Source organism: Glycine soja, chromosome 4 (genome assembly GCF_004193775.1).
Source record: "Glycine soja cultivar W05 chromosome 4, ASM419377v2, whole genome shotgun sequence".
NCBI lineage: Eukaryota > Viridiplantae > Streptophyta > Magnoliopsida > Fabales > Fabaceae > Glycine > Glycine soja.
This window is the reverse complement of record NC_041005.1, coordinates 38,542,604-38,614,692: the sequence shown is the minus strand read 5'-3', so window position 1 is coordinate 38,614,692 and position 72,089 is coordinate 38,542,604. Positions and strand designations below refer to the sequence as shown.

At 33.9% G+C, this 72,089-nt stretch overlaps 3 protein-coding genes across 6 annotated transcripts; 1 reads left to right on the top strand and 2 right to left on the bottom strand.

The window, feature by feature from the left end:
* The first annotated feature begins 22,565 nt into the window (after positions 1-22,565).
* On the top strand, positions 22,566-33,999 carry LOC114409649 (truncated transcription factor CAULIFLOWER A-like). 4 transcript variants are annotated; one of them, XM_028373174.1, is made up of 10 exons: positions 22,566-23,071; positions 27,472-27,550; positions 27,887-27,951; positions 28,021-28,141; positions 28,227-28,268; positions 31,240-31,281; positions 31,765-31,880; positions 32,191-32,242; positions 32,339-32,415; positions 32,535-32,627. In XM_028373174.1, exons 1-9 carry the CDS (start codon positions 22,887-22,889, stop codon positions 32,378-32,380), a joined length of 744 nt encoding a protein of 247 aa, XP_028228975.1. In that variant the 5' UTR covers positions 22,566-22,886; the 3' UTR covers positions 32,381-32,415; positions 32,535-32,627. The 4 variants fall into 4 exon arrangements, with proteins under 4 accessions (XP_028228975.1, XP_028228977.1, XP_028228974.1 ...); XM_028373176.1 differs by lacking the exon at positions 32,339-32,415 and having other exon boundaries at positions 22,567-23,071; positions 32,535-33,999; XM_028373173.1 differs by lacking the exons at positions 32,191-32,242; positions 32,339-32,415 and having other exon boundaries at positions 22,576-23,071; positions 32,535-33,075.
* A 24,763-nt stretch (positions 34,000-58,762) lies between these two features.
* LOC114410786 lies at positions 58,763-59,883 on the bottom strand. The gene is made up of 2 exons (XM_028374715.1): positions 58,965-59,883; positions 58,763-58,773 (listed from the first exon to the last, which is right to left on the bottom strand). Exons 1-2 carry the CDS (start codon positions 59,881-59,883, stop codon positions 58,763-58,765), a joined length of 930 nt encoding a protein of 309 aa, XP_028230516.1.
* A 7,805-nt stretch (positions 59,884-67,688) lies between these two features.
* On the bottom strand, positions 67,689-68,189 carry LOC114410785 (uncharacterized mitochondrial protein AtMg00860-like). The gene has a single exon (XM_028374714.1). The coding sequence runs from the start codon at positions 68,187-68,189 to the stop codon at positions 67,689-67,691; it is 501 nt and encodes a 166-aa protein (XP_028230515.1).
* Positions 68,190-72,089: the final 3,900 nt, after the last annotated feature.

The window sequence follows — 72,089 nt, the reverse complement described above, 5'->3', positions numbered from 1 at the left end:
AGTCAGAAACGATGCAAAGACAAGCTGAAACTAAAAAGAAACAACGTAGAACCATGGTTACCTCGAAGGAAAACGAAAGGTCAGACTAGGATTTCGTTCTCTACCGAAACCGTGAGCCAAGTTGGAAGATTCCACTTCGGTTGAAGGGTTCCTCTCGGTGTGGGGTTTCAATGGAGAACAACGATGGTTTGTGGTGGCTAATGGTGGCTGTGGGTGATGGAGAAATTGCTTGGGACTTTAGAAATGGCTTTGGAAGAAAGAAAGGAGAAGAAATTGCATTTTTCCTAAGCTACACGAAAGCAAAGGCTGAAGTGCTTAAATAAGAAATGCTCTCGGGAATGGAAGCTTTGAGCACACTCCAGACATCTTCTCAAAGATCACAACGGTCAGATCATGGACAAGTGTCTTGTGAAGCTGCAGACCACATTTAGAGAAGATCCAACGGTTAACGAAGGCTGGGTAGCATTTTTACCGAGGCAGCTTCATGTAGCTTCCTCAAGAAGCTTCATTAAGAGGCTTCTTCAAGAAGCTTCCCCGTGGCTTCTTTGAGAAGCTTTCTCAAGAGGCTTCTTTGAGAAGCTAGATTCTTATCTACCCACACCCTTCTATTAACTAAATTAACCTCCTTGAAAATAATTACGGATAAAAATAACACAACAAATAATCAAACATCAAACATAATTACTAATAATATATAGAGATATATATATCAGGGTGTTACACAAACACTGGTCATCCACTAAAAATAAACAGACCAAAAAGGACAGAGTGGTCGTCCAATGACAAATAAGAGTTTCTTAAAACAATCTTTCAAATAAGCACTTAGTGTAAAGTGATGTTAAAAAAAAGTAATAATAACACTTAACAAAACAATATGGAGAGAAGCAGAAACACTTGATTTATACTGGTTCGCTCAACTTGAACTACGTTTAGTTCTCCTTTACTCACTAATAAGGGATTCCACTAATCAATGAATAATTACAAACAAGTATTCTAACATTTCACTCCTAGCTTTACAAGTATTCATAACACCACTTCTGGTATCTTCTTAGACTCCCTCTGAATCTAAGAACCTAAGTATTTTTTAACACTAAGCCACTCATAGCTTTCACAAACAAATGTTTGATTGAATACAATTATTTTTAACACTCAGAGAGTGAATATACAATTAAGCACAAATACAAAATTCTTAGCTTTTTAAAGAATAAGAATGGTGTAGAACATGTAGTGTTTATATCAGAGTTTTGCCTCTTGCACTCTTGTTCTTTCTTTTTCTTGTTTTTTAGTCCCTTGCTGCATTGAGGGATACATCCTTTTATAACTTCAATGAGATATCCATTGTGAGATTTGTGTCGTTATCTAGAAAGGATCATTGTCACAAATAAAAGAATTGGTCGACGTGTCAAGCTCTGAATAGTGAGGATTTATATGAATTACAGACAACATCATGTGCTTTTTGACCTTTGTGAAAGTGACCTTCCATGGAATATTCCTTGGAGGTCTTCTAGTCTCTTCCATGTTGTCCTTTTCTTGAATGAAATAGTATGTATGCACTTCCCTTTTTCGTGATACTCAACCCTTGAGACTGGATGCACAAATTTACCTTACGACAGCATGTTATGTTGTTATGCACAAGAGTGGACCCTGATTGAATACAACATTTTGGACGCTAGGTTGAAATAGAGCATACTCTCTATAGTTATGGACAATATTCCTTTAACATAATAATTCCATCCACTTGTCAAAAACTCATTAGAATATAAAAAATTTATATGTATATTATACATCAAAATCTAGGATAGATGAGATGCATGGTTGTCCAGACCTAACAACTATCACATACATTTTTCTCCACATGCATCATGTTTATACAATGTATTACATCTAGAATGGACCAATATGGAAGATCAATGAATGTCGACCTGTTCTTCCAAATGTTTTTCTCAGTTGTATTCTTCTTTTAGGTCTTACCATAGATAGTTAGGATGTCCTTCACCTACTCATAAACTTCGTTTCCAGCTAAGGATTTCGGTGCACTTTCATGCTCATGTATTCCATTAAAAGCATTTTTTCAATCATTGATACGGGTGATAGGGTTTAAGAAATCTCTTATGCCTAGTGTAGACTATCTTCTTTCCATGCTTCAGTTGGACGTAGCTTGTCTCTTTTTCACAGATAAGGCATGCATAATGTTATTTAATGCTATATCCACTCAAATTCCTATATGCTAGAAAGTCATTAATGGTATAAAATACCGTTCCACACAACTTGAAGGTCTCTTGTCGATTCCCATCAAACACATCAACCTTGTCTACCCATAACCTTCTCAAGACTTCAATAAAGAGACTAATTTAGACATCAATGTCATTTCTTGGTTTTCTTGGACCCTCTATCACCAGAGACAACATAATGTATTGTCACTTCATGCACAACCAAGGAGGCTGGTTGTAAATCATTAGCAAAACAGGCCACAAACTATGGTTAGTGCTTAAGTTACCAAAAGGATTTATTCCATCTCAAGCAAGTCCAAGCCTAAGGTTTCTTGTCTCCTTCCCGAAATTTGGAAACAAATGATCAATTATCTTCCACTGGAGAGAATCAACTGGATGCTAGAGCAATTCATCACCTTTTCTTCCATTTGCATGCTACATATGGTCTTTTATGTTGTCTCCATTAGCAAAGAATCACTTAAGCATTGGAATTATTGGAAGATAGCAACACACCTTTGTTGGATGGTTTTTTTGTGTGCTTTCATCATTACTGTAGTCATCATCCTTCACTTTGTATCACGATACCCCACATGTAGGGCACTTATGCATTTCTGCAAACTCATTTTTTGGTATCCAATCATTAAGGCATGCATGTATTTTCTGGTACTCCATACTAATAGGACATAGTATTTTCTTCACCTCATAGTGAATATTCAACAACTTGTTATCTTTAGGGATCATCTTCTTCAACAACACAAGCAATTCAGTGAAAATTTTATCACTCCTCCCATATCTTGCCTTCAAATTGACCAAATCTAACACCACTATCAATCATGTGAAGCTTGTGCACCTTGGATATAAAGACTTCTTCGAATCACTTTGTAACTTATGATACAAAGATGCATGTGCTTGTCGAAAAGACTCTTGTCCAAGATTGCATATCATGTCCTCTATATGATCTTCAATGTCTACATCAACATGCTTAGTGTGGGATGTTGTTGGCATGTCTGGAAATTCACCATGCCATATCCATTTTGTATAACTCGGAATAATCCCCTCATAGATGAGATGTGACCTTATTTCATTCACTATGTGTCGTCTCCCATTCCTACATTTAACACATGAACAAAAATATTTTCCACCCATAACTAATGCATTTTGTTAGCAAATTCCATTATTGTTCAACCCCATTACTCATCATTAATGTGTGATTCTTTCATCCAACTTCAATCCATGTTTTCTCTTGTCATACTCGCAAGGTTATCCCATATGCATGAAGATCTTACCTTTTTTCATAAAAGGTGTGGCTCTATCTCATTTAGAAAAACATTTTTTTATACTTGATTCTTATGTAAAGGTTAAGTCTCTTTTGTTAAATTTGACAAAATTTCGACAACATTTCACATTGATTTCCAAAGTGGTGACACTGATTCCACCACAATCAAATATGCACCCAGAGAACAATACGAAATGCACTATACCAAAATTTCATCAAATCTAACAAAAGAGACTTAACCTTGATGTAACAATCAAGTATAAAAAAATGACTCTTCCCAAACTACCCAAATGGACAATTCAAATTGAATATGTTGGACAAGTGGCCTCAGAAATTTTAAGAAGGGGGGTTGAATTAAGATTTCGTTGACTATTTCTAATTAAAAATTTCTCTTACTTAGATATTCCCTAGATTTAATTATTTCTTTAATTATAAGTTACTCGAATAATAAATAAGGAGAAGTAACTTTAAATAAATAAAACACAACAGAAAGTAAAAGAGATTAAGGGAAGAGAGAATGCAAAACCGGATTTATACTAGTTCGGACACAACCCGTGCCTACGTCCAATCCCCAAGCAACCCGCTTGAGATTTCCACTATCCTTATAAAATCCTCTACAAGCAATGAACCACAAAGGACTTCCCTCCTCTGTGTTCAGTGATTACAATCAAGAAGTTATTCCCACTTCTTGCAATGAACCCCAAGGAACGTTGGTCCCTTGTGTCCAATGATAACAACCAAGAAGTTATACCCACTTCTTGCAATGAACCCAAAAGACGTTTGTCTTTTGTGTCCAGTGATCAACCAAGAAGCAAGTCCTGCTTCTTGCAATGAACCCAAGGAGCGTTGGTCCCTTGTGTTCAGTGTTTGTAACCAAGAAGACCTTCTCTTGAAAACAGTCACCAAGAATAGGTCTTTTGAAAAGCTTTTTGTAAGAATGGAGGAGAGGAAGAAAAATAGAATAACACAAGTTTTTGCCCAATGAACTTTTCTTGACAAAGCAAGTGTTGAACAAAAACTCTTAAAAGTTGTGACTTTTGGGAATTTCTTCAAAACCAGTCACTTTAAAAAGTTGTGACTCTTGGCAATTTCTTCAAAAACCAGTCACTTTAAAAGTTGTGACTCTTGGCAATTTTTTCAAAACTAGTCACTTTAAAAGTTGTAACTCTTGGCAATTTTTCAAAACCAGTCACTGGTAATCGATTACCATTATGGTGTAATCGATTACACAGTTTATTTTATCAAAGGTTGTGACTCTTCATGTTGAAGTTTGAAATCCAACGTTCAGAACCACTGGTAATCGATTACAAATATTGTGTAATCGATTACACTATTTTGAAAATATTTTGTCACAAGGTGTGACTCTTGAGATTTGAAGTTCAATGTTCAAAAATATTGGTAATTGATTACATGCCCATGGTAATCGATTACTACTTTGTAAAATAGTTATAAAACTATTTTGGGCTTTTGGTAATCGATTATTGCCTTATGGTAATCGATTACCAGAGAGTAAAAACTCTGGTAAAAGATTTTCCTTTGAAAAATTATTTTGGACAAATTGTGCTATTTAATCTTTTCTTTAAAAAATTCTTTTTATACTTATCTTGATGCTTTTCTTAAGGCTCTTGCATATCTTGAGTCTTCTCTTGAATCTTCACTTGAATCTTCTTGATTCTTTAATCTTGTTTGAATGAATCTTTAATAATCTTTGGCATCATCAAAATACTCTTGGAAGCTTTGCTTCTACAAAATATAATGATTAATCAAAACTATCTGTATTAATCCTTGTATTCAATCTCAAACAGAGAACTAAGGTTCACCCATAATGCACATAACTTTAATATAAAACATTAATCATTAACCACATAAACAAGTTATAAAGCATTAGCAAGTTATAAAACAATACACTATATATGATTACATGATAAAAACAAAAAGTTTATCAAAATTAAACTTACAAGAATCCTATTCTAAGGGAGAATCTGTCTAGCTTGTCTCTAGCATTGAACATTATTTTAGAATCCTCCAAGACAAATTGTCAATATCCATCTAAAAGTTTATCCCACACCAATAATCATATCCATGAGTAATAGACACAACTAACATACAAAATTGTTAAAGATTATACTATTTGGTGCCTTTTTGTTTTGTCTCCTACCAGCAATATGTTAGCAAAAGAAGTAAGAAAATGTTCATAGTTGAAGTCTACTCATAATAGGAAGCAGATTGGACAACAAAGTAAAATCTTGTTTATATAATATTTCACTGGATGCTCGTAACACATTATTCAGGGCATAGAGTTTCCTCTGAATTTCAAGCAAGAAAAAGGGCAGCAGTAGCAATCAACTTTGGTAGAGCATAATCAAAAATAATTAAATTACAGTTTGACTATAGAGGAGCATCTCAAGAAAAACAAATAAGAATATCACATGCCACCACTCCTTTTTCTGGCAAAAAATGAAGCATTACAATTTACAAGCATTAGTTTAGATCAATAGTAATCATGCATGCTAATTTTCAGAATTAATGTTCAACAATTACAGTGAAAAGATCAAATTGATTTTATTCTAAAATGCTACAAGTCAAATGAGTTCTGAGATTAGGCCTAGTGATAGAATCAAAGTTTCTCTAATCTTCTGACATTCATCTTTCAGTTTATCCAAGCAAAGCTTTTGATGTAGTTTTAATGCATATATTTGAAGGGCTACAGATTAAAGTATCATGAGATTTATTTTCTTACACTTATATCTTACAACGTAGTTCAATATACTTGTATAATATGCTAAAAACTTACAAGGGATACTTTACTCCATGAAACACTTGATTCCCATAGGCTTCTGCGTATGCTGGAATCAAGAGGAAAGGGCCCATTATTGTTCCATACATCAACAATAAAAGATATATAATGGGAATACCAAATTAAATAGATTTAATTTTAATTACTGGTTGAAAATTTTATTTTAATGGTGCAAACGAGAAAAGTACAAGAACCTGTAGATTAAGTCATATGAAAGTGTTAATAGTTTCTTTCAGCCTATTTATTCACTCACTGGTTGAACATTTTATCCACGCATTAAATAAATAAAGTCAACATTTTAGCCACGCATTAAATAAATAAAGTCAACAGTGAAACGTCTAATATCTCACAATAGAATTTTTTCCTTCCTCGTCCCTAGAATTTTTTCCTTCCTCTTCCCTATTCCTAACATCAAAATATGAAGAATAGAGATCAAAATAGATTCCTAACATCAAATGTCCGATAGTGACAGGGGGCCTTCTTAAAGCCTACTATAAGGCTATCCAGTAACAGTCCTAAATTAATTTAAGCATTTAACCATAAAAAGAACAAGAGCAACAAGGATTGAACTCCTAAACATGTGGCCATTGAAGCTTTGATATGTCTACAAACAAGGGGACTATTATTATGGATGTCTACAAACAACCTAGTTACAATAAAATGCAATCACAATAAACTCAAGTGCAAATCATTCAAAGCAATGACAAGGACACAAAACAGTCGTTAAATGCCTTGATTTTACAAAGTAAACTATAAATCTTTAGAATTTATCTTACCTTGGTAATTTCAACAAGTTGATCTACTCCACTCTCACCAGGGAATAGAGGCTAACAACAACAGAAATTTATTATTAATTATTGCATAAATATGAATTTTAAATATAGCAGAATCAAACATATTTAAAAGCAAGATACCTGGCCAAGCAATAGTTCACCAAGTACACAACCAGCTAACCAGATATCAATGGTCGTGGTGTACTCAGTTGCACCAAATATAAGCTCAGGTGCTCTATATACCTAGAACAGATATAAGATATGTTTGGTTCCCCTTTGACCTGTAAAATAAGTGTAAAAATTATTCATGATAGCACATCAGAGTTTAGATAGAAAGTTAAAAATAGACAATAAAAATGCCGGGTTGAGAAATTTGGATATAGGAAATTTTCTATACACGTTTCCTTTGACTCCAATATGGCTTACCCTTCAAGAATTTAAAGAAAAATTCTTACATTATATATATACTATTATGATCCCATGACATATTTTAAGGTTATTTTGATTAATTTACTTTGACCTTCACTTAACATTACTTCACCTGACACAAGAAAATTCAAACTTATGACAAGTTGAATCTTGTTTTACACAAACTAATCCTGACAACGTATTCTTAATGTATTATTGTAGGTTATTACTGGAATACATTTGTTCCTGGTTTTCTCATTGATTGTAACTTATTCTATTATGAGAAAGTTAGAGACTATAGTAGGAGTACGTAAAAGGCAACATGAGTTTGAAGCTTGACAAAGACTTTGATAGGCTATGGTGTGTGATCTTTTGTTTGTGTTGATTCAAATCAGGTTTTCTGAAAAATGAGTAATGAGTGATTATGCAAGCTCTGCATCCTTTCCCTTAGTGGTAAATTGTAAACCACGGGAAGTTTGTCATCCACAAAAGAGACTAAAAAAAGGGTAAGGTGATGAGCTGTATCACCCTTCTGTTATATTTTATTTTATAATTGCGTAAAAAATAGGCATTCAAAAAAAAGCTATTGGTTATTGTACGTACTCATAAATTTTATTTTATTTTTAAAAAATCTTTTCATCACTTAATTGTGAATAATAAACATTTAGGCATGTCATGTTACATTGTTACTAATCATAATGAAATAACACAATTAAGTGAGAATTGCCTTAAAATTGACTTAAGCATAAGTTAGAAAAGCTTTTAAAGAAACTAAATGTGAGAGTTTCTATAAAAGTAAAAGTACATAATTTTAATTTATAGGATAAACTTAATTCGTTATACCTTATTATTTTCTTCTCCTATAGATATTCAATAAGAAATGTATCTAAACAGGATAATATACTAGGAAAACCTTCGATTTACTACATACTAAAATTCATATTCAAGATTATTTTCATTTTTATGACAAGGTACACTAAATTTCAAATTGGAGGATAAATTCTATCGAGCAATATCTGGTAGTGGTGGAACCGGGGTATCAAAAGTGTCACCAATTATGCCCCTGTAAGTATACAATGCCAATATATCACCAATAAATCAGTTTTCCCCAGCTTCTATACCTATTTTCCATGGCTGTGAAATTTACAGTACTTAAACTGAATGTTAAAAGAAATTAGATTAAAGGATAATTCTTGTGTTAGAAGCTTTGGTCCTGAATTTCATCATTATGTTAACTTTATTTAATTGTTACTGTTTAGTGTAAGTGCTTCCTTCATGCTTTATATACCTTGTTGTTAACGATACAACACTTCTGAAAAGATCGGACTAAAACTAGCACTCAGGCATAAATATGTACATTAGAAAAAAAAAAAACATAGGAAATAAGATCACAGAAATTTCAGGAATTAGTCTACCTTGCAGGAGGAATTAGTCTTGGATGTTCCAGAAATGCTAGTGCTGCAGGGACATATTATGACACTATTCCTCGGAGTCTTACCATTTGAATCATAACTTTTCTACTTAAATTGATACTCTTCTAGAGTTTTCTAAAGTGCCTCTTTGGACAAATGTTTATGTCCAGAATCGGGCCAAAACATTTGTTTCCTTTATATTGGAGTCTTGTTCAGGTGATTTAAATATTGAAATAAGATATATTAATATTAGGAAAAAGGAAGAAGCACTACTAAAAAAATGATTTTTTACGACACATATTCTAAGATGGTTATGTAGAACCACCTTAATTAGAATAAATAATAAAAGTTATATGACAACAGTTGTATAAAAACCGTCCTAGAAATATAGTATTCAAAATATTCAAAAACGGTTTTATTGGAAACCGTCTTTGAAATTTGCACAGTTTCTTAATTACTTTGACGCTCAGAATTCCATTCCTTTGTACGCCCTATCTAGAAGCTTCCTCCCTCCACACCCATGCCGCCAAGTCCTCCTTCCTCAGCAACCCCTTCATCTCCTCCGCCTTCCTCCGGCTCCTTCCTCCGTAACCCCTTTGTCTCCTCCGCCTTCCACCGGCTCTACGACACCCGGCTCTTCCTCCCCTTTGCCCACCAACTCTTCCTCCAAACCCCACCGCCGCACCAAAACACCGTTGTTTGAAACACCATCATCTCCCTCCACGCACACAAGAGGATCGGTTAGCACGACGACACTCCAGTGCTCCTCATCACCAACCAGCTCCACAAGGACCTCTCTTCCACCAACGACTTCGAGGTAAGCCTCGCCCTCGATTTGCTCTCACAGATCGCCACTCTCGACCTTGCTCCCGATTTGACCCCGTTTGGTTTTCAAATTGCTCTCCACCACTAGGGTTTTCGTTAGGAAGAAGGCAATCGCCGTTGTTTTGAGGGTTTTCGATAAGTACCCCGACATGGTTAGGGTTTGCTTCAAGCGTTTGGTTGAGAATCCTGAAAGTTTTGATCTCGGGTTGTGCCCACCGTGGGTTGGAGAAAGAGTTCCTCTTGCTTTATGTGAAAGCACAAGGGAAGATGCCATCTCTAGGATTGACAATTTTACAAGTCCCAAAAGCAATTGACAGGTGAAATGAATTTTCTAACAATTCTTCTATTGATTAAATAGTGTGAACTACATATGTACTCTGCTAATATTCCCTGATTTGCAGGTGCTCATTGTTTCATATGAGACATTTCGAATGCATTTGTCTCAAAGTTTAGCTCTACTGACTCATGTGACCTTCTTATATGTGATGAGGCTCACAGACTGAAAAATGATCAGACAATAACAAACCGGGTATTGTATTTTGTTGGAGTTTTTTCCTCTCCCTCCTTTACTAGCATGTTTCTCACTAAAGTTGGCAAATTATCTCAAGAAATAGGTGTCCTTTCCATCTTCTTCCCACTTACTCTACTCCTTTGTTGTAGTTTGTAGTTCCTGCACCTTATAGAAAGTTTGAAGCAAATCATATTAATTTATCTCAGGGAAAAAGTTGCATGCTAGTTGTTGGGGATGTTTACAAACATGCTGCTATTGACCAACTTGCTATTTTGGGAAAACAGGTACTGGAAGTCTGGAATTTTACGTCATTGAAGTTTATCATTGTATTTTTTGAGAAATATGCATCCTCTAAATATAACAATCAATGTCATTTTAAATTTTGAATTGAAACTTTTGTATGGAGCCCTCTGATTTCTGTTTTTACTATTACAAAACTAATAAAGAGTGTATTGTAGAAGAATTGATGTGTTTTATGGGCTGTTATGCATTTGTTGTTAGGCAATGCTTTAGTATCTAGCTATATTTTCTCCTCCTAGGCATTTTCAGTGTACTTAATGATCTATATAAGGCTCTTAAAATATGGATATTTTGTAACCAAGTGATTCAGACATCAGAGACACCAACAACTAATTAACATTGTTTGACTTATCTTTTTTTCTCTTCTCATTCTTACATCTAGTCATATTTATAATTAGTTGTAGCTTGTATCAGGTGGATGTGCTTGTCTATATAGCAGGTACTAATGTTAAACCTTTAGAAATTGCCAAACAAGGTTTAGAAGAGGCAAAAAAAGAAGAAAATTGATGTTGTTATTATTGATACTCCTGGTAGGCTGCAGGTGATTCTTTATGGGATTGGAAATATTATAATGAATAATTATTTCATTTTTCTATTTATTCTTGAATCATTTTTATTTCAAAAGTGTTGCCAGTTGTGGATGCAATGACAAGGCAAGAAGCCACATGTATTTAGAAGTGTATTTTACTCTTTTACATGCATAGAGATCTTTTCTATAAATAATACAATGAAAAGAAATCATTCATAATTGTAAAATGATTATAAATTAATGATTATCATATTATTGATCTATTTCTTTTGGCTTTGGTATAATTTTGTGCCGTATGTAGCTTATTAGTTATTACACTACAAATAAACCATTCAAAAATTCTGACACTACTCTTTTCTTTGTACAACGTTGGTGACTACTTTCAATCTTGAGATTGGAATAACAGGTGCCATCTTGACAAAGCTTGATGCCGATTCAAGGGGTGGAGCAGCTTTGACTTTTAGAGAGGTTTGTTTGCGTAATCTTAGCTTTCGTTATATGTTTTTATTTTGTATTTAATTTTCAAACATTTCTACAACCCTGCAATTTGTTCTTGTCTTAAGCAAAGTTTACCATTCTATACAGAATTTTTAACATTTAAAACTTTTGAAAGCTAGTTCCCTTAATTTACAAGATGTGATTAATAGATGCATGATAAGAGATCCTATCATCTTTACTATTTTTGTCTTTGTATGATGTGTTGTGTCAATGATGTTGACACAAGGCTAGAGATCATTAAGAACCCCATTTGTTGGTGTTAAAATCCCACATCAGCTAGGAATATAACTATAATAATTCTTAGTTGCTCAACCTTCATTGTTGTGCCTGTTGCTGCCTTCTTGTGTGTCTTTTCTAAACTAAACTTTGACCCAAGCAAAGGATGCAGGATGCAACCAAGAACCCTCACAGCTTTCAACGCTCTTCTCTTTTTTAATTCATCTAGTAATCTCTATCCCTATTTTCTCTCCCATCATTTTTATTTTAAATCATTTCATCATATATGTCTATGTTATATGTATGTACACTTACGGCATTGGTCACACTCCTTTGAATCCCAATCCCACTATGTTATAACAATATTATTATTATCATTACCTTAAGCTAAACAACAATTATTATTGTCATGTTACAATACAAGTACTACATGGTATAGAACTTGGAATACTATACTATATCTTCCTCCACGGATAAGAATAGAAACTGAACTTGTTGCTTTCTAGTTTCGCTTCACACTTAACGTATCCACCAAATCTAGGGGCATATTCCACCGCCAAACTGAACTTGGAATACTATTCTATATCTAGGGGCATATTACGGAGGGTGGATTTTGCCCTCAGCTATGGGACGTTTTTCTATATTTAATTGATTTTTTGAAGTGATAACTTTTGCACTTTGTTTTACTAGAGGTAATATTATTGAACCCAGAATGCAAAGTTTACTGCATAATTGATCTTCATTCTGTATTATTATTATTATTATGATCAACCTTGTGGCTAGCACTTATGATACCACCTCTAGATACATTGTTGAAACACTTGATCTTCATTCTGCATAAGACATATAACCGATGCTTTATGCTATAGTGGCCTGTAGTACTCACCAAGGAATTCAAAATTATGAAATTATGAATTGAATGAGAAAGATTAGGAATAAAGTAATTTTTAATAAAATATTAAAATAAACATATAAAATTTGTTATAAAATCCTCATATTTAAATTACAAAAAAATAAATTAAATTTGATTGATTGCTATGATTATATAATTCAAGTCATATTTTATGATGAACTTTATATAATATACATGGGACTCATTCTTTCTTGCCGAAATTGCATTGAAAAAAAAGCTGGAATTTAACAGTTCCACGCTAAAAGATTTATATAGCACTAAAATTAAAAAAGGTCAACTAAAAATATAGCTCTAAACATTATATTTGTTTTGGACCGGGCTGAGAAGAGGTGCATGGCCCCCGGACAGGTGGACTCTGAATCCAACAACCACCGGCGAGTTGATTTTCAGTTGTGGGGTATTCTGATTCAACCTAGGTTTACTAATTTGTAATTGCTAGCATCCTATGTCTTTTTCAGTTGTTGCTTTGTTTTACTGTAGTGGAACTTATGGGGTGATATATGGTAAGGCAAGATCTATTAATTAATATGATATGTTATGATTAACAAATAATTTTTTTTAACTGTGACTAGGAATTTTTAACTTTATATATATATATATATATATATATATATATATATATATATATATATATATATATATATATATAGTGTTTAACTTTTTAAATGATTTTTAGTACGTATCTAGAAAGATTAATTCTTAACTCCGATCAAAATATAGGTTCACAAAAAGGTTAAGCAAAAGGAAATATAGTCACCTTTAAACTAGGAAAATTTCATTAATATAAAAAGTTGGAATTTTAATTTTTAAATTTATTACTTTGGAATGTTGTGTTGCAGTCACTAATACTTGCAGCAGTTCCAAATATATTTGGATGGCTAGCCATTTCTGTAGCGAAAGTAAGTATTGACATGTGTAATTAATTTGTTACCATGAATTAATGTTGTTGTCATACAAGTTTCTTAATTACTTTCTAATTAATTAATGAGATGTTAATTACATTGTTTCCTTTTGTTTTCTTGTGTGGTAATCTTGGCTTCTTGATTGCTTTTTATTAACACCCATTTATTTCTCATTCCTTACATAATTATTCTATGAGGAGAAGATATTGGTTTCCTTTAATGGTATATACACATTATTCTCTTTTGGTGTTCTTCTTGTCATTTATCAACATGAACTCTCTTATAAAAATAATTTAAAAGATGAGAGTTTTTACAAATTAGTTTCTGCATTAATTTTAACTAATATAGAATTTATTTCATTTTTTTCCTCTTAAAAGTTCTTTGGGATAAGCTAAACCAAATAGATCTAAATGGCTGTGACTTCTAGTAAATGAGTGCATGTGCCATGCAGGTAGGTATTGGACTACTTGTGCTCCAACAACTTACTGGTATCAATGGTGTTTTTTTCTATTATAGCAAGATATTTGCAGCTGCAGGTAATTAATTAATTAGATAATTTTATTCTATTCATTAATTATCAATTTTTGTATCATGTCAGCCTTTGTAAATTAGTTATCATGTCAGTCTTTGTATACAGAATTGGCCTAAAAAAACAAATGAGATTTAAAAAAATATTTTTTAAAAAAAAATTACATTATAAGACGGTTGTACAGATAACTATCTTAGAATGCAAAGTACATTCTAAGATGGTCGTGATTAATTGTCGTCATAGACACATTAGTTTTTTACGACATGGACTACAACAACGTCACGTAACCGATGTAATATGTGTAAAATAACCAATGTAGATTGTGCTTTTTGTAGTAGTGAAGAATTTTTTTTTGAAGAGAAAAGTGAGAAGAGGGGCATAAATAAGATGAGAAAACTCTTTATAAACATATTCAGAAGAAGACCTGGCTAATAATTAGTTACTATTGGAACTTCAAGTAAATTTTGAGGTTGCTTGATTTGGATACCCTCTTTGCTTGTGGCCGATGTCTTATGACTTTTCTATTTGGGAAAATATTTTTCAAATAATTACCAGGAATTGATAGACAATAGTCTAAGCAAATTTGATACATCTAGTTACTATTAGAACTTTTAAAGGAAGTCTACATTATTTCATTCGGGGGGCTTTGTATTGTGTTTTTTAATGCCATCTTTTGTATCATCTCAAATGAGATTTGAAGGATAGCCAAAATACCATTTTTATTAACTTGCAGGTTGGTGGACTAATTCGCTTGACTTATGGTGTTGCTTTGGGCTTTCTCATTATGGTTCATCAGAGTTTGAGTTACTGGTCAAAGAGCTTCTAATGAGTGACTCTATAGTCAAGGCAAGTAGAACTATTAGACTTCTCTTTCTAAGAACAAATGTATTTTTTCTCTTGGGTTCTGGTGTTTTCTTATGCTGCTTGTTTCCACTTTTGACTTGCTACGTGTTAACTAAGAACTGCCCGTATTAAGTTTACTATTTATTTCCTGCTTTTATCCAATTTTTATCAGAAACCATATCCTACAATTAGTTTAGTATTTTTATGAGATGGTTATTTTATGAGACTAATAATGTCATCCCATTCATGATCTTTTACCCTTCTTTTTTGTTTTTTTAAATTACATATATGGAGCTCTTCGTATGTCTATCAAGATTCACCTGATGTTGAATTCAAAGATGCTTATAGATGCCCATGGTGATCAAATTGCTGCAACATCCTTACTTGAAGCTAGCAACTTAGTAGGTCTCAAGGTTGTTATCCTTTGCATTTTTCTCGCTTCCAGCAGAACTATAATTTGTATTGTTTTGCCTTATAAAAAATTGTATTGCTTACTCTATGAGATGCTAAATCATGTGGTTGTGATCAAGACTCTTCTGTTATTAATTCTAATGCAAATTTAGGAGTTCATGGGAAAGGATTTTTGAACTTGTTCGGAGCTAGAAACTTGATTGAAGCACAACATTTGATTTTCAGTTTTTTAGTATCAATGTAACTCGAAGTCTTATATTCTCATATTGTTGTTTATATGTTTTACTATTTCTTTAGAACCATTTAAAAGACTATTGAAGAATGTTCATCTTTCTCAATGTTGACTTGATATATATGCACACTTGATATGTAAGTTGGGATAGTCACGTGGCTCACTTTGATGGAATTTCTTATAAGAAAGCTTTGGTAATATTAAAAGTTTCATTTACTGTGGTATTTCATATTATGAATTTACATTGACAGTTGAAGTCATAGGAATTTTTAAGCAACGAGCTAGAGTTTATAAAATTGGTGGATTGAAGGTTTAAGGTGGGATACTAATTATTCTAATTGGGCATTACAAATTTAGGTTGAAGATAAAAGAATTAGGAATTTCAAGCAATGGATTGGAGTTTAATGATATTTGAACGGGCTTAGAATTTTTGCAGATTGGAGGTTTAAGTTAGAATATTTTGTATACTAATGGATCACTAATAACCGATTAACTCCAAACTTCATTTAATGTTGAATTTATAGGCTTCATACAAGGAGAGAGAAAAACTCTCTTGGAGATGGACATGTCTTTCCTAGACAACTCGTTCATTGTTGGTCGTCATCAATATTATTATTAGATTTTTTGGAAAAAAGAATATCTGTTGGTCTAAAATTGATGTAGAAAGTATCTTTATAATACTGGTTTTGGCCAAAACGGATGTTATAAAAGCACATTCAACATAGCACATTCTATATCAGTTTTATCAAAAATCGATGTTGTATACGACTTTTAACATCAGTTTTTCAAAACCAATGTAGAAAGTGTCTTAGAATACACAATTTTTGTTACATTTTTATATCATTTTCAGCCAAAACTAATGTAGATAATGATTTTCAACATCGATTTTTAAAACCGATATTGAAAAATGTATACTTTCAGCAATGGCGGTTCAACATTGATTCTAAAACCAATGTTGAAACTCCTACAGAATTAATGTTAAAGCCTTTTTATACAGCAGAGCTATCAAAGGCAAGTCCAAATCAAGTTGAACTATTTCAAGTTGTACTGAATTGATTGTAACAAAAAAATTATAAAACATATAATCAACTTAGCTGCCAACTCTCTCACAAATTACCATGCTTAAGATTAGTGTGTATGTCTGCTTTTCAAAAAATTGTTTAATTATATACTTAGACTAATAGGTGTCTAAATCTACATGCAAACATACACCAATTTTTAATAGAGTGGAGGGATAATAAATATGTCAGTTCATTATCTTCAAACACAAACCTTTTCTCTCCTGGTTTTCATAAAACTATGTACTTTATCTCTATTGGTTATACCTTCTAAAGTGAGACCTTAGAAATATCAGTTCTTTAAGTAGTCTTTCTTATACAAAAACATTAATTTTTGAAGCCAACTAAGGAATACTCTCTATTTAAAAAAAAATACTAGTAATAACATATCAGTCACGTGATAAAATACTATATAACAAAAATAAGTTAACATCACTATAAAGGTTGCTATATAGTCCAGATATTAATTGCTTAAAATTTCAGAATCCAGAATGATATGACTTCCTATTTGTGTAGTGCCACATAAATTCATGTATATGAATACCTTACCTGGACAGCACAATGTAAGCAATTCGAGAGAGAAAACCTAGCATCTAATGTTCATTCATACATGAAGTTACATAATGGAAAGGAAAAATTACACATATAAAACTTTCATGATCCATCTCACACCACCATGCTGTAAAGTATTGGTTATCCACTATCTCCCCCCCCCCCCCCCTCTTCCTTACTTAGCCTACTCCCCTACAAAAAAAAAAAAAAAAAAGTAAACCCACACTTCATATACTACATGACAACTATTCCAATTTGGAGAACAATTGATCAACCATGGTTCATGATTGAAGAGCTAAGCAAGTAGTATATACCAATAATCCAAAACAAAGAAAAAACTAAGTATAATAAACAGATCTTGCAAGCTTGCAAGGTTTCTAGACTCTAAGCTACTTTAAAATCAAATTTTAAAACTACTTCAAAACCAGTTTGAAATTAGTTTTGGCTCAAAAATTAGTTTTGGTTGAAAACTGAATTGGGACCACAACCAGTTTGAAACTGGTTCGACCAAAACCAAACCAGTTTTAAAATATAAAGGTAGTTTAGTTTTGAAATCCAATTCATATAATTGGTTGGACTTGAAATATTCAGTTATACTTAATATTTCTACTATCACTAGTGAAAAGATCAAATTGATTTTATTCTAAAATGTTGCAAGTCAAATGAGTTCTGAGATTAGGCCTAGTGGTAGAAACAAAGTTTCTCTAATCATCTACATTCATCTTTCAGTTTTTCCAAGCAAAGCTTTTGATGTAGTTTTAATGCATATATTGGAAGTGCTACAGATTAAAGTATCATGAGGTTTATTTTCTCAATTTATATTGAGATTACTTTATGGGTCTAGATCCTAACTCCATCTTTGCTCACTAATATTCAGATAATTAATTTAGGAACTTTCAAACATAGCAAGCAATCATTAAGTAAAGTGTTTTAAGAATTTATAAATAATTAATCTATCTTTTAAGACACTATAATACCCTTTAAAGTATTATCATCTTTGCCATCCATCTACTACATCATCTAAAAGGCCCAAAATTAATTCTTAACACTAGCATATGCCTTCATTAATGATCAAGCTTGGGTTAATGGGAATCCAAACCAAATGCTAGGCTTTAGAGTTATCAATGTGAATGACAACCACTACCTTAATTGCTTCTTGGCAGTGGCAGCTGAGCTTGACTTGGATTGGGCCTTTGTGGACACTTGTTGGTAGCTACTACTTTAGACAAGGAGTTATAGGAATGGAAGAGTTTTATGGGAATATTCTTAGTTGGGACTAGACCCAAGTTAGAAATACCACTTTCTTAAATAGAATCTCTACCTTCCATCTTTAATTTTGAGGTATGTAGTACATAATTTGTGCAAATATTCTTTTCCTAACTCTACACTATTAGTTGGTTGGAAAATATCACTACCAATTTACTACTTTAGGAAAACTGGAGTAAGGTTGACAGTTCAGCACATTGCACAAAAGATTGAGAAACACTATCTACAAACGTTTAATTAACTAAAAATGGAGTGAAAATTGAGAAGCATACGCACCTTGAGTAAGAACAACCACTTAAATAGGTTTTGCCAGTTCCCTTAGCCAGATTTACCTATCAACAAAGAGTGGAGAAAAGATTCAGAATGAATTCATGCATCATAAATTTTATAGCCCAAGTTTTCAATGTTGATCTTGTAAATGACTTCAAGTGCAGACTATTGAAATGATGGATAGAATTAAATTAGCAAGAGATAAGTAGGTAGATCAGTTAAGAAAAAAGCATCCACATAGGGGAAATTCGAAGGTCAAAACAAACACCAAGCAAAACATTGATTTTCTAAGGCTAAAAACTTAAGTTTTGTAGATGCAACACTAAGTGAAAGCACTAAAAATGTGGAATTACGCCCGATAGTCCTTTGATTTATTGCAAGTATGTACCACTAAATGAATCATGATGGTGTTTGGTCACTTACTAAAATTCAATTCACTTACAGATTTAACAAGATCATTGAAAATGCACTTATGTATTTCTCAAATTAGCAAGCAATAATAATAGATGGACCAATTAAGAAGAACGGGCAATTAAGACCTTGATGTCTTGCCAATGACTGCAACTCATAGTAGAAGTAGAACATATATGTAAGTACTGTGTGAGGAAGAATTACTGTTTTAACTGGCTCCTTGTTAGTGGCTTAATTAAATTGAGATGGAATTGAAGATTTGTGTTTTTCACAACTTCACAGCCACCACAACACAAATGTAGCTGATTGTACAAGTAATAATCCAAATTACATCAATGTCTAACTAAAGAGACCTACCTACTCATGAAAAAGACAAAAAAAGATTAAGAAAAAAGAACATTAGTGATCCTTGGAAACCTTGACTATCCTTTGCAAAAGAGTTTTTCAATAATTACTATCATTCACTTAATTTTGAATTCAATTTGACTAAAATTTCCAACTCAACAATCTAGGACTTTCTACATATATAGGTGTTTACTCTAAACTCTAAGGCAAAAGTAAAAAGATAAAACCATCATAACATGCAACATTCATTTCCAGGATTGTTGACCAAAGACTCGTAAGACATTTTAGAGGAAACATGGGATTAGATCTAAAGAAGACTTTACAACTTAAGGATGAACAACCTAGATGAAGAGCTTAAAGCATACTTGAATGGAAATCACATGACTTCTAACAATTAGCAAGAGGGTATATCTGGTTCCCTTGTAATGAAGAGCATCTACATTTCCACTTGTTTAGTCCAGAATCAGAAGGTTCATCTCTTGGTAAAAACAACAAGTAAAAGATGAAACAAAAATGGTTTATTTGGATTCAATTTATTACTTGAGAACCAACATGTAAAGCATAGAACTCCTACAAACTTAAAATTACTAAAATAACATGATATATATAGAATGCTCACTTATGAAATAACTAAAAAATGAGTGTTGAATCAAGAGAAAAAATGAAACTAGTATGACTTATTTGGTGTTGAAGGGCTAAAGTCAAGCTTCTATGTAGTTTTTTTTTTATTTAAGTAGAAAAGCTCCTAAATATTAGTCAGTACACAAGGTATACTAGTGGTGACAGATGCTAGGTCAAATACCAAATGTATTATAAATGGTGATACTAACCACAAAATGAGTGTTGAGTACAAAGCAAAATAATAACAAGAGCAACAACAACATTGAGTTGATGCTTCATTTATTCAAACCTATACAACAAATACTTTCCACACAACCTGAAATATAAAAGGCAAATAAATCTCTACACAAACATCCACCAAACATTCGAAGACTAACCATGAATTATTCCTCTAAATGTGGAGAACTTCATCTCATTTTCTTCTCCTATAAATACTCACGGAAAATTTTATCCGAACAAACCTTAAACCATCATTCGTTCTTGATAGTTGAAACACATACATAAGGGAGCAAGAGCAACTAATACTAGTAAGATAAATAAAGTAAGATCCATAATGAATCAAATTCGGTGTAACACGATACCATTAATCATTACAATAACAAAATTTCAGGAAGAACCAAAACCCTCCCCCCCCCCCCCCCAAAACCATTCTCCGACCAACAACAATCAAATTATCTAACTTCACACGAGTCTACATTGTTGTTGAGCACCCCAATTGGACACTAAGAGCACCCCAAACGGACACTAGTGAGCACAAGTTCTAGAAACCCAACCCTTGCACAAAGAAACAAAAATTTCCATTAACATAGGAAGATACAAAGATAGGAAAACATGGAGTGAGAAAAAACACACCCCAAACGCTATGGCAGAGTGAAACGACAACGAGGGTGAGAACATGCGACAACGACAACAAGGGTACATGAAGGCAAGGGTGCACAATGCATGAGCATGAAAGACAGTGTCAAGAACACGAGCACAAGCACGAGAGGTTCAAAGTAACATAAGTGTGAGAGTGAGGAAGATGAATGCCGTTTAGGTTGAACAACGATTTTTTAAAAACCGTCGTTGAATACAATAAATAATGACGATTTTTAAAATGACTGTCGTTAAACTCAATAGACCACAATGGTTTTCAAAAGAACCGTCATCATACACATTCCCTTATTTATAAAGTTACCATTATATTTTCGTTAACCATAATTTTCTAAAAATCATTGTTGATAGAGCGTCATTAAAGCCATTTTTTGTAGTAGCATTAAATGCCCATAAATGGAAGTAATAGAAAAATATAAACTTATCACATGGTACATAAGTTAAAATACTAAGTTAAAATTTAAAAAGTTAGAGAACTAAAGTAAATAATCAAATAAAATTGGAAAATTAAAGTACTAATTTTGACTTAATTAAAATTGAAAAGACTGAAAGGTGAGCTAAAATGTAAAAATAATTGTTCGTAATGATTACTTGTGTTTTTTTGTTCTTTTTTTTTTTCTAAGCTATGTACAATTAATTTTAGTTCCCAAATGTTCTGACCTAATTGGATTTCTATATTCTTAAAATTAAACGAATTTTGTTCCTCTATCAATTTTATATTAAAAACCCTTAGATTCATATTTTTTTACTCAAAATTCACTAGTTGAACTGATTAAACTATTTTAATTCTTCTTCCACCCATGACTCAAAATATTAAAATGTTGAAAAAGAGAAAGCGTATAGACTAATGGATTAATTAGATTGAGTTACAGAAAAAGTCAATGGATCCATTCAAATTATTTTTCTTTTATTACAATTAGTTTTCTTATAATTAAATTGTATTGTTAGCATGAGATGTTTTTTTTAAGGAAGCATGAGATGTTAATTAAACTTATTAAATAATGTGATAAATATTAGATGTAAGTGTAAATTCTTTCATCCTAAAGCTAATATATTAAATTAGATTCATAAAGAAAAAACTACACATTCTTAAACCTAACAATATTAATAATTTCTTAATCCTTATCTACAATTACCTAGTTTTGGAGGTATAAAATCTATTTTTGTCAATTTTTTAAAAAAGTAAAAGAAAATAAAGAAGAAAACTATTCTTACCTGTAAATTGTAACAAATATTAAGGATATATGCTAAACAAAAGACAAAAGCAAAGGAAAATACTAGAAATATTAACCCGATCGAGGAAGTAAACACGCAACGAGAAATTCGTACACATGACAACAGAGAACAACGTACTGTCCCGATAGTGCCTCTGTCCAATCCGAACTCGACAACGTTTTTGACGAAACCGCTCTGGTTTCACAAAACCACCTTCCAACTTTCACTTTCTCCTTTTCTTTTCGTGGAATATAATTACAATAACCAATGATTTTTCGTCCTTTTGTTTTGTTTTATGTTTTAATGTCCATCCACTTTATACACAAAATAAAATAAAATAATAAAAAATGAATGAATGAATCAAAGGAAGAGAGACTCACGGTCATGACTCATGTAAATTCGTCTCCCACAATACTAGCTATCTCGTACATAAATATAAAGATGTTTATAGCATATTATAAATCATAGAATTCATTCTATACACACACAGAAAGAAGAACCACCAAGAAAGAAGCATAGGGGAAAATACATCGATAGAGATAAATTGAAGGGTGCTACGTCCTTCTATTGTATTAATGATTGAAATTCGTGTGGGAATTGTCTTGTTGGTGTGGTAGAGATAATAAGAGAGGATCATAGTAGTGCTAGAAATTGAAGTGTGTAATAGAATAGTGATAGAGAGAGAGAGATATGGGGAGAGGAAGGGTGCAGTTGAAGAGGATCGAGAACAAGATCAATAGGCAAGTGACGTTCTCAAAGAGAAGGTCTGGTTTGCTCAAGAAAGCACATGAGATCTCTGTGCTTTGTGATGCTGAAGTGGCCCTCATAGTCTTCTCCACCAAAGGCAAACTCTTTGAGTACTCCAGCGATCCCTGGTATGCACATATGCACATAATTTAATTCAATTATACCATATACCCTTTTACGTACTATACAATAAAACCCTTTTGATTTCTCTTTCTCATGATCTCTTCTATGTATCTAAAATTCTACTCCCTAGCTACTATATGTATATGATCTTTTACGCTCAGTCTTCTTTCTTTTCATGCTTAGTTTTCTTCATCTGATATCATATTTAATTTATTAATTTGCTTATGGATCTCTGTGAATTATGTGTACTATACATATCGATCTATGTTTCTTCTCGATTTTTTTTTAATTATCCTCTTTATGATATGGTATTCTTCTGGGCTAATATTCAATTATTTTCTAATTAACCCTTCCGCCCCCTCTTTGGGTTTATTACTAGTGTGAATTTGATGTAATTGGGTACTCAATTCTCAATTTTTCATTATGATTATGATTATTTAGGCTTAACATTAATCTTCATAGATATATATATTATGTCGTTTAATTATTTGTTTTCTTGTACTTGAAAAGAGTGTCATCATGCGATGGCATATACTTTAGTTTTAATATTTATGCATAACTTGTTGATGAGGGTCGTCATAGCTGCAGAAGGCGAGAGAGAGTGAGAATTGCAATTTGCGTCAGTTTATTAGGATTTGGAAGTGTAAGTAAAACTAATATATTACATCACTCTCTCCGCGCGCATGGCCATATAAAAAGGTAGTACGTGATTCGCTATTTGAAAGAAGCAGGGCTGATCTGACAAACCTTAGCCTCAGACACAAATATGAGAAACGAGGAACCAGAAAAGTGACCGATCACTGTAACACTAGTCATCATTCATTCATCAATATATATAAATTAATTCATTCAAGTCCACCAATTCTCTCTCTCTCTCACACAATAAGAATTCTCTCTCTCACACACAATAAGATTAAAATAAAATATATAAGTCTAAGATAATCTTTATTATTTAAATTAATTTTAAGATTGAGTTAAATTCAAATTCATATTATAATAAAAATATATAATTCTAATAATATATAGCACACTTTATTTGACTATATATAACAAATGCTGTTATTACTTACTAGTTCTTCTTATAAAACACACCAAAATCAATATCACACTCGAGTATATATGCACCACTTTCTTTTTTCCATGCGAAAATGTGGTTAACTTAACTCTTATTCCTTTTTCTTTTATTATTATTATGAGTTACCTCCTACTCCAACAGATTACAATCCTCCCGTTGTCTCTGTACCATATTCTTGTCAAACTTATATTCTTTCAAGTTAGTTAACCTGCATGGTTCCACTTTGGCCCCCGAAGTTCATTTTACTGACAATTTGCCTAGGATTAATAAGTGTAGTGTAGATACTAGGCACGCACTCTCTGTGCATGCACAAATTAAAAGAGGCAACTCGAGTGTTGCCATGATGGAAGAGCATAAAAGAAATTTTTGTTATAGTCTATGTAATCTTCTGTAATTTGTTATTAAAAATTTCCATTTTTTTAGTGCATCGATTTACTTATTCTAACTTTAAAATGAGTTTAACAACCTTTTCATTATAACTTCGTTTATAGTCAAGATATCAAATTAATAATGATGGAGCATTTTTTTTCTTAAGATTTCCCCCTCAAACACAAAATAAAATCAATTTGAAATGCACACAGGTAAAGCATTAATTATATTATGTGGTATATATATATGATGACATTTTACATACATTGTGAGTTACAAAATCCTCCAAAGTTTTGAAGGTTTATATGTTCTTTTTGAAACAGTAAAGCTTTTTATATGTTTCGTAGTTAGGCAAATATTCGTATTGTATATATTATTCGCAAGTACAATAACTCTTCCAATTATTATGACAATATATTACAACTACTTTGAATTCTAACTGATACTGTAAGATCTCAATTGAGATAACTCAAAGCTTTACAGTGCAGTATCGAAAGGATGATGTGAGCCTTTTTTAATCCTTGGAACAGACATATCACTTAGTATTCGAGGGAACAAATTTAAGAGTACAACTTGTGCTAAATTATATATTTCTTGTTTGTTTAGAAACATTAATTAGATTTAATACCTTGTAAATAAATAAAAACAACTGATCTCCAAGAGGCGATGTACTCATATAGTGTAGAGGCAGACTAAATATAATTATAATGCTTGATTATATTTGCATTAGCAATGTTCCTATGAGACTAATGCTATGTTTGGATCAAAGTTGGAGAACTTAAGTTTGAATAAAATTCATTTTGCAAGTTGAGTTTGCAAAAGCAACTCTCCTTTTACTACTTTTGTTTAGTAGGGGATCAAACTTCAAAGTAACAAAATTCAGTTTAGAATTTTGCTCAACTAAAATCAAACAAAATATTTTTCAGTTTTATCTTTTGAAGTTACTTTTGGGCTTTCAAATGAAAACCAAACTTGGACTGAGATTTTAAATTGTGGTCATAATTTTATCAATACTTTAATTTTGTGTGAAATTGTAAATAAATGTAGCTAATGCAATCACAGTTAATTGCAATTATGTTGTAGCTGTATGCATCCTAAAAAGTTTCACCGGCTGAAATCACAGTCACAAACTATTTTTTAAAACCTTTTATGACATATACAAATCTTAGTCATAATAGTAGGCGAGTTTTTGTAAATTTTTTGGTACTTCTTTTTATTTCTATAAATAAAAAAAAATAAAATTTAGACACGGGTCCTCCCAACAAGTGATTATCCATCAGTGTTGTCTTGGATATTTTTGGAGCATGAAGAAAAAATTAAAAAAAAAATCCTTAAATAACGGAAACGTATTTCATAAATAATTTATCGACAAAAAATTTGATGAATTTATAAATTTAATCATAAAAATATAATATACAAAATTCTTATATATTAAAAAATTCACCAAAATGAAGTTAATAAATTTATTTTTTTAGATTGTTTAAAAGTTGTGGGACTCTTCAAAATGGGAGTCCTAAGCCGTCAATCACCTTATGCATGTGTCGGAGACGCGACGGGTGATTATTATTCTAAATTTTAACTTTGCTCCCCCTCTTGAAGTGCAACTTGTTTACCAAGACGTCAAGCCCTTTTATGGTATAACGTGTGTGTGAAAAAAAATATAAATATCATATGTATTTGGTTTGATGACTTTATGAGGCATTGGATGACTTTATGTGAAATACTGAGATATATATCAATTAAGTTAATGCCTCATATCCCCTGTCGGTTTAGTGCATTTAAAAGTATTATTTGTCCTTGATGATTGACTAATATTAAAAAAATCGGAATCTTAAAATTGAGAGGGAAGAGAAAGAGAAAGGTATGGATGATAATTAATTTGTTTTTAATTAATTATTTGATTCATACGACTTCAAAAGAATGAGATGATATTTAGGCATGTTTCAACTGACTTGGTTAGTATTTTTTGGATCTTACGAAAGTAAGATCTTTGTTATAGATTTCCTCTGAAAAATGAGGATTGTTGTTCTTGTCCTGTACTTAATTCAATGCATAATGCATAAGGGTTGGAGTACTCATTGTCCTATGTGTCATAATGATATTTTGTTTTGTTTGATTAAACAATATAAAGTTGGAAGCACACCTAAGTTACCCATCCCACCATGTGTTAAATCCATATACGGAAAAATGTGAATTTGGATACTCCTGGTTAGAACATGGTAAGACTAAGGTAGAGGATATTATTTCTTTCTTAAATAAAAGAAGAGTTAGGAAAATAAAATTAAAAAGTGTAGACAAATATTTTTATGAATGGGAATGTTGACAGTAGCTACGTATTTAAAATTCTAATTTAAATGATAATAAAAGGTATGTATGGACGAGTGTTAATCTTACCTCGGGGTCAATATTTTCACTTCATATGATGGTAATGGTATCCGCTTAGATTTGTTTGAATATAATTAGAATGTATTCACAATATAAAATCATAGATTGAGATGACATGGATGATAAGATTTTTTATTTTTATAAAATCATAAAGTAATTATATTTTTAATTAATTTTTTTACTCTCACCAAACATAAAAAATAAATTAGATTTCCTTTTTTCAACTAAAGATTCCTATATTATGAAATAAAAAAACCCTAAAGATTCCTATATCTTTGTCTAAGAATTCCTTTTTACTATGTATGTGCTTGAATGTGATGTTGACTAAAAATTGGAAGTCTATTTGTTCAATTCTTTCTCTTTTCCTTGTGTTAATTTAAAAAATTATTGAATATTTTAGCTAGTATGTTAACGGGAATGTGAATTTATTCTTCTAGGTATTTTAATACTGGTATCATACATGCATTAAGCTGTATGTTTTTGAACAATTAAGTACTGCATGTTGGTTAGTATTTGGGCTTTGTTATCAATATATATAAACTATCATTGCTCACTTTTGCTTTCCTTTGTCATCAGTATGGAAAAAATTCTTGAACGGTATGAGAGGTATTCATATGCAGAGAGGCAGCTTGTTGCAAGTGATCAACCACTAACTGTAGGCTATCAGCTCTTATAATAAATCATCAACTCATTTTACTGATTGATTTATCAATTGATAATATCAGATGAAAAGCATTAATCATTGATAATATTTGGATGTCATCCTGTCCTCTCTCTAAGCCCCACCTACGATCATTTTACCAATTTTACATGCTAAACAAACTGATGCATCAATTTTTATATATGTATGCCAATTTTGTTCAAATTAAGAGAAATTTTCAACTGATAAAATTGAATTATTTCCTTCTTTTTATATCTATAGTGCAACTTTCTGTTGCTACAGGAAATTATAAGAATCAGAGAACACTAATTTTATTGTATACTATGTTAGGAAAATTGGACTCTGGAACATGCAAAGCTGAAAGCAAGGTTGGAAGTCCTACAGAAAAATCAAAGGTATTAAATTAGTTTGAGCAAGGGCTTTTCACTTTTGTGTTGTGTAATTAATAAAATATAAAACTGTAGGGTTTGCCTGTTATTTTGCAGGAATTTTATGGGACAAGATTTGGAGGGCCTAAGTATCAAAGAGCTTCAGAATTTGGAGCATCAGCTTGAAAGTGCTCTCAAACACATTAGATCACGGAAGGTAAAACCATGCAACCCATAGTTTTGCTATATAGTTTGAATTGAATGTCATTGTTATTCTGACTATTTAATTATATAATTCGCAGAACCAACTGATGTATGAATCTATTTCAGAGCTTCATAAAAAGGTGAGTCTTGTTGCTTTCATCTTTTTATAAGTATAGGTTGCAAAATAACAACTGCTCAACGAATCAATGAATGGTGGAAACAATTTTGTTCTCTTCCTCAAGAAGTGGAAGCAATTAACTCATGGATATAACATGTTCGTAAATATTATAATTTTTTGTTGTGGTATTTGAGGGCAACTTAACTGATGAGTATGATGGCAAGACAAGTCATAAATAAATTAAAGGCCACAGAAAAATATTCAGTTGTATTATCACTCCCCAAATTGTTCATCTAAATTGATATATGTACCTTAAAATATCAATTTAATGGATCATTTGATTGTAAGACAATAATAGTTGCAAAAGCATATGTTCAAATTTATGAAATTGACTATGAGGAGACATTTGCTTTAAATAATGGTTCATTCAGGTTGAATTTGTGGTGAATTAAATTGACTCATGGGTTTTTTTTAAATAATTTACAAATTACTACACTAATTCATTGCCTTAAAAAAATTACACTAGTTCATTAAGTAACTAAAATATCTAACACATAAACCTAATTATTTAATTCTATTTTAATCATAATAAAAGATATACCCTAACTTATCTTTTTATAATTAGATATAGAATTGGAATGTGAATATGAGTTACCAAATCCTTAACATATATAGTTTCCCATGTTTGACTATGGGACACAATGTGATAAATTTACTATTGTATTGGATTTCAATTATCGCTTCAAAATTTTAGCACCTCAAATTTTCTTGTGTGTTTTTTTGTTACTTTTTTCTTTTTATATTCTTTATATTTATTTCTTTTTAGTTTTAGTTGAGCCAACTCGTATAATGTGATGGTTGAGCTGGCCGGATTAACAATTTTTTGGCTTACTGGTTTTACCAATATGTGGTGGACTAACCTAGATAAGTCGAATTTGTTCACTTTGACAACTCTAAACATAATCATATTATAGGTGATGACATGCTTGTAAAACAAGTTCCACGAGAGAAAATAGTGGCTTGGTTTGAAATGAAAAAAAATTGGAAGGCTCAGCAAGGCATTCTCATTTCTTAAAGGAAATATGTTATTTTCCTCTTAAATAGAACCTAAAGTTGAGTTGTAAAGCTACTAATAATCATGGAATTAAAAATCATAATGAGAGTCTCGAGGTTAATAAAGCTTAGTATTATAGGTTAATGGGGAAACATATATACGTTGAACATGTATTTTTTTTTTTTTTTGGAAAGGCAAATAATATATATTAATTGGTACCAGTAGCACCTAAATATGAAATGTACAACATAATTTGTACTAGTAGTACCTTGAACATGTCTGATTAGATATTAAATATGATGTCTGTTATTTTAGCTAGTTCATTCGTCATTATAGATTAAGACTTCTATATTATGAACAAAATTCTGCAATATCTTTGAACTACACATTCAACTGGATTACTATTTACAATCCATCATCCACTTGTTTACGCAAAAGTGGTGTAATAATATAGCCCACAATGTAAATATTGCAATTTTTGTCAGTTATTTAGTTATTATAGATCAAGACTTCTATATTATGAACAAAATTCTACAATATCTTTGAACTACACATTCAACTGGATTACTATTTACAATCCATCCACTTGTTTACGCAAAAGTGGTGTAATAATATAGCCCACAATGTAAATATTGCAATTTTTGTCAGTTATTTAGTTATTAGGATTATCATGAACAAGATATTTATTTTAGTCAAGTATAAAAGTGGTTAGATCTATATGTATAATTAAAAAAAAAAAAAAAACCATGTATATTGTGTACTTTCATTCCAAGCCATGCATTTTAAGTCTTGAAATTTACATAGGCTATTTTGGACTTATTTTCCCCGAAACTTAACTTTATGAATAAACTATCCCACAAGTTAATTTTACTTGGGCAGTAATTACTTTGTAATTATTTTAAATTATAATAGATGATTTCTTAGAAATCTTACTTGAAAAGAAATTTTTTTAGAAACTGTTTATTTAAAGTGTGTACAGATTGGGGATAAAGCTAGTAAACTTGATAAATCTGTGATGTTTTATGGGTATAACTATGAAAACTATCTATATTAAAGAAAATATTTCCTTACTTGGAAAAAAACTCAACTTTTTAAAAGGTTAATGTGAATAGCCTTCCCATCCTTATGTAAGTGCAAAATTAGTTATAGTAGGTAATTTTCTATTCCAATAGGTAAGGGGAAAACAGTAGGTTTAAGGAGTTTTGAAACTCAACTTTTGAATGCTCTCTCTCACTTAACTTTCAATGCAATATTTGCAAAAATTGCTCAAAAATGTAAAAAGTTAGGCATTGTCGCACATCTATGTGGATAGAGATTAGGACAACTGCAATAACTAAATTAATAATTTTAGAGTATTTTTTTATAAACAAATTGTTGTTTATCACTAATTAATGGGAGAACTCTATTTTAGGATTTACGAAAGAAATAATAAACCTATTTGATCAAAATTAAATAAAACAAAAATTACTTTCTAAATTAGAAACCTTATTTTCTTAAAAAAATAATTAGAAACGTTATTAATACTACAGCTAGAGCTGCATTTTCTTTTATGATAGTTACACTAAGCTTTGCCCACCACTCCCCGGTACTTTATAAAGATAATTTGTATAGGAACGTGTATAATTTAGGGAAAATAAATATAAAGTTTAAATATGTTTTTATTTCTTATAAAATAAGTAAATTTTTTAATTTTTGATTTTAATATCATTATAATAGACTGTTTAATAACATTTCTCCGTACGTTGTTGTTATTTGTGTTGCAATATAAAAATATAGTTTATGTCGAGGTCAGTTGTATTATACATATGTAATTTCAATATTAGTAATAATTAAATATATTGAAAAACTAATTTTTAATTTATATCAAACCATCAGTGTTTTTTGGACGATCCTCTAACTATACAATTAGTGGATTTAATTTTATGTTCAAATGATGCAGGATAAGGCCCTACAAGAACAAAACAACACTCTCGCTAAGAAGGTAATTAATGTCTTTTGACTCTGATAAAAAACTCTAGTTGTTGACTGCAGTTAGTTTGGACTTTGGATGTTAATATGTTTGGCATTGGATAAACTTTTTTTTTTATAGATATTACAGTATAAGAAAATTAAAAAAAATGAATTAAGTTTTTTTATAAACTAAAATTAAGTTACGTATATAATTAAGTTACAATAAGCTTTTAGTGAAAAGCTGATAGGATAAAACTTTTTACAAATTTACTAACCTTAATTTTAATTTATGAAGAAATTTATTTAATTTATTTTCTTATTTTCTTCTCAAGTGTTAAGGGAATAGTTTATCCCCATATCTTTAATCTTTGAACGCGTGTCAAACCAAAAGCTACAATTTATAGCTTTTGCGTTATTTCTCTTCCTCTCAAGTGGTTATGCATTGGAACGCACGTATTTATGCAGACATTCAAATTTCACTTCATATGACTAAGTTGATTTGAGTGAAAACTAGATAAAGGAGAAAGAGAAGGCACTAGCCCAACAGGCACAACTGGAGCGACTTGGTGATGAAGTGGATCTGACTTCCTCTGCCCTTGTTCCCCAACCACTGGTGACATCAAACATTAGGTTAGTGTATTTAATTTCCGATGTCCCTAAAAGTCTTTCAACCATCTTTCTATATCTGAACTTGTGTATGTATTTAAGTATGAAATTTTTTCCTCTTTCCTTAACTAAATTGTGCATATATAGGTTGCGTGAAACTATTGGGTAGGGTAGCACTATTAAGAATTTGTATTTTGTTAGTGTTATATTACCATGTATTTATAAACCTCTTCACATCTTGTGCTTTGTTTTTTACTAATGAAATATTGAAATCTTTTGCTTATATAAAAAACCAACAACATATTAACATTTTCACTGCTTGCTTGACTAACAGTAACTTGAAAATTACCAAGCATAGGAGATTAAAGTACCAATCCCTAATTGAGGTAATTTGTATGAAGTGAAAGGTTAAGCCTTGTAATCTCATTTTATCCAAAGAAAAGAACCAACAGGAACATGAATTGTTTTGTGAATCATTGAAGCAATCTGATGCACTATGCTCTGAAAAGATGGAAAGCAACTAGCTAGGAAGGGTAAATTAAGGAAAAGCAGTCATTGGGTCAGTAATAAGTGTTGTCATGACTTAAAGGAAGCCTCTAGAGGCATCATTTACTCATCACGTTATAATTTGAACAGAAAGTGATAATATACTAATTAAATATGGGTTATTTGATGCAGAACCTCCTCACAAATCAGAGGTGAAGGAGATAACGAAGGAACCCCAACTCCAACCCAAGCTAATGCCATTCTTCCACCTTGGATGCTTCGTCCTACAAATGAATAGAATACTATTTAATTAATGACATAAAGTTTTAATCAAATTAAATATGAATATGGCCAATACAAAGCTCACCCTACAAGATGTAAAATGGTCTAGTGTGTTGATTTGGGAATGGCACCCGGTGACTTGATCAGTTGGAATATCAACGATATGTAATATGTCTGTGACTACCACATTTCAAGGATGCTTAGTAAATTATATGGTATGGCCTGTCTATACAGGCCTACAATACATATATAGTGTCAATTATGTATGTTTGGTTCTTATCAAAAGTTTAAGTTGTGCTAGAAACTACGATATTGGGCGATGTTAGATCCCTCAAAATCTATGATTTTTTACAACAGAAATATTAAATTTTGTATGAACTAATGGTTTTATCTAAGTGTTACAAGAATACATTGTCTGTTCCTTGAGTGGTAATATCTTAAGCTTATATCATATATTCTCTAAGTGCCCACAAAATGGAACTTGTTTTTATTAAAGTTAACATATAGCATCCAATATGTTGTGAAGAAACAAGCATCTAAACTTATTGTGAAAACTAGTACCAAAGTATTGAGAAGTTTTATGTGTCCAAAAAAATATAACTAACTTACAAAAATGTTTTATACTATGTTAGTTAATGTCCACATGATTGCCCAGTACACATGAAAGCATCTTGAGGATGATTCTTGTTCTAGAAAATCCTATAATTTAAATTTTCCTCTTGATGATTGATTTCAAAATTCACTAATATTGGATTTCAAGTTTGTGTGCTTTTATAGACAGAAAAGAAGAATATTCTTGCGGAGCAAAGGATGCGCTACAGCGAAAAACAGTTATACGATTTGTCCCTTCTCTATCTCCTCCCTACGCTGCCACGTAGCAAGCTCGACAGCTCAGAGACAACAATTTTATCAAGGAAGGCTCTAATCCCGTAATGGATACCTTCTTTGAAGTCTATAAAAAGAAGTCTCAAGGCTCAACATGAAATACACAAGATTGCTATCAATTTTCTGAAGTGTTGAAATTCTGTCAAATCATTGGACAATCATACACTTGTGCTTAAAGAATTATTATTTGCTTTGCATAGCTATTTGTTTGTATTAGATCTTTATTGTATATTCTCTCTTTAAGAATTTTGAGTCTTGTATTCATTTTAAATTGTTGTTTGAAAAGTTAGGAGTGACTTAGTGATAGAAGAATACTTAGGTGTTTCTTAATCTCAAGGGAGAATAAGGGTGTGCTAGGAGTGACCTAGAAAACACTTATTGTCAAAAGTAGGAGAGTATAATATTTGTTTAATTTGTAATAAATTTTGTGATTAGTGGAACCTTCAAAGATTTAAAGGAGAACTAAATGTAGATCACGAGTTTGAGTGAACCAGTATAAACTTTGTGTTTTACTCTAGCTTCTGATATAACATGTTTTATCTTAAGTTATCCTTTCACACCTAGGATGCACAAGCTTTGCGAAAGTCTCTTTGTGAAAATTTGTTACATTTGCTGGACGTTCTTTAGTTAAAACTATCTTTTAAGAAAATTTGTTTTAAGTTGTTGGACGCTCTCTGGAAGGGCTCACATTTCAAACCTTTACTAGATTTGCATTTGTGAAAATCTTTATCTTGAGAAAAATCTTTCAAAATTTTGTCTAACACACTATTCAATCCCCCTTCTAGTGTGTTACTTATATTTTAGTTGATATCAGAGCCTATTAGAGTAGAGGAACAAAGATCCTTTGAAAGATGGAAAATGAAGGACAAGTTGTGAACAGACCATCACTCTTCAAAAAAGTAAAATATGATTACCAGAAGCAAAGAATGATTGCATTCTTGGAGTCCTATCATATTTACGTGATGGACGTGGTAGAAAATGGGAATCATATTCCTTATAATGACAATCTGAATGAGCTTTCTAGAAATAAATGGACTGATGAATAGAAGTAGAGATATCCGCTGAACTCTAGAGCGAGAAATGCTATCATGTGTACCCTATCTGAAGAAGAGTACACTAAAGTTCATAGTTTCAAAAGTGCCAAATATATATGGGACACTCTAGCATTAACATATGAGGGTTCCATTGAGATAAAAGAAACAAACTCAGTCTCCTTACTCGTAAGTATGAAATGTTTATTATGGATGAAAACAGAGACATACAAAGTATGTTTGGATGGTTTAGACCATACTAAATGAACTTAGAATTCTTGGCAAAACTTATGACAACGATGATTGCATTGAGAGCCTCAAAGAACTTAGATAACTTATCTCTTGAGTAACTCGAGCTCTAATAAGATAATGAATGAAAGAAACCAAAGTCCTAGGAACTGATCGTCTAGAAACCCATGAAAGCCACATCGTTCAAAGCCAAAAGTTAATGAGTCCTTTGATGAAAAATCAGAAGAAGAATTGGAAGATAAATGGTGTATAAAATATGTTAGGCTTGCACAAGGGCAAGTGTATCCTAGGCAATAATAACAGTGGATTCAAAAGTTTGGATATCAAACCCAAAAGACTAGTTGTATTCCCAATTAGTCAAGTTTATTAAACTAACAGTTAAGATGATTAAAAAGAGAGTTTAAATATTTTTATGATTTTCATTTTTATAAAAAAGAAAATAGTTGAATCTGAAGAGAGGTTTTGAGTTATGACAAGAATGGTCAGGGGTTATGATTCACTAGTACCAATTTTTCCTTAATCCTAGTCCTAATGAAATATCTTCCTAGTTAATTACTTATTCCCAAAATCAACTAAAGCCTATTATCAAGGTCAGAAGATGCTTTTTGCCTTAAATCAATACCCTAATGATCATGAACCTATCAATTTAAGTCAAAGGATAAAATCAATTATAGGGATGATTAATTAAAGATTAACTGATCTGTCGAAGAGTACCCAACCAGTTTGATCATGCAATTTGATGTAAAATATTCTCTACCTAGATCTAGCAATTACAAGCAGATGATCACTCCTATGCAATCAATTTAGTATTAGAATGGTCGGTTCCAAATAAACAATAAAGATAAGGAAGATAATTAATTAACATAGAACAATGAGGAATCTCATTAAGAACAAGGAGAAGCGTACAAAAGGATAGTTAGGTCATATCCCTTGAACTAGGGGGACTAGCCATTCATGATCAAACAAACACTAGCAATCCTAGATAAAATAAACATAAACATACCAATAGGTAGGAACGATGATCACAATCCGTTATAGTAGTGTTGTCCACGTTCTTCATCTCTCAAAAGTCCTCAAGGTTCTTTCAAATTCGTAAAAAGATAAGAATAGAATTGAAGAATAATTTCTAGAAGGTAGATGCTAAAGGAATATGCAACATAGAGTTCCAATTAAGATAGACAACAATTACTCAAAGATCAGGAGAACTTTTACCTTCTTTTTTTACTAGCTTTATTTACTTTTCTTTTCATTCATTTCCCTCCTTCTCTCTCTTTTTCTTTATTTTATTATTGCACTTGGGTCAATTTTTTTTTTCTATTTTTAGCACATTTTTTTCTTTTTTACTTTTGACCCCTTTTATTTCATTCATGAGACAAAGAGTTTGGAATTGTATTTCTTTTTCCCTTTAATTGGCACAAGCTACATGCTAGTATCAGTTCCCCTGTCCCTTTCCACCATGTCACAGATCAATTCAATACAATTAGGTATCAAAGAAAATATTCAATCAAGCTCAACTTGGGCAACTAAGGGGAAATTGTCTCAAAATTTTGTGTTCAGAAGAATGCCTATCATTACTAGAAAAATACAATTTAGCGACCGAAATTAGCGACCGAAAATCTTCGGTCTCTGTTAGCGACCGAAGTAGCGACCACACAGTCAATGGTGCAACTCGCGACTGAATTTGCAACCGAATATGATCATGATGGCTAACTTGTATCATCAACTGAATTAGCGACCGATATGGAAGGTCGCTGAAAAACTTCGATGGCAATTTTGGTTGCTGTATATGTTAAAAAAAAAGTACTTTAGCCACCGAAGGGGCGACCGATATGTAGTTGAAGATAGCAATCGAAGAGGTTTCGGTCACTATATCAAGATAATAGCGACCGAATACCGAATGATATTCGGTCGCTATGAATGTATATGTTTTGAGATTAGCAACCGAATTAGTGACTGAAATCTCCTTTTTCTATATAAGTGTAGTAACAAAAATTTTATTTATTATAAATCATAGTAAATATATAATATACTTAAATATATTTTGTTCTAGAAAAATATTGAAATTAGTATAGTAGTAATATTTTTCAATTAAGAAAATAATATTTAGATTATTTGATTAAGATAAATAAGCCATGCTTATGATTAGTCTTTTAATTTGTGTTTTTTACAAAAAAATATTTAAATGTATATGTTTTTTACAAATAAGCCAAATAATTTAGGAAATATATGTTAGCATGTCACGTCCTTATTCTCAACTTCTCACTGGTTTTCACACTATGACACTTCGCATGGTGATATTTCATTTAATTCCTCACTGGTGAGAACCATTAGTAGGTGGTAGTCTTTTTGAGATCTTAGATAATTTGCTTTCGTTGTTTTCGGAATCAATGACTGTTTCCACAAACTAACATAAGACTTTTTGAACGTATTTTGTTCTCACTCATGTTTTTTTTGGAAAAATTCCTAGAAGGTCACTCATCACATAACTACTCCACGCCGCCAAACACGTCTAGTTATGAAATTCTTAAGTGATAGACTACTGAAAAATAGATGTACCTTGTTGACATAGATAATATCAATTAATTTCTTTAAGTTATCCTCAACTGCACAGTCTCATTTATATAGCCAGATCCTTCTTATTTTAATGTGAATCGTTGTTACACTGCATGGACTCAGAAATCTAAGCGAATTTTTTTGGAAAGATCAAAAATCATTTCATACCATGGTCTCCCTAAATAACATCCTTTAGACGAATTTTAGTATCACTAATTTCAGAATTAATATGTAATATGTGGACAATTATTAATTTATTATATGAATAGACTTCCCGAATCATAATATCAGAGTCTGTATGTAAATAGACTTCTATGAATTTAATTCCCGAAGCCAAATTTTTAGAAAATTATGTAGTTAAAATTCTGGAAGACAAACTACCAAAGAAAAAACTCACTAATTGATGTAACATTAGAAGTTTTTTTAAAAAAAAAGATTAAAAAATAAGACGAGTGAAAAAAAATGGTACGAAAAACAACAACCTTTCCAATTTGAGGGGACTAATACTCGTTGTTTCACATACTCCCTTATTGGATATACTTAACAAGACTTGGGCTTTGTATTACTTGTGGATGCCAATTGGTCTTGTATGGTGTGTTGATGAGAGTTACTATTCACACCAGATTTTTCTATTCTCACTACTTACTTTTTTAAAAACATGTAAAAAAAATACTCTTGCCATTTCCGGTTTTCCTACACTCCCTTCCTCTACCCATTCTCCTCATACCCCCATTTTCTCTCTTTTCTTATTTTCCTTTTTTCTTTTATATATTTTAATTATTTAACTATGATATAATTTATCCTTTTATTAATAACTAAATTGATTATGATACAAATTATCATAATGACGACACATGTTACCTTTTTAATAGTAATACAATTAATTATGGATTAAATTATTTTTTAATTAAAATCTGATTTAATGATGATACAAGGCCCTAGACATGGCAAGAAAACCCGTACCCATGGGTACTCGATCGAATCCGTCTCAATTTTGACGGGTAATATCCGAGTTGACCAGGTATGGGTTCGAGTACGTGTATGCGATTATTAGGCTTTTTTTTCCGTAACTACACCTTCTTTTTCCTGGTTTTTCCCAATTTACACTATTTTTCAATTTAATTCCCAATATATACTACTTGGGACTTTCTCTCTCCTTTTTTGTTTTTTTTTTAAATTTAAAATATTATAAAATATAAATATTATATTATATAATTTTTTTAATTGGTTTTTAAAATTACTTATTTATGAAATTAAATTTTTTAATTTTGTTTTTTATTTTTTTAAAAGAAAATTAGAGTACAATTTTTTAGTTACTTTGTATGTACTTTTGTAGTTAAATTTATGTGTTGTTGATATTTTTTTGTTATGTTTGTTAATTAAAAAAATAAGAAAAATAGTTATTAGTATTAAAATAAACTAAAAAACACAATAAAATAAAAAATTGATACATCTATCTTATACAATAGACATAAAATTTAAAAGAGTAGTAAATGCTATATTTAAAATATCTTTAAAAATATTTATTGAAAATATCTTTAAATAAAAATATATTTAAAATATTTATTTAGCAGTTATTTTTTGCTTAAGTGATAAGAATTGATATTTTTATTATTTATGCAAATATGAAAAGAAAAGATTAGAATATCCAAAAAAGATACTGATAACCGCTAAATATGAGTTATTTTTTATAATAAAAATATATTAAAAATATCTTTAAAGATATTTAATTAATAGTTATTTTTTGTTTAAATGATATGAATTGATATTTTTCTTATCTATGACTTGCATATATGAAAAGAAAAGCAAAACAAATCTAAAAGATATAAAAAATATACATAAGGAAGATCAATGGGTCCTGATCCAAGGAGAAAGAGGACTGCAGAGGTCGTCTCATTTCAATTTGCATTCCTACTGAAATGGACGAAGAAGAAAATGAATGGAAAAGTAGAAAAAAATGTAAAATTTATCGACAACATGGTCATAACAGAAACAATTGTCCTAACATATCTCCATCTTAAGTTTTTCCCTAGCCAAGTGTAACTGTTTAAGTATTTTATTGATAATGCAATATGATGTTTTTCTATAAATAAATTGTTAAACAAAAAGTCTTCTCATTTTTAATTAAATCTAATGAAATAAACAAACTAATTATATTTAGTAATATAATTATATTAAAAATAATTATATTAGAAAATTCAGATTTTAAATAAAAATATTCACCTAAAAAATATGTTAAGTAAATTAAATAATAAAAAAATAATTATATTTAATAATATTATTTTATTTAAAAAAATTAAAAAACAACATTAAAAAAATATAATTTAATAAATAAGTAATTTTAAAAACCAATTAAAAAATTATATAATATAATATTTATATTTGTTAATATTTTAAATTTAAAAAGAAAACAAAAAAGGAGAGAGAAAATCCCAAGTAGTGTATATTAGGAATTAAATTGAAAAGTAGTGTAGTTTGAGAAAAAAGAGGAGAGAGAAGGTGTAGTTACGAAAAAAGCCAGATTATTACATCTGCCCTGACTCTAATCTCGAACCCGTCCTGTCACTTAAAATTTTTAAATTTTTTGTATAATTTAATCAAAAGACCTGAAATTTTTATTATTAGTTAATTTTATTTTAGAATTTTTACATAATTTAATATTCTTTTCTTAACGATTTTTGTAGACACATGTGTTATAATAAATTTATTGATATATAAGTAGTTAAAAAATATTTAACAATCAATTTATTTTTTCTAAAATTAAATTTTTAATATTTTTTTTTAAAAAATATTTTTCTAATTTGGATCGGGTACGAGACGGGGTCGGGTATACCCGATATCCGACGGGTACGGGATGAGATAATAAATTTTAACCCTTCCGGTATCGGGTAGAGTATGGGGACATATTGGGGGTTTGGTTCGAGAATTGGGGAGACAATACCCATCTCCGCCTATTGTCATGTCTAATACAAACTACTCTTTTTTAATTATAATCGAATTAATTATGATACAAATCAGTATCATAATTATTTTTTTATGCATATCATAATTAATTTAATTACTTTTAATAAAATAAAATTGTATAATTTGAAGAGTAGTAGCTTATATGATTTTTTATAAATATAAAATATCTATACAGAGGAGTGATTTAAATTAAATTTTTAGACTTATGCTTTTTTAATGAATAAATGTTTAATGCTTATTTAAATAATTGGTTTTATTTTAAAAATTATAGTAAAAATATATTTAATTAAAAGTGATATATATTTATAATATTATAAAGTATAATGGAGAAACAACTATTTAAAAGATAATATTATATTTTTTAGATTATTTATAGTAATATTTGTATGTATCATACATAAATATTATATTTATGTTGAAATATGTTAGCTGCAAACTGTTTTCTAAACGATTGATTTTCCTTAATTATTTTAAAAATATTTCTTAATAATAAAAAACTACAATTGATTTTCAATTCTTTTACCATGCGATTGTTATAATACAAGAAAATATTTTTTTGACGCTCTTCTATTTCCAAAAATATGGAAATGAAAAAATGCATATATTTATTAGAAGGTTATAAAAATTTATTCATACAAATATTATATTTTATTGTTTTAAGTAAGCTCTATAATTCCCATGAGAAAACGTGGGAATATGTTATTCCATTATTCCTATAGGAAGATATCTATGAACAACACAATTTTTTTAAAACTAAATAAAAGAAAAAATAATTTTAAAATAGATATAAATATAAATAAATGCCCTTAAAAAAAGTAACTAAACTAGTAAATAAACAATGTTTTTAAGGGAGAGTAACACATTACACATTCCTTCCTAGGTCCTGAATAAAAGATTAGGTTGCCCTGTCTGTTCTCTGACACACTCACTCTCCTCTCTCTTATTGCGGCTAGGGTTTGGGTTTTTCACTTTCAGCCTCTCCATTCCTTCAACCTTCTTCTTCTCTTTGATCTCTGATGGATATGTTCCGTGTTTAGTAGCAAGGGTTAGTTGCGGCCTTGTGTTTGGGAACCTACGGTGTCGTTTTGGAGTTGGGAAAACAAAAAATTCTGAGATATGGCAACCATGAACCCTTTTGATTTGTTGGGTGACAACGCTGAGGACCTTTCTCAACTCATCGCCGCCTAGCAACTCAAGGCAGCGGCTGCTGCTGCGGCTGCCACCGCCGCTCCCAAGAAGGCGTCGGCTCAGCTGAACAAGCCGCTTCCTTCGGCTTAGACTGGTTAATTTCTCAATTTTCCTATTTTGTTTTTGTTTTTGTTTTTTGGATTTTTTGTGTTTTTGTTATTTTTCAGTCTTGAAAAATCTGTTTTAAATACTTTAGCAATATTTCACAATGAAAACAAGTAAAGTGAGACCATGTACATACCCACATTTGTCACAAGAAGGATACGGAGGTGAGGTAATAGGGGCCTGAGATTTTGCCTTCATGAAAGTCTATATCGGCCTAGAAATTGCCTAAATTTGTTACCCCAGTTCAAAATGAGATCCAGCTGACTCCACTTGGTTGACTGACCTCTTCATGATTCTCCCATCCCCATAATTGTTGTAGGAGTTAGAGCACATGTCTTCAATGATTCTAATGGCATCAGCTAGTGGTTTCATCATCACATTGCCTTGGCATGCAACATTAAGACCAGTCCTATTGTGAGAGGACACTTGTTAGGGCTTTATTTCATGTTATATTCAACTTATAGGCCACATGTAACCCAATAATGATGTAGTAACTAAACTATCGTCCAAATTATGCCCCAAAGGAATAAATGAGGGATTTCATATAATTATTTACCTAAGAACTAGGTTTTTGTATTTTTGTTTTGTAATTGTCAAGAAATAAATAACATAAAATAAATTGCAATAAAAATTAAATGACAACAAAATAATTAAGTAAAGATAGAAATACTAGACTAGGATGATGTCGATCTTGATGAATGAATGCCTAATTTTGGACTTAGAACTAGCTCTTGCATGGTCACAGATTCTAAACTACTTGCCTGATACCTAATCCCTTGAACATACCAACACAAGCAATCAACATTAATGGTCGAGAATTAGTGAGACTTAACCAAGATTATTCTATTCCTAGAGATAATCTCAATTAAGTACTTGATTCATGTTCAGGTTTCAACAAGACTAGACAAGATGAAGAACTCAAGATTAAGTACGTAAACAATTTGAATTTTGAGTTTTGCTCTCTCTTTGTTAGCGCTTGAGTAAGCTTTTGGGCGCTTGAGCGAGCTCCTGCCAAAATGACCTGTTTTTGCTGAAAAACTATAACAAAATTTCATAAAAATAACTAAAACATAAAATTCTACCTAAGACAAAGCAAAAACTAAATTTAAAGCTAATTTGATTCAAAACAATGCCTAAAGTTAAATAAAATGACAAATAAATGTCACAAAATGCATATGAAAATCCTGTAAATTTGAGGTTAATAACACTCCACCATAGAAAATATGCATTATCTTCTACTGGTTTAACACATGAAGTGGGTAGCTTCCGATCAACTACTGCATTCACTCTAAAGCTTCTGACAAGCTCTCTTGATCTTTCTACACAAAGTTGGCTATGTCCCTCTAAATCTGATCAATCTTCTTCATAGAAAAATACTTTCTTAGGAAGCTGTAAGCATAGTGTACCCTATGCAGTAGTATTGAGGACTAAAAGTCATATATCAAATCCACATGACCAATTGTGTTCCCAAAATAATATATTTTGTAGTTAAGTATTTGAAGAAAAAATTTAAAACTAATATGTGATTGATTTGTCAATTATATATTGAGAGAAAGACACCAAAGAAGCAAGATAAACGTAAAGATAAGATAATAATATCTAGGGATTATGATTTCACATGTACCGATTCCCCTAATCCCAATTCTAACAAGTTTCATAAGATTGTTAATTGTCGGTTTCCCAAAGTCAATTATTAGCCATTGACGATGGTCTACTATGTGGAAGCAATGCCTTCCAAGATTATTTTGATGATGTCAAAGAATCAAGAGTTAAGAAAATTCCAAAGTTTCAAGAATCAAGATTCAAGATTCAAGAATCAAGTTTCAAGAATCAAGAAAAGACTCAATTAAGATAAGTACTAAAAGAGTTTTTTAAAAACATTGAGTAGCACAAGAAGTTTTCACAAAATTATTACCAAAGAGTTTTACTCTCTAGTAATCGATTACCAGAAGGTAGTAATCGATTACCAGTAGCCAGCATTGTTTTCAAAACCGATTTACAAAGTTGTAATCGATTGCCATTGTTTTAAAACGTTAGATTTTAAATTTCAAGAGTCACAACTATTGATAAAACATTTTTAAATCATTTTAAACTTGTGTAATCGATTACACAATACTTGTAATCGATTACCAGAGCTTCTAACCGTTTTGATTTTCAAAATTTAAACATGAAGAGTCACATCTGTTGATGTGTAATCGGTTACACCTTGATGGTAATCGATTACCAGTGACTGATTACGAAAAATAAATTTCCGAAAGTCACAATTCTTCAAGTGACTTGTTTCTGAAGATTTTTTCAAAAGTCACAACTTTTTAAGTGACTAGTTTTCAAAAGAGTCACAATTTTTAAAAGGTGACTAGTTACTAACCGCCTGAGAATTCTTTTGATTCTTCCCTTCCCCTTAAATAAAAGATTTCAAAGGACTAACCGCCTGATATATCTTTTGTTTCCCCTTACAAAGATTCAAAGGACTAACCGCCTGGGAATTCTTTGTCCCAACACATTGGAGGGTACATCCTTTGTGGTACAAGTAGAGGGTACATCTACTTGGGAGTTGTTATACTGAGAACAAGAGAGGTTACTCTCTTGTGGATCAGTTCAAGTGGAGGGTACATCTACTTGGTTTTTCAAAGAGAACAAGGGAGAGTACATCCCTTGTGGATCTTTGGCTTGTAAAGGATTTTACAAGATTAAAAGAAATCTCAAGAACCGCAGGTTGCTTGGGGACTGGATGTAGGCACGGTTTGTGGCCAAACCAGTATAAATCTTGTGTTAGTCTTCTTCTTCCCTACACTCTTTAATTTCCGCTGTGTACTTTTTATTTCCGCTTTACTTTTGTCTAAGTTATTGCTTTTGTTCTTTACTTTCTAATAACTTAGTAGTAAAAGCCTAATTGAATCTAGTAATATTAAGAAGGATAATTTTTAATTAGTCAAGACACATTAATAATTAATTCAACCCCCCCTTCTTAATTATTCTGAGGCCACTTGATCCAACAAGTGGTATCAGAGCAGGTTTCTTGAGAAAAGTTTCACAACTTCAAGATAAATGGCCTCTTTAAATTCTCTATTTGTCAAAAGAAATTTCAGGTATAGGTCAAATCTAAAATCATTTCAAGATCATGATGAAGATCAAGCCAACTTATGTCTCATGACAAAATCTCATGAGAACAACGAGAAAGAATCTGCAAGGAAGAAGTGGTACATCGACAATGGATGTTTCAAGCATATGACGGTAGATGTATCCAAATTTACAACCATTTCCCCCAAGAAAAGTGGACATGTTACATACGATGACAACAACAAAGGAAAAATCATTGGAGTCGGCAAAATAGGTACGAGTTCCTCTACTCCCATTAAAAATGTGTTACTTGTAGAAGGTTTAAAGCATAGTCTATTAAGTGTTAGTCAATTATGTGATAAAGGATATAAAGTATCTTTTGATTCTGAAAAATGTGTTATCGAGCATGAGCATAACAAGGATATTGAGCATATAGGTTTCAGAGAAAATAATGTTTACATGATTGATTTGAAACAAAAATCTGAAAATGATAAATGCTTTCTAAGTAAAGATAGTGATCCTTGGTTATGGCATAAGAGAATTGCTCATATTAACATGGATCATCTAAAAAGATTAATTTCAAAAGACCTAGTTGTTGGTTTACCAAAATTAAATTTTGAAAAAGATAAGTTATGTGATGCATGCCAAAAAGGTAAACAAATAAAAGTATCTTTTAAATCTAATAATATTGTCTCTACCACTCAACCATTACAATTATTGCATATGGATTTGTTTGGACCCTCTAGGGTCATGAGTTTTGGTGGTAGTTACTATGCCTTAGTAATTGTTGATGACTATTCTAGGTATACTTGGACTTTATTTCTTACTCACAAAAATGATGCATTTCATGCATTTAGAAGACTTGCCAAAGTCATCCAAAACAAGAAAAATCTCAAAATTATCTCCATTACAAGTGATCATGGATGTGAATTTGAAAACAATGATTTTGAAATATTTTGTGATAAACATGGCATAGAACACAACTTTTCTGCACCTAGGACACCCCAACAAAATAGTGTAGTAGAAAGGAAAAATAGATCTTTAGAAGAAATCGCTAGAACCCTTTTAAATGACACTCCACTTCCAAAATATTTTTTGGGCAGAAGCTGTTAACACCGCATGTTATATTATGAATAGAGCCTTAATAAGACTCATTCTTAAGAAAACCCCATATGAACTGTTTAACAATAGAAAACCAAAACATTGCTCATTTACATGTTTTTGGATGTAAATGTTTTGTCCTAAACAATGGTAAAGAAAGCCTAGGTAAATTTGATGCTAAGGTAGATGAGGGCATCTTCCTTGGTTATTCCCTACATAGCAAAGCCTTTAGGATATACAACAAAAGAACCATGACAATTGAGGAATCAATACATGTTTCTTTTGATGAAACTAATATTACCTCTTCGAGAAAGGAGTTTCTTGATGATATTGCAGATTCTTTGGAAGATATGCGCAATCAAGAAAGGAATCTAAAAAGGAAGAGAAATGAAGAAAACAAGGACGTTCAAGATGACATAGCCCAAGAAAATGATGATCTTCCCAAAAAATGGAAAACTTCAAGAAATCATCCTCTTGACAACATCATCGGAGATATCTCAAAAGGGGTAACAACTAGACACTCTCTTAAAGATTTATGCAATAACATGACATTTGTTTCTATGATAGAACCTAAAAACTTTAAAGAAGCCATAATAGATGATCAATGGATAGTTGCTATGCGAGAAGAGTTAAATCAATTTGAGAGAAATAATGTTTGGGAACTAGTTGAGAAACCACATAACTACCCCATTATAGGAACTAAGTGGGTATTTAGAAATAAACTAGATGAAAATGGTATAGTAATTAGAAATAAAGCTAGACTAGTTGCAAAAGGGTACAACCAAGAAGAAGGGATAGACTATGAAGAAACCTTTGCACCCGTAGCTAGATTAGAAGCCATTAGGATGCTTTTAGCCTATGCATCTATTATGAATTTTAAATTATATCAAATGGATGTCAAAAGTGCCTTCTTAAATGGTCTAATCCAAGAGGAAGTATATGTAGAACAACCTCCTGGGTTTGAAGACTCACAAAAATTAGATCATGTCTATAAGTTAAAGAAAGCACTTTATGGGTTAAAACAAGCACCTAGGGCTTGGTATGAAAGATTAAGTAAATTCCTATTAGAAAAGAATTTCATTCGAGGAAAGGTAGATACCACCTTATTCATAAAGAAGAAGGATAGTGATATCTTATTGGTACAAATTTATGTTGATGATATAATCTTTGGATCTACTAATGAATCTTTGTGCAAGGAGTTTTGTATTGGCATGCAAAGTGAGTTTGAGATGTCCATGATGGGTGAGTTAAATTACTTTCTTGGATTACAAATCAAACAAACAAATGATGGGATCTTTGTCAACCAAGAAAAATATTGTAAAGAACTCATCAAGAGATTCGAAATGGAGAACTCAAAACACTTGGCTACTCTTATGAGCACTGGTTGCTACCTTGATAAAGATGAGTCCGGTCAACCCGTTGATGAAAAGCAATATAGAGGTATGATTGGATCTCTACTTTACATATCTGCAAGTAGGCCAAATATTATGTTCAGTGTATGCATGTGTGCAAGATTTTAGTCAAATCCAAAGTTTTCACATTTATCTGCAGTAAAAAGGATCATAAGATATCTCTTAGGAACAGTTAACTTAGGATTATGGTACCCAAAAAATTCTTTATGCAATTTAGTAGGATACTCAGATTCAGATTTTGCTGGATCCAAAACAGATAGGAAGAGCACTAGTGGCACATGTCAATTTATAGGATCTGCTCTTGTCTCTTGGCACAACAAGAAGCAAAATAGTGTAGCATTATCCACAGCCGAAGCAAAATACATCTCTGCTGGTAGTTGTTGTGCACAGATTTTGTGGATGAAACAGCAACTATCTGATTATGGAATTGTATTAGACCATATCCCCATAAAATGTGACAACACAAGCGCCATAAATATATCTAAGAACCCAGTTCTCCACTCTAGAACCAAGCACATAGAAATTAGACATCATTTCCTTAGAGATCATGTCCTAAAAGGTGACTGTGTTCTAGAATTTGTAGATACCAAAAATCAACTCGCAGATATCTTCACAAAACCACTACCCAAAGATTCCTTCTATACCATTAGAAGACAATTAAGACTTCTAGATGCCAGTGACTTAGACAAATGATTTGTTTTATGTTATGATGACTTATGACTTGTTTAATACATATGCTTTTATTATGTTTTGTGAATGATTTATGACATTGTGTTATTTATTTATTCTCTAAACATTGGTCATGTTTTTAAGTATTTAGTACTTAGTAAATCATGACTGAACTTGATTTTTTTTAATTGCACTTAGATGTTTATGTTTTATGCTTAGACTTGGGTATTTTGATGATATATGATTGAGTGGTATATATTTAAAATTGGTGTTATTCAATTTATATTTTATGTATGTTTTAGAATCTTTTATGATTGTTTTACACAGTATGCTTTGTGTATGTTTTAAATTATGTATGTTTTACGCACTTTGGCCTTTTTTGATGTTGCTAAAGGGGGAGAGAAAAATGGGTATTTTAGAAATCAAGATATTATTTTTTCAAAGCTTTAAAATTAAGCATAAATTCAAAAAGAAAGGGGGAGAAAGGGATGAGTGAACAGTAGAACAAAACTTGTATGTACTCTCTTGATTTCAGGATTGTCATCATCAAAAAAGGGGAGATTATGGAAGCAATGCCTTCCAAGATTATTTTGATGATGCCAAAGAATCAAGAGTTAAGAAAATTCCAAAGTTTCAAGAATCAAGATTCAAGATTCAAGAATCAAGTTTCAAGAATCAAGATTCAAGATTCAAGAATCAAGTTTCAAGAATCAAGATTCAAGAATCAAGAGAAGACTCAATTAAGATAAGTACTAAAAGAGTTTTTTAAAAACATTGAGTAGCACAAGAAGTTTTCACAAAATCATCACCAAAGAGTTTTACTCTCTGGTAATCGATTACTAGAAGGTAGTAATCGATTACCAGTAGCCAGCATTGTTTTCAAAACCGATTTACAAAGTTGTAATCGATTGCCATTGTTTTAAAACGTTAGATTTTAAATTTCAAGAGTCACAACTATTGATAAAACATTTTTAAATCATTTTAAACTTGTGTAATCGATTACACAATACTTGTAATCGATTACCAGAGCTTCTAAACGTTTTGATTTTCAAAATTTAAACATGAAGAGTCACATCTGTTGATGTGTAATCGATTACACCTTGATGGTAATTGATTACCAGTGACTGATTTCGAAAAATAAATTTCCAAAAGTCACAATTCTTCAAGTGACTTGTTTTAGAAGATTTTTTCAAAATTCACAACTTTTTAAGTGATTAGTTTTCAAAAGAGTCATAATTTTTAAAACATGACTAGTTTTAAAGAAATTGTCAAGAGTCACAAACTTTAACTTGAGTCATCAAGAGATAATAAATATGTGACCATGGCATGAATTTCAGAACAATCTTTCAACAAGTTTCATAACAAGTTCTTTCTGATTTATTTCTCTTCATCTTTCTAAAAGTTTTTGTTCAATCCTTTCTCTTTCAAGAAAAGTTCTTTGATAAAAAACTTGTGCTATTCTTTTTCATTCTCTTCTCCCTTTGCCAAAAGAATAGAAGGACCAACCGCCTAAATTCTTTTGTGTCTCTCTTCTCTCTTTCCAAGAGAATTCAAAGGACTAACCGCCTGAGAATTCTTTTGATTCTTCCCTTCCCCTTAAACAAAAGATTTCAAAGGACTAACCGCCTGAGATATCATTTGTTTCCCCTTACAAAGATTCAAATGACTAACCGCCTGAGAATTCTTTGTCCCAACACATTGGAGGGTACATCCTTTGTGGTACGAGGGTACATCTACTTGGGGGTTGTTATACTGAGAACAAGAAAGGGTACATCTCTTATGGATCAGTTCAAGTGGAGGGTACATCCACTTGGTTTATCAAAGGGTACATCCCTTCTTAATTATTTTGAGGCCACTTGATCCAACAAGTGGTATCAGAGCAGGTTTCTTGAGAAAAGTTTCACAACTTCAAGATAAATGCTCTTTAATGTGAGTAAAGTTTCACAACTTCAAGGTAGGTTACATCATAATCCCTCGACTACGGTGACTAGCCACTCATAGATATGAATAAACTAGAAATCCTATAATATAAATATACCAAGAGGGTTGAAATCCGGGCAAGGAACCCCAATGGTGATCTTCACACTTCGCTGGGGCTAAGGACTAGTTCTTACTCCTCAAAACTCTCAAAACACAATAAGATTGAAAGACTCCCAAAACATACTCTCAATCCCCATTTATAATATTATAAAATATGTTTAACTCTAGTAGGTGATCTTATACTTGTAATCTTTCCTTAATTAGTATTTATCCATTATCTTTGATAGACGATCTTATCATTGTATTGTTTCCCTAAAGATAACTCTCAAGTTCAAGTGCACACAAAATCATCATACACGTACAAAATTACCTCACATACAAAACTATTGTGTGGGTACAAAATTCACCACAATCATGATGAAAGTTCAGAGCCAAATCGATGCTCAGTTGTGATGAAAACATCACGACCATGATGAAATTTGTGGCCATACAAAATCTTGGTTCCACATACAAAATATTGGCATCACATACAAAATTGTTTGCTGCGTACAAAAATCATTATAACCATGATTCTTCAACTTTTGCCTGTTTTGAGTCATTTGTTTCTTAAAGCACTCCTTCATCACCTATCTAACATAACTAACAGTAAAACATGAGTTCTATCACAAAATATATCATGAATGCATGGAATTGATCCAAAACTACACATTAAAAAGTGATCAAAGTTCAATTTATTAAGGGGTTTCTTGGTCTATATTTAATTAGGCAATGACTCTCCATGAATCAAGGCTTGAAACAACCTTGTGTTGGGGTTTCGTGGTCTATAAAAATAAATATAAATAAACCATGAGCGGAAAAAATTTCATCCCATGGACCATGCATTACGAGGTTACTTTGTAGCATGCTTTCAAACAATAGAGAAGTTGCCTTTGATCCCCTTGTCAATAGTACGACACCTCTACTCAGTCTATGCGAGCAACAATCAGAGCGGGGTCTTGGTGCTAGCCATTGGTAGATGCGTAAGGATTTGGTTTGATACATTTTCTCCTTCAATAGTGAATTATCAATTCCATGTTTGTCATCAGTTCCACTTCTTTCACATATATAGCAGAGTGATATGATCCAAATCTCAATCATATCTTATCTTATCAAATCTTATTTGATTAGATATATAAATAATTAATTGAATCATATCTAATTAATTATCTTATTAGAATGTGTCATATTTAATTAATTAAATCACATTTTATTAATTAACTATGAACTAAATTAAATCACATTTAATTTATTCATTTGTTCTAATTAATCACCCTATGTGTGTGACCCTATAGGAACTCACTAGACTAACAATAATATTATCTTTATAATGTTATAGATAGTGATTGACATCTAGCAATGCATCGTTGGCACCCAAGCTATGAGAATGTCAGTGATTTGATTTCAACCTTATGACAATCATTTCCGCCGTGTAGCCTTTGTCCCTTCGTCCAAATGTCTTGATCGGACATGATACATAAGAGTATCATCTTTGTGGAATATGATCATTGATTTCTAGATACCCGAGTGGACACATAAACCAAACATGTGGAATATCTCACATCATCGCATTTTTGTGTTGCAATGCATATAGCGTGTCCTGCTCTATCGAGAGGCCCATATACATCACTTCTGCTATATAAGAGGGATGAATCTTATCTACATCACTCACATCCCTCAACATGGTTCATTACAGGCTCAAGTACTACCTTTATGATCACTCTATTACAGATGATGTTTGATAGCATTAAAACCTATAACACCTACATGTAGGAGTGACTTCAAGTCGAAGGACTACTTTATAGTTGCCATGAGAAGCACTTGTGACACTTACATGACAATTATGAAACCTTCTCATAATGGGTATATCCAGTATAAATATTACTCCTAATATTTATTCATTTTTGCCAACCTAATATCTCATATCCATGACTTGTGAGACGTGGTCATCAGTTTACTCACAAAATAGCCTTAATGCACTATTATTCCCCTAGTCAACAATAATACTTGACTATGGATACTTTTAGAACAATGTTTCATTGCTCAATGAATCTAACAATCAAGTCCCACTTGATTTTCCATCAAACAAATCACCTATTCTAAGGACATTATTATACTATAAAACTAAACATAATAATTGACATGCCTCATATATATATAAATATATAAACCAAAGTCACAATACAAATATAGTTTGAAATGGATTGGCCACTAGGGCTAAGTCCAACAATCTCCCATTAGCACTAGTGTCAATCGAGTATAATCCTAAAAGCCATTGATCTAGTGTGAGAATTATGCTTTTACTAAGCAAGGTGTTCCATAAGTAGGTCACAACATTCTCTAATTTGGCTATTTGCATATCTCTTCAATGAGATGGAAGCATTAAGTATACGGGTTTGGATCACTAGTAGATCTGGGTTCCTTAGCTAGCGAGATTACTCCATTGTCATCACTAGAGAGGTTAATCGGGTTTGCAATCCTAGGAACAACACCAAGTTCAACAATAAACTTCTTAACCCAAACATCCTGCTTGTAACAACCCGCCTCGTCGCTACGATATCAACACTCTAATATGCAATAATTTCAATTTTTATAAAAATAACTTCCTTAACTTTGGCTTATGAAAATAGAAGTAATTTCGTCCCAACATACATAGGAACAACAACTTAGTACACGTCATCCACATGATGGAAAATTAAAATTTGTTCATGCATATAAGTAAAATATGAAGTTTACATCTTCGATTCAACAAAATGACTCATAATCCAACTATGGAGGAGTTGATAAACAAAATACAACTCTCTCCCAAAATAATGCCAACGTCGTCACGCCGGCTCGGTGGCTCCTCACCAGAATCTTACTCCTTGCACCCTACTGCTGTCATTCTGCTCCCACGAACAATGTTCGAGATCATCACAAGTATCAACCATGCGATACAAAATGGCAAGGGTGAGTTCATTATAAAAAGAACCAATACCAATTTCAAATAACCACAATTAGTAAGAAACATAGGCAAACATTATCGACTTACACAACATTAATTATTCGACACTCACATCCAACAATTGTTCATCATCCACATTCAACAATTACTCTTCATCCATATTCAAAAATTACTCATCATCCATCCATGGATCCAATCAAGACTGCACAGAATGATGCATGCACCTGACTCAACTCTCAAATGCAATGTGGTACATACCAATAACCAAATCCCAGGAAATAGCCTAAGCGTGTCCACACGACACTCTCACTAAGGAAACCATGCAGAGTTCATCGAGACCACCCGGCTGTGCACGTAACTTCCCCCCACCCCATAGGTGATCAGCCTGGGGCCCAAAGGAGTTCCCTACCAGGTGACGCGCCCCCTCAGTACAAAGTACACTCTGCCATAGTTATTCTATTTCCTGTGTCGTATGAGGTATAAACCATGGGCACCATCTAGTGCAATGACCATGGACAAATTAAAGCGCCTAAGAATCCCCGCAGTGAATGCTTAGATTCTTTAACCACACTAGTCCCCCACGAATGGGCCATCCGAAAAGGTCAAAGCACCCCCCATGAACATACACTACATACGATGTATGAAAGTGGCCACAAGCAAGTGCCAAAGACCATGGACCAATTAAAGCGCCTAAGCATCCCCTCATAAATGCTTAGATTCTTTAACCACGCTTGTCCCCCACGAAAGGGCCATCCGACAAGGTCAGTGCACTTCCCCCCCACGAACATACACAACATCCAACGTATCGAACATGGGCACCATCAAGTGCAATGACCATGGACAAATTAAAGCGCCTAAGCATCCCCGCAGCGAATGCTTAGATTCTTTAGCCACACTAGTCCCCCATGAATGGGCCATCTGACAAGGTCAAAGCACCCCCCCCATGAACATACACTACATACGACGTATGAACGTGGCCATAAGCAAGTGCCAAAGACCATGGACCAATTAAAGCGCCTAAGCATCCCCTAAAAAATGCTTAGATTCTTTAATCACACTTGTCCCCCACGAATGGGCCATCCGACAAGGTCAGTGCACTTCCCGCCCACAAACATACACAACATCCAACGTATCGAACATGGGCACCATCAAGTGCAATGACCATGGACAAATTAAAGCGCCTAAGCATCCCGACAGCGAATGCTTAGATTTTTTAACCACACTAGTCCCCCACGAATGGGCCATCCAACAAGGTCAATGCAGCCCCCCATGAACATACACAACATGCACATGCCAATGCATTTCCAACATCAATCAACATTCCATTTTCATATCATTCTCAACATAGACATCATCTCATCTCAATGACGTTATCAACAACAACAACAACCTCATTTCATATTCACATAATCATCAACAATAACATCAATTCATGTTGACATGATCTTTATTAACAACGCCATCTCAAATCAATATCATCATAATTATCAATATCACCACATATCAATTAAAATCCTCAATAGCGACATCAACAATAAATCACATTCCACAAACACACACACACACACACACACACACACACACACACACACATATATATATTTCATGCCTGAGATTTACACTCCCCAGGACAATTATTCTCATAGCTAAGTTCCCTGACCTTAACTAGGGTGTTAAAATGGTAAATTTTATAATAAACTCCTCTCACCTATTGTGAGCTCCCCGCGGGTCCCTCGTCACGTCACTTGGGGATTTCTTTTTCGTCCCAACTCTTCGGTTCCACGTAAGCCTCTACCATACCAAAACGAAGAAGACTTAATATGGATTTCAGAAATAAAGCTAATAGCAATGCTCTGGGTCAAACACCCACGTCACTGCATGAAAGTGCCGAGAGCATTTCGGGTTTTACAAAGGGACATCATTTTGAAATTCCGATCACGCCAATGTGACCGGGGTTCAGTGAAAGTCCCGAAAATAACACCTATTTCATGAAAAGATAATGTTTACAAGTCTCTTTCTCTAGGGTTTTTTTAGAGGAAGCGTAAAACATGCAATGGCGGTTTCCAAACTCATAAATGATGTAAAGGTAAGATGAAACTAACAAGAAACAAGCGTAGAACTATGGTTACCTTGAAGGAAAACGAAAGGTTAGATCAGGCTTCGCTCTCAACCGAAATCGCAAGGCAAGTTGGAAGATTCCACTTCGGTTGAAGGGTTTCTCTCGGTGTGGGGTTTCAACGGAGAACAATGGCGGTTTGTGGTGGCTACTGGTTGCTGTGGATGATGGAGAAAGTGCTTGGGATGTTGGAAATGGTTTTGGAAGAAAGAAGGAGAAGAAATGGCGTTTTTCCAATTCTAATTGGACTACAAGGCTCAAAACGCACAAGTGACTAAGGCTCTCAGAAACGGAAACGTTGTGCACACTCCAGACGTCTTCTTAAAGATCCCAACGGTCCGATCATTGACAAGTGTTCTGTGAAGCTCCAGACATAATTTCGAGAAGATCCAACGGTTAATGAAGGCCGGGAAGCGTTTATACCGAGATAGCTTCATGTAGCTTCCTTGAGAAGCTTCATTAAGAGGCTTCCTCGAGAAACTTCCTCATGGCTTCTTTGAGAGGCTAGATTCTTATCTACCCACACCCCTCTATTAACTAAATTAATCTCCTTGAAAATAATTACGTATAAAATAACACAACAAAATAATCAAACATCAAATATAATTACTAATATATATATATATATATATATATATATATATATATATATATATATATCAAGGTGTTACAACTCTCCCACCCTTTTAGAAATTTCGTCCTCGAAATTTACCTGACTCGAACAAGGATGGATGAGCTTCTCACATCTGACTCTCTAGTTCCCACGTGGCATCTTCTCCTAATGCACCTCCCCAGATCACCTTGACCAACGGAATCTCTTTCCCTTTTAGGTGTTTTGTTTGCCTATCCTCAATCCTCAAAGGCAATGTTTCATATGTCAAATTCTCCTTCACTTGTACATCATCCAATTCAATTACATTGGATGGATCATGGATATACTTAAGGAGTTGAGACACATGAAAGACATTGTGAAGATTAGAAAGAGACGGGGGTAATGCAATTTGGTATGCTACAGGGCCAACTCTCTTAAGAATTTGGAAAGGACCGATAAAGCGAGGTGTGAGTTTTTGGGATTTCAATGCTCGACCAACCCCAATCCACAGAGTGACTCTCAAGAATACATGATCACCAACCTCGAATTTCAGATCTTTCCTCCTCTTGTCATGATAACTTTTCTGCCTACTCTGAGCAGTCCTCATCCTTTCTTGGATAAACTTGACCTTCTCTGTGGTTTGTTGTACCACTTTTGATCCTAAGGTGAGGCCTTCTCTAGGCTCTAGCCAACATAGGGGTGTCCTACACCTTCTACCATACAAAGCTTCATAGGGAGCCATGCCAATCGTAGAGTGAAAACTGTTATTATAAGTGAACTCTATCAACGGAAGGAAAATCTCCCAACTTCCTTTTTGCTCTAAGACACATGCCCTCAAAAGGTCCTCCAGAGACTGAATGGTCCATTCAGTCTGGCCATCAGTCTGTGGATGGTAGGCTGAACTTAGTCTAAGCTTGGTCCCCAACGCTCTGTTCAAGCTCTCCCAAAATCTAGAGGTAAATCTAGGATCTCTATTAGATACTATGCTAGATGGCACACCATGTAACCTGACAACCTCACTTATATACAGGGAGGTCAACTTCTCCAAGGAAAATTTGATATTAATGGGAATGAAGTGAGCAGACTTAGTCAGTCTATTAACAATAACCAGATAGAATCTAAACCTCTAGCGGTCCTAGGTAGTCCTACCACAAAATCCATGGAAATATTGTCCCACTTCCACTGAGGTATCTCTAAAGGTTATAACTTCCCTGAAGGTCTCTGATGTTCTATCTTAGCCTTCTGATAGACTAAATATGCATACACAAACTCACTAACCTCTCTCTTCATGTAGGGCCACCAAAACATCATCTTTAAATCCTGATACATCTTGGTAGCACCAGGATGGATGCTCAAATTACTCCTATGTCCTTCCTCTAAGATCATCTTCCTAAGTTCAGGCATATTGGGAACACAAATCCTATCTTGAAGTCTCAAAACTCCATCTAATCCAATATTGAAACTATTGTCCCTTCCTGGCTCTATAACCTCTAACTGAGTCCTTAGAAAAGGATCAATCTTTTGGCCCTCCTTGATATCTCCTAGTAACTTACTAGTGATCCTCAAAGTTCCTAATTTCACACTATTAGAAGTAACCTCATATGCAAGACTAAGGTCTCTAAATTGTTCTAGGAGATCCATCTCTCTAATCATCAAGGTAGACATATGTAGAGATTTCCTACTCAAGGCATCAACCACTACATTGGCTTTACCGGGATGGTAGCTAAGCTCAAAATCATAATCCTTGAGAAACTCTAACCATCTCCTTTGTCTGATGTTCATCTCCTTCTGACTAAACAAGTACTTAAGGCTCTTAGGATCACTAAACACCTTGAACTTAGAGCCAAACAGATAATGCCTCCACATCTTAAGGGAAAAAACCACAGCAGCCAACTCTAGATCATGGGTGGGATAATTCCTCTCATGTGTCTTAAGCTGTCTAGAAGCATAGGCCACTACTTGGTCATTTTGCATCAACACTCCTCCTAAACCCATCTTTGATGCATCACAATACACCTCAAATGGTTTTCTCGAGTTAGGCAAAGCTAGCACTGGAGCAGTCGTCAATCTTTCCTTAAGGGTTTGGAAACTATGCTCACATTGGGTATCCTACACAAAAGCTTGACCCTTACGAGTCAGTTTAGTCAATGGTAGAGCCAACTTGGAGAAACCTTCTATGAATCTCCGGTAGTATCCTGTTAAACCTAGAAAACTCTTAATCTAAAAAATAGACTTAGGACTCTCCCACTCAAGAACGACTTCTATCTTAGAGGGATCCACAACTATACCCCCTTGAAATATCACATGCCCTAGGAAACTAACTTTCTCTAACCAAAACTCACACTAGGACAACTTAGAATAGAGTTGTCGGTCCTTAAGGGTATGCCACACAATCCTCAAATGTTCTTCATGTTCCTCTCTAGTCTTGGAGTATACCAAAATATCATTTATGAATACTACCACAAAACTATCGAGGTAAGGGTGAAAGACTCAATTCATGTAGTCCATAAACATTCCTGGAGCATTAGTCACACCAAAGGGCATGACTAGATACTCATAGTGACCGTAACGGGTCCTAAAAGCAGTCTTTGGTATATCCTCAGACTTCACTCGGATCTGATGATAACCCGACCTAAGGTCTATCTTGCTAAACACACAAGCTCCTACCAGCTGGTCCATAAGGTCATCTATTCTAGGCAAAGGGTACTTATTCTTAATCGTTACCTTATTCAACTGGCGGTAATCCACACACAACCTCATGGTTCCATCTTTCTTCTTCACTAATAACACTGGTGCTCCCCATGGAGACATACTAGGCCTAAAAAATTGCTTATCCAACAACTCCTCAAACTGTTTCTTAAGCTCAGCTAACTCTATAGGAGACATCCTATAAAGAGATATGGATATGGGTCCAACACCAGGTACTAAGTCTATGGAAAACTCTATCTCTCTTTCAGGTGGCAGACCGAACATATCCTCAGGAAACTCTCTAACAACAGGGAGGTCACACATAGAAACCTTTGTCTCTACTTCCAGGCTAGACAGGATCATGTACACTTGAGCATCTTCCTTTAAAGATGTCACAACTTGGTTGGCAGAGATAAACATCATATCCTTACTCACTCCAGAATCATTAAACACCACACTTTTATCAAAACAGTTTAACAAGACATGGTTGGAAGATAACCAGTCCATACCAAGAATAACATCAATTTGGCTCAAAGGCAAATGAATCAAATTAATCAAGAATGTTCTACCAGAAATCTGCACAGGACAATTCAAACACACATCAGAAGTTAACACAGAACCACTAGTAGGGGTCTCTACCACTAGATCTTAATTTAAAGAAGACACAGAAAGCTTAAGTCATCCTACACACAAACAGGATATAAAGGAATAGGTTGCACCGGAATCAAACAACACAAGTAACGAAATCCCATTTATGAAACATCTACCTTGGATTAGATCTTTGGATTTCGAAGCTTCGACACCATTAAGGGTAAATACTCTTCCTGTGGCCTTTGGATGTCCAGTTTGACCATTCGGGCCTCCACCATTTTGCTCTTTCTTGAGTCGTGAACAATCTCTTTGAGTGTGTCCCTTTTGTCCATAATTAAAATAGATCATATCGTTATCTGGACAATTTGAGGAGATGTGCCCTGGCTTCCTACATCTATAACAAATGATATGAGTGGGGAAAGTATTGGGTTTGCTACCACTACCACCTCTAAATCCCCTAGCAATAATCCTCTGATTGTCATGGCGGTTACCATATTGCTTAGGAGGGGTCGAGTATGGTTTTCCCCGATGTTGAGGCCTATTCTTTTTGTTCCTCATTGGACTTGTACTCCTATAATAGGTCGCCCTATCTCGGGAGTCTTCATCCCAAATCTGACACATGTTAACCAAAAGTGGGAACTGATGAACACCTTGGTAATTCACAGCTTGCTTCACTTCAGGTCTTAAGCCATTCAGAAACTTTACACACTTGGAACTTTCACCATCTCTCCCTTGATAATGGGGAAAGTATCTCACCAGCTCCTTAAACTTGGCTGCATATTCAGCCATAGTCATGTTTCCCTGCTTAAGCTCCAAGAACTCCATCTCTTTCTTGTTCCTAACATCCTTAGGAAAGTATTTCTCCAAAAATACCCTCTTGAAGACATCCCAGGTCACATCTTGACCTTTAGCCTCTACGCATTGGCGAGTATTCTCCCACCAATACTCAGCTTCTTCCACTAGAGTATATGCACCAAAAGCAACCTTTTGCCCTTCCGGGCATGCCATCACTCGGAAAATTTTCTCAATTTCCCTTATCCAGTTCTGAGCACCATCAGGGTTGTATCCTCCATTAAAAAAAGAGGGTTGCTTCATTGGAAGCGGTCCAACCCCTGGTACTCAGCAGCTCCACCAGGTTCTCCCTTGTTTGGATTCCCTATAGCCTGAGCTAAGGCTTGAAGGGCATCAGCTATCACACGATCATTCCGTCTAGCCATCACTCCTTATACACACCAGGGAGTTAGACTTGGAAGGAATACACGCAAACAAAGAACCACACAAAATCACAACCATCACAAGTTCCTACTTGGTTACTTTTGAGAGTTGATGCCCCAAGACATTAACACCCACTTCCCATCATTAGTATTTTCTGATCGCTTGCCATATCATCCCATTGCCCTTCATAAATTATACAGATGGCCAGTCTGATAACCCGTGACTCGGCATTGAAACTCATGGTATAACAGACATCAGAAAAACAAATCCAATAAGACAACAACAATCAAATCTCTATAGCTCGTAGGAACACAATTAGTGAGTAAGTGCTAATAGCAAACAATGAACATCAAGCATTAGCAAACAACCAACATCACGCATTCAACAAAGCAATCAGAGAATGCACAGAAAAACATAGCAAACTCACAACTCACTGGCCGAAAGGTTCGACCTGCTCTGATACCACTAAATGTAATGACCCACCTCATCGCTACGATATCAGCACTCTAATATGCGATAATTTCAATTTTTATAAAAAGAACTCCCTTAATTTTTGCTTATGAAAATAGAAGTAATTTTGTCCCTACATACATTCGCTAAAAAATACACATTTACTTAGGTGAATATTATATATATATATATATAGCAACAACAACTTAGTATACGTCATCCACATGATGGAAAATTAAAATCTGTTCATGCATATAAGTAAAATCGGAAGTTTACATCTTCGATTCAACAAAATAACTCATAATCACACCTATGGAGGAGTTGATAAACAAAATACAACTATCTCCCAAAATAATGCCAACGTCGTCACGTCGGCTTGGTGGCTTCTCAACAGAATCTTACTCCTTGCACCCTACTATTGTCATTCTGCTCCCACGAACAATGTTCACAATCATCATAGGTATCAACCACATGATACAAAATTGCAAGGGTGAGTTCATTATAAAAGAACCAATACCGATTTCGAATAACCACAATTAGTAAGAAAAATAGGCAAACATTATGAGCTTACACAACATTCATTATTCGACACTCACATCCAACAATTGTTCATCATCTACATTCAACAATTACTCATCATCCATATTCAACAATTACTCATCATCCATCCATGGATCCAATCAAGACTACACAGAATGATGCATGCACCTGACTCAACTCTCAGATGCAATGTGGTATGTACCAATAACCAAATTCCAGGAAATAGCCTAAGCGTGTCCACACGACACTCTCACTTAGGAAACCATGCAGAGTTCGTCGAGACCACCCGGCTGTGCACGTAACTACCCCCCCCCCCCCTCTATAGGTGATCAGCCTGGGGCCCAATGGAATTCCCTACCAGGTGACGTGCCCCCTCAGTACAAAGTACACTCTGCCACAATTATTCTATTTCCTGTGTCGTATGAGGTATGAACCGTGGGCACCATCAAGTGCAATGACCATGGACAAATTAAAGCGCCTAAGCATCCCCGCAGCGAATGCTTAGATTCTTTAACCATACTAGTCCCCCATGAATGGGCCATCCGACAAGGTCAAAGCACCCCCCCATGAACATACACTACATACGACGTATGAACGTGGCCACAAGCAAGTGCCAAAGACCATGGATCAATTAAAGTGCCTAAGCATCCCCTCAGAAATGCTTAGATTCTTTAATCATGCTTGTCCCCCACGAATGGGCCATCCGACAAGGTCAGTGCACTCGCCCCCCCACGAACATACACAACATCCAACATATCGAACATGGGCACCATCAAGTGCGATGACCATGGACAAATTAAAGCGCCTAAGCATCCCCGCAGCGAATGCTTAGATTCATTAACCACACTAGTCCCCCATGAATGGGCCATCCGACAAGGTCAATGCACTCCCTCATGAACATACACAACATGCACATGCCAATACATTTCCAACATCAATCAACATTCCATTTTCATATCATTCTCAACATAGACATCATCTCGTCTCAATGACGTTATCAACAACAACAACCTCATTCATATTCACATAATCATCAACAATAACATCAATTCATGTTGACATGATCTTTATTAACAACGTCATCTCAAATCAATATCATCATAATTATCAATATCACCACATATCAATTAAAATCCTCAATAGCGACATCAACTATAAATCGCATTCCAATCTCACACACACACACACACACACACACACACACACACACACACACACACACACATATATATATATCTATATATATATATATATCGCATCCCATTTGCCAAAACATAGTTTTTCCTGAAAACCCGCATGCAACATAAATATCAAATGTGTCGCATCCCATTAGTTAAAAACGTTATTTCTCTTGGAAAACCCGTATGCACTTCAACGACAATTATATTGCATCCCATTAGTTAAAAACATCATTTTCTATAAAGGAAAAATCAGCATGAAATAGGGACAGACAGTTATTCTCATAGCTAAGTTCCCTGACCTTAACTATGGTGTTAAAATGGTAAATTTTATAGTAAACTCCCCTCACCTATTGTGAGCTCCCTGCGGGTCCCTCGTCACGTCACTTGGAGATTTCTTTTTCGTCCCCGCTCATCGGTTCCACGTAAGCCTCTACCATATCAAAACGAAAGAGACTTAATATGGATTTCAGAAATAAAGCTAATAACAATGCTCTGGGTCAAACACCCACGTCACTACATGAAAGTGCTGAGAGCATTTCAGGTTTTACAAACGGACATCATTTTGAAATTCCAATCACGCCAATGTGACCAGGGTTCAGTGAAAGTCACGAAAATAACACTCATTTCATGAAAAGATAACGTTTACAAAGTCTCTTTCTCTAGGGTTTTTCAGAGGAAGTGTAAAACATGCAATGGCGGTTTCCAAACTCATAAATTATGTAAAGGTAAGATGAAACTAACAAGAAATAAGCGTAGAAACATGGTTACCTTGAAGGAAAACAAAAGGTTAGATCGGGCTTCGCTCTCAACCAAAATCGCAAGACAAGTTGGAAGATTCTGCTTCGGTTGAAGGGTTCCTCTCGGTGTGGGGTTTCAACGGAGAACAATGGCGGTTTGTGGTGGCTACTGGTGGCTGTGGGTGATGGAGAAAGTGCTTGGAACATTGGAAATGGTTTTGGAAGAAAGAAGGAGAAGAAATGGCATTTTTCCAAAGCTAATTGGACTACAAGGCTCAAAACGCACAAGTGACTAAAGCTCTCGGAAACGGAAACGTCGCCCTCACTCCAGATGTCTTGTCAAAGATCCCTATGGTCCGATCGTGGACAAGTGGTCTGTGAAGCTCCAGACCAAATTTCGAGAAGATCCAACGATTAACGAAGGCTGGGCAGTGTTTTTACCGAGACAACTTCATGTAGCTTCCTTGAGAAGCTTCATTAAGAGGCTTCCTCGTGGCTTCTTTGAGAAGCTAGATTCTTATCTACCCACACCCTTCTATTAACTAAATTAACCTCCTTGAAAATAATTACGTATAAAATAACACAACAATATAATCAAACATCAAATATAATTACTAATAATATATGTGTGTGTGTGTGTGTGTGTGTGTGTGTGTATATATATATATATATATATATATATATATATATATCAGGGTGTTACACTGCTCACCTTGCATCAAAGGCAGCTATATACTTAGTCTTATTAATAAAATTGACGATTGTCCCTTTCCTGAAACTCTTCCAACTTACAACATCGCCATTCATGCAAAACACAAATCCTGACTGTGATTGAGAATCATTCGTATTCATTTGGAAGCTAGTGTCAATGTAACTTCTTACAACAAGCTCTTCCTCAACTTCATATGCCTAGAATGAATCCTTAGTCCTTCGCAACTACTTTAGGATATTCTTGGCAGTGATCTAGTGACCTTCACCAAGATTAGATTGATACACTACTACAATTTTTAGATTTAACATCGCACGGTTAACATCGGTTATTCACAAAACCGATGTTAACAAAAGCGCGGTGGCATTTTTTGTAAATAATTAGACATAGTTAACATCGGTTTCGGAAAAACCGATGTTAAGTACTATATATTAACATCGGTTATTTAAATAACCAATGTTACTATGGAGTAGTTAACATCGGTTGTCGTTGTTAACATCGGTTTGGTAAAAACCGATGTTATGGAGTTGATTTTAACATCGGTTTTCTTAAAACCGATGTTACCTAGTTGTTTTTAACATCGGTTATTTTTAAAAAACCGATGTTGTTGTCATTATATATTAAAAATCTGATTCTGCAGAACCCGCGCGCTCGAACCCTATCGTTCTTCTTCTTTCTCCTTCTGCCCTAAGTTCGTCTTTGTCGCAAACTGGCCTGCACTTCTGTGACAGCAACCACATTGTGGAGTTCGTGTGTGTGAAGTTCGTCTCTGCCACTTATTGATTGAGGTACATCCTTTCATTTTAACATTAGGCGTTCCTCGTTTTAACATTTGCTCGCTTTCACAGGTCGAAGAAATCTAGGAAAGGAAAGAGTTCCAAAAAGGGTGGGAATCGATTTTGGAAGTGCATTGTGGTTCGCCTTAAGACTCCCAGGGCGTTCTTCTTATTTCTCCTTCTGCCCTAAGTTCTTCTTTGTCACAAACTGGGCTGCGCTTCCGTGACTGCAACCACATTGTGGAGTTGGTCTTTGTGGAGTTCGTGTCTGCCACATATCGATTGAGGTACGTCCTTACGTTTTAACATTAGGCGTTCCTCGTTTTAACATTTTCTCACTTTCGCAGGTCGAAGAAAACTACGAAAGGAAAGGGGGGGAAGCGATTTTGGAAGTCCATTGTGGTTGGCTTTAAGCCTCCCAGGGAAGCCATCGAAGGTATGTCTCTGTTGTCAAGTTATGTCTAAATATGAAAAAAATATAATGCTTGAAATGGAGTATGGGTGTGAGATGCTAAAGTATATTGATTGCTTGCTCTTGTACTATTTGCATTGTGGGGATATAGTGCTGGATTTGTTATGGGAAATTCTTTGATAAACCTAAAACTCTATATGTCATCTTAAAACCTAAAACCTAATGTTGTGATTCTGCTGTGAGGATATGATAAATAGCCTGGGGTACCTTTCTGCTAGTGATTCCTGTTGATTAATCCACTTGTGTTTCCAGAATCTAATTTTCTCTCCATCTCCCACCTTCCACCTCATGTTATTTTGAATAACCATTCCCTATTGTGATTGATTAAAAGCGTGTTTTAGATCCCTCCACTAAACAGATTGCTTTGCTGAGTTTCCTGTTTCTTCAAGGTTCCTCCATCCACCATATTTCGATTTCAGAACTCTGGTCCACAGCTCACCATTTTCTTGCATTAATTGCCACTTCCATTTTCCAAGTAGTGCGAGGTTGAATATTTCAATATCCTTGATGCCCAAGCCAGCCTTTTCTTTTGGTAAGCATACCGATTTCCATTAAATCCATGCAATCCTTTTGTGAATTGCCTTCCTTCATAAAAAACTTCGCTGCAGCTTTAAAAATTGCCTTCTGAATTTCTTCATCCATGAAAGGTGCCTGAAGCTCGTTATTCTGCTGTAGATTAACAGTTTGAAACCTGATTCCATCAATCTTGGGTCGCTGACCAATTGGTTCTTGGAACTTATGGAAGAAAAAGGATTTCACCTCTTCCTTCACCTTGTGTGGGTCGTCAGTCCATGAACCATCAATGAATACACCCCTGATAGAATTTCTATTTCGGTTAGCATTCATCAATAGGTGGAAAAAACCTGTGTTACAATCGCCTTCTTTTAACCATCTTCATCTGGATTTCTGCCTAAGTAAGGATTGATGGGCTTGGGCAGCAACCCAAAGAGAATCATGTAACTGCTTCCTCTCCAATTTTTCTTGCTCTGTTAACTGTCTATGCATTGAGTTCTCCTCCAGTTTATTTAAATCCGATTCCAGCTTTGTGACCTTTTTGAATGTATCTCAACAAACTTCTTCTTCCTCTATCATGAAGAATTCTTCTTCTTCTTCCACTCAGAGGAAGTGTGCTTTTGCTAGAAAGTGTGCTAGGCTGGTCAAAGAGCAAAGGGCTCGTTTCTACATCATGAGGCACTGTGTCATTATGCTCATATGCTGGCATGAGTACAATGATTCATGAAACACAACAAAAAAGATCTACCAAGTTCAAAAAAAGTTGTATTTTTTTTCTTAAGTCCCTCTTTGTTCACTTTGTATGAGATCCTTCCTGTTGGGCATGAGGTTTTTCTTGGAGTCAACAAGTGTACATAGAAAATTTTCTTCTTTTTTTTTTTAATTTGTCTTCTGTTGTGGGCTAGAATTATTGAATCATGGTTTTTTGTTAGGTTGGGGTTTTAACTTCCATTGAAGGGAGCTCATCTTCATGGTTCAGGTGGTGTTTTTAAGTTTAATTTCTTGTGTACCTAAGAATAGGGCAAATATATGGTACATTAGAATTGATATCTTCTCCCCCCTGTTCATTGTGAAATAGATATCTTCTCCAGGAGAATTTCCACTCCCAACCAGATTCTCCAAAGATCCCCATGCTTGCCACTGTCTTTAATTTTTGGGATGATATTTGATATAATTTTGGGTATTTGTCTTTAAGAGTAATTCCATCTCCCACCCAAGAGTCTTCCCAAAATAGGATTTGATCACCACTACCCAGTTTCCAGCGAAATTGGTTATTGACAACAACCATGCTGTTGTGATGAATAATAGATCTTAAGTCAGACCACCAAGAGGAAAAAATCTGCTTAGGAGGGCCCTCTTCCAAGCCTCTCCAACCCCTGTACTTTGAGGTGAGTATTTTGCTCCATAGATGATCTTGTTGCTGGAACATCAACCATTTCCACTTCATAAGAAGAGCTCTATTAAAAGCCATCCAGATTGGGCTGGTAAAGACTTTGTCTCTATCAGAAGTTATAGACTTTGGAATACCATGCAATTTTCACAATCTGGTGTAATCACTCTTCATAGGAATGAAATGGGCAAATTTTGTAAGTCTGTCAACGACAACCAAGATGGTGTTGAACCCATGAGAAGCAGGTAAACCGGTTATGAAGTCCATAGCAATATCTTCCCACACTTGTGATGGAATGGCTAGTGGTTGCAATAATCCTGCAGGTAGAGAAGTTGCTATTTTAGCTCTCTGACAGATGTCACAACTCTGCACAAAGCTGTTTACATCCTTCTTCAATGATGTCCAGTAGAATTGGCTTGCAATTCTAGTTGTAGTTCTTTTTATCCCAGCATGCCCCCTATGAGAGAGTTATGAAATTCTTTCAGCAACATTTGAATCAATTCTTTTTCCTCAGGAATTACTACCCGATTCTTCCAATACAACAAATTACCCTTGATTGTGTAATTTGTCTGTGATTCTGGTTGTTGTTTACACAACTGTATCAGTTCCTGCAATGCAACATTCTTTATAGTGGCTTGTTCAATCTTCTGCAGTATACTAGCTTGAGGTTCAGACCAAGACAACATCATCATTCATGACAAAGAATCAGCAGCTAGATTCTCCTTTCTGGCCTTGTATTCAATCACACAATCATATCCCAAAAACCTGTGTAACCACTCCTGTTGTTCAGGTGTCTGTAGGGGTTGTTCCATCAATGATCTCAAGCTTTTTTGATCAGTTTTGATAATAAATTTGTGTCCCAGCAAGTAGTGTCTGAACTTAGCTATAGCTTCAACAATTGCTAACATCTCTCTAAATTAGTCAGATTTCTTTTGCACTCTAGGTGCAAGTTTCTTGGAAAAAAATGCTATTGGATGGCCATTCTGATGTGATACTGCTCCAATACCAGTGTCGGAAGAATTAGTTTCCAGAATGAAGGGCAGCTGGAAATTAGGAAGAGCTAACACTAGAGCTGAAGTCATGACTTTCTGCAATTGAACAAATGTTGTCTCTGCCTCTGGTGTCCACTTGAATGCTTCTTTTTTAAGTAAATCTGTCAATGGTGCAGCAAGCTTTGCATATCCTTTGATAAACCTTCGATAGTGACCAGTGAGGCCTAAGAAACCTCTTAGCTGCTTGATATTGAGTGGTGTAGGCCACTCTAGAACTGCATGCGCCTTAGTAGCATCCATAGCAACTCCTTCACCTGAAACTATATGTCCCAAGTACTCTATCTCCAATACACCAAAAGAGCATTTAGACAACTTAGCAAACAAAACATTTCTTTCAATACTTTGAATACAACCTCTAGATGGCATAAGTGTTCATGCCATGTGGAACTATATACCAATATATCATCAAAAAACACTAACACATATTTCCTTAAAGCATGTTGGAAAATATGGTTCATCAAACACTGAAAAGAAGTCGGAGCATTGGTTAAACCAAATGGCATTATTGGGCAAAATTTTGACTATGATAGGCAAAATTGCCTTATTGGCCAGAATTTGTTTATTGTTGCAGTGAAATTTTCTTTTTCTGCTGGTTTAAGTTGATTATGGATGTTGTATTTTAATTGAAATGTAGATAATAGGCTTTAAAAGGGTTTAAATACACTGTGGATAATTTCTGTATGCTTTTTTTAGGCTTATCATTTACTACTGCTAATTGGCGTTGCTGTGGAAGCTCTTTGATTATAGCAACTCCAGGTATGTTTGTACGGTCTACTATCTTTATATGTATTATGACAGACTACTGTTTTGACATTTGTCGTAGCATTTATATACACATATACTGCTGTATTTGTTTGGTAGATAAATTGTTGTATTTGTTTGACTAACTTATCTAAGATCAATTCAGTATTTGTCAATAGTACTTGTCCCCTAAAGCTATCTTTGAAATCCAGCTTGTGCTGTTGACACACACACACAGGCACACGCACACACACACACAGCCACAAACCCACAGAGACACACACACAAACACACACACACAGAGCCAGACACTCAAAGACACACACACAGCCACAGACACACAAACACACACACACAGACAGCCACCCACACACACACACAACCACACACACACACCGACATAGACACACACAACCACACACACACACACACACACACAAAGCGACACAGACACACACACACACACACACAGCCACACACACAGAAACACACACAACCACACACAGAGAAACACACCCACATCCACATACACACACAGCCACACACACAGAAACACACACACACACACACACACACCCACACCCACATACACACACACACAGACAGCCATACACACACACACAGACACCATCAGCATTTTCCTATAATTTTCAATAAATTTCCATCTTTCAATTTGTTAATCAGTGCCCTTAAGTGGTATATGTTATACATGTTTTTTTTATCAGCAAAGATAAGTATATATATAGATAATTGAGCACCAGAGGTACTGAAATACAATTTTTGTTGCCCAAGCTAGTGGTTCGAGATTAGACTGAATGGAGTCTAAAAAGGAACCACAGCCAGCCCATAGACCATATTAATGGAGTCAAAAAGCTGCAGTGAAAATTTAAAAAAAAAACAGAAAACCTTATGTCAAACCTTATTAATTTGAACTTGTGCTTGTACATAAGTTCAATTAATTTAATTTTAAAAGCTGCAGTGCTTATTTTTCCACCCACATACTGCAAATGCTGCAGAATTTCTGCCTTAAATAAGCTGCAGTGCTTATTTTTGTAAACGCTGCAGTGCTTGTACATAACTTCAATTAATTTGAATATGCTCTGCAAATGCTGCAGAATTTCTGCCTTAACCAAATTAGGATTTTCCACCCAGAAACCATCAATTTCTGCCTTTCTGAAAATTGGTCTTTCAGGGGAATCCCATCCTCAACCCAAGCATCTTCCGAGACAGGATTTGGTTAGCCCTACCCGTCTTCCACCTGTTCAGCCTATCCTGAAATTTGCTAATTATAGGATCCCACACCACCTTTCTTTTGGGATTGACACCAATCGGAATACCTAAATAGCAGAAAGGAAATTGGAGCAAAGCACAATTGAGGTAGTTTGCAGCATGAAAACACCACTCCTCAGATTGACCAACATCTCCAAATTTGCTCTTAGCAAAATTAGTTCTCAATCCAGAAACCAGCTCAAAACTCCTGAGAGTAACCTTCACAGTTTTGACATTTGCCATAGATTAACACAAACACACACACACATAGAGACAAACACACGCAGACACAAACACAAACACAAACACACACACACACAGAGTCACACACACATAAAGAGACAGACAAACACATAAACACACTGAGCCACAGACACACACAAAGACACACAGACTGAGTCACAGACACACACATACACAAACACACTCACACACATAGACAGACACACATACACACACACACACATAGACAGACAGACACACACACACATAAAGAGACAAACAGACACACACACACATAAAGATACAAACACACGCAGACACAAACACAAACACACACACACACATAAAGATACACACACACACACACACAAAATCACGCACACATAAAGACACAGACAAAGACACAAACACACTGAGCCACAAACACACACAGAGACCCACACACAAAGACACACACACTGAGTCATAAACACACACATACACAAACACACTCACACACATGGACAGACACACACACACATAAAGAGACAAACACACACACACACACAAATAAAGAGACAACCATAAACACACACACCCACACACACACAGATAAAGAGACTAACACACACACACACACACACACACACAATCACACACACATAAAGAGACAGACAAACACACAAACACACTGAGCCACAAACACACACACAAAGACACACACACTGAGTCACAGACACACACATACACAAACACACTCACACACATAGACAGACACACACACACACACACACACATAAAGAGACAAACACAAAACACACACACACACAACTGTTGATGTCCTTGTATGTTCTTGTACGTCATGAATGTTCTTGTATGTCATGAATGTTGTTATACGTGCTGAATGTAATTTGCTATATAAATAACTGTTGTTCATGCTGAGTGAACCGTAGATTCTCGTTTGAGACTGAATGCAATGATTCTTGCGGATAGTTTGCATTAGTCATTGTATTTAGTCTTGAATTGTCCGTTTGGATAGTTTGGGGAGACTTGTATTTTTATGTTAGACTCATTCGGTCAGGTTATTATTATTTTGATTAACTTGATGAAATTTCGGTTGAATGCATTTCAAGTTGTTCTCTGAGTGCATACTTGATTATCGTGAAATTCGTTTCACCGATGTCATGTCGTGTACTTAGAGACCAATGCGAAATGCTGCCGAAATTTACTCAAATTGTTCAAAATAATGCTAACCATGACGTTTGAGGCTAACATAAAAGACAGTCTTCCTAAATGGGATAGGGCCACACCTATAAATAAAAAAGTGAGATTTGCATGCATGGATTTGCTTAGATGGATCGAAGTTGGATCAATCAAAGTCGCATGAGCCCAGAATATGAGGATGGCGTCGAGAAGTTTTTGCAATTTGCTTTAGAAAGAGGTCGATCGAATGAAGAAGGAAAATATTATTGTCCTTGCATCAACTGTTTGAATGGAGGACGACAACTACTTGACGACATACGGGACCATCTATTGTGTGATGGGATGAAGAAGAATTACACGACGTGGATATGGCATGGTGAAGTGACTGACATGCATACTGGGTCCCAATCTGAACCGTTTGATGTAGAAATGGGAGATCGCTTGGAAGACATGATTCGTGACCTTGGACAAGAGTGTTTTCAACAAGCACATGCCCCTGTGTATGAAGGATTGCAGAGTGATTCAAAGAAGCCTTTGTATACAGGGTGCAAGAATTCCTTAACCCTGTTGTCTGCGGTGTTAAGTCTGGTTAATGTGAAGGCCAGGTATGGGTGGAGTGACAAAAGTTTCACCTCACTGCTTGAGGTAGTGCACAATCTGCTTCCAGAGGACAACACGCTGCCTAAAAGTTACTATAAGGCGAAGAAGATATTGTGTCCCATGGGTATGGAGTATCAGAAGATTCATGCTTGCCCCAATGATTGCATACTCTACAGGCATGAATTCCAAGAAATGTCCAAATGCCCTGTCTGTGGGACTTCACGGTACAAAGTGAAGGATGAAGAGGAAAGC

Excerpts from the sequence above, each read along its gene's own strand:
- LOC114409649 (XM_028373173.1), top strand. The coding sequence starts at position 22,887 with ATGGGGAGAGGAAGGGTGCAGTTGAAGAGGATCGAGAACAAGATCAAT. Across the intron at positions 23,072-27,471 it reads GAGTACTCCAGCGATCCCTG|TATGGAAAAAATTCTTGAAC; the intron begins GTATGCACATAT and ends CTTTGTCATCAG. Across the intron at positions 31,881-32,534 it reads CTGGTGACATCAAACATTAG|AACCTCCTCACAAATCAGAG; the intron begins GTTAGTGTATTT and ends TATTTGATGCAG.
- LOC114410786 (XM_028374715.1), bottom strand. The coding sequence starts at position 59,883 with ATGAAGCAACCCTCTTTTTTTAATGGAGGATACAACCCTGATGGTGCT.
- LOC114410785 (XM_028374714.1), bottom strand. The coding sequence starts at position 68,189 with ATGCCATCTAGAGGTTGTATTCAAAGTATTGAAAGAAATGTTTTGTTT.